At 32.8% G+C, this 66,195-nt stretch overlaps 7 protein-coding genes across 9 annotated transcripts in view; 4 read left to right on the plus strand and 3 right to left on the minus strand.

Moving 5' to 3' along the window:
* The window catches only part of LOC109333617 (translin-like), a 3,816-nt gene extending 1,301 nt beyond the window's left edge, over nt 1-2,515 (plus strand). The window contains exons 3-7 of the mRNA XM_019569139.1: nt 1-113; nt 880-924; nt 1,366-1,391; nt 1,528-1,663; nt 2,239-2,515. The exon at nt 1-113 is cut by the window's left edge and continues 3 nt beyond it. Of these exons, the coding sequence (XP_019424684.1) occupies nt 1-113; nt 880-924; nt 1,366-1,391; nt 1,528-1,663; nt 2,239-2,345 (427 nt within the window). The 3' untranslated portion in view covers nt 2,346-2,515. The remainder of the gene's footprint in view (nt 114-879; nt 925-1,365; nt 1,392-1,527; nt 1,664-2,238) is intronic.
* Nucleotides 8,037-11,852, plus strand: LOC109333618 (translin-like). The gene is made up of 7 exons (XM_019569140.1): nt 8,037-8,415; nt 9,110-9,206; nt 9,335-9,450; nt 10,217-10,261; nt 10,703-10,728; nt 10,865-11,000; nt 11,576-11,852. Exons 1-7 carry the CDS (start codon nt 8,070-8,072, stop codon nt 11,680-11,682), a joined length of 873 nt encoding a protein of 290 aa, XP_019424685.1. The 5' UTR covers nt 8,037-8,069; the 3' UTR covers nt 11,683-11,852.
* Nucleotides 17,526-18,042, plus strand: LOC109333597 (indole-3-acetic acid-induced protein ARG7-like). Its single transcript, XM_019569108.1, has one exon. The coding sequence runs from the start codon at nt 17,526-17,528 to the stop codon at nt 17,898-17,900; it is 375 nt and encodes a 124-aa protein (XP_019424653.1). The 3' UTR covers nt 17,901-18,042.
* On the minus strand, nt 20,541-22,478 carry LOC109333596. Of its 3 annotated transcripts, XM_019569107.1 has the most exons (3): nt 21,035-22,478; nt 20,762-20,904; nt 20,541-20,722 (listed from the first exon to the last, which is right to left on the minus strand). In XM_019569107.1, exons 1-2 carry the CDS (start codon nt 22,275-22,277, stop codon nt 20,846-20,848), a joined length of 1,302 nt encoding a protein of 433 aa, XP_019424652.1. In that variant the 5' UTR covers nt 22,278-22,478; the 3' UTR covers nt 20,541-20,722; nt 20,762-20,845. The 3 variants fall into 3 exon arrangements, with proteins under 3 accessions (XP_019424652.1, XP_019424651.1, XP_019424650.1); XM_019569106.1 differs by having other exon boundaries at nt 20,541-20,904; XM_019569105.1 differs by having other exon boundaries at nt 20,762-22,477.
* LOC109334314 (adenosine kinase 2-like) lies at nt 24,724-28,516 on the minus strand. Its single transcript, XM_019570015.1, has 12 exons — nt 28,384-28,516; nt 28,227-28,280; nt 27,063-27,109; nt 26,878-26,909; nt 26,693-26,794; nt 26,516-26,583; nt 26,290-26,366; nt 26,088-26,185; nt 25,936-26,006; nt 25,791-25,857; nt 25,529-25,712; nt 24,724-25,163 (listed from the first exon to the last, which is right to left on the minus strand). The coding sequence occupies exons 1-12, from the start codon at nt 28,467-28,469 to the stop codon at nt 25,021-25,023; spliced, it is 1,029 nt and encodes a 342-aa protein (XP_019425560.1). The 5' UTR covers nt 28,470-28,516; the 3' UTR covers nt 24,724-25,020.
* On the minus strand, nt 35,608-44,447 carry LOC109334312 (ethylene-insensitive protein 2-like). Its single transcript, XM_019570014.1, has 8 exons — nt 44,217-44,447; nt 42,939-43,680; nt 41,880-41,966; nt 41,600-41,710; nt 41,314-41,526; nt 39,670-39,855; nt 36,852-39,563; nt 35,608-36,202 (listed from the first exon to the last, which is right to left on the minus strand). Exons 2-8 carry the CDS (start codon nt 43,188-43,190, stop codon nt 35,873-35,875), a joined length of 3,891 nt encoding a protein of 1,296 aa, XP_019425559.1. The 5' UTR covers nt 43,191-43,680; nt 44,217-44,447; the 3' UTR covers nt 35,608-35,872.
* Nucleotides 62,563-65,521, plus strand: LOC109334790 (ylmG homolog protein 1-1, chloroplastic-like). The gene is made up of 2 exons (XM_019570737.1): nt 62,563-63,245; nt 65,252-65,521. Exon 1 carries the CDS (start codon nt 62,579-62,581, stop codon nt 63,218-63,220), a length of 642 nt encoding a protein of 213 aa, XP_019426282.1. The 5' UTR covers nt 62,563-62,578; the 3' UTR covers nt 63,221-63,245; nt 65,252-65,521.

Below are 66,195 nucleotides of genomic sequence, written 5' to 3' on the forward strand. Positions count from 1 at the left end.
CTATGGTGATTGGAGGAGTGAGACACAGTCTGTAGTTTCGATCCTTACTTTTATTCACTGGCTTGAAACAGGAAGCCTTCTTGAGCACAAAGAAGCCGAGGAAAAACTTGGGTGTATGCCTTTATACTCTTTAGGACATTATGAATAAATTTCTTAATATCATTACCACTTTTATACATTATGAAGTACTAAGTAGTAGGGGAAATAAGCTATTGTATGCCATGCTGATTGGGTTTCTTCTTTAGTCATAGTATTGAAGCGCGTAGTGTGTATACCTCATTATAATCCAAACTTTATGAAAAGGGAGAAGGAGAAATAAAAGGAATCTCATACATAAGGGAAGAACATAGCAGTCAATATTAGATGTACGGCTTTCACATGGTTGTTGTGATGAATACCATATGCATGGGGGATATATAATATGCTGTGTAGGTCCTTTTATGTTATAAGTTTCTGAAATGTTGATTTTTCCATCAATGTAAATACATATGAATTCACTGTTTTACATTTAAGAGTCTAACCTTATGTAGAGTACCATTAGGTCATGGTTTAGAAATTCTTTTGGATAGTTAATTTTTTAATATCTTTCAATACTGTTTTTAACTTTTTATCTCTGGAACACTAAGACGAATAACTACTGTAAATTCTTGAGCTTATGATTGTAATGAACTTCTTAAGTTAATACAAACAGTTTACTGTTGATTATATGATTCTTTTATGTATCTCTTATATGTGTCATACCTTCATGTCTCTTGTGGCTCAGAATATGTGCATGAAGATGTAATCTCTTTCGGCCACAATTTTAACTTCTGCTTTGTGCTCATTCCTAGTTGTCATGAGATTTATATGTTCTTTATGTTTCTTATTAATCATTTGCAGTGAATAATTCGGAGTTTGGTCTAGATGTTGAAGACTACCTAATAGGTCAGTGCTCTAAGTATGTACTTGCATTAATTTTTCTTTGTAATGATCATTAGTTGTGAGCTTGTGATGCTCTTCAGATTTTATTAGGTTAACTTCTTTCATTGAGTAGAGAACAATTTAAAAATGATAGGTTTATGAAGAATCAGGATGAAGTTAGAATTTTGAACCAGTAGTGCTTATATGGCAAAGAAACGTGATAACCATGTCTTACATATTTAGTCATTAGGGCTTACAGAATATGTTTATAATTCATAATGTTTAATCTCTTTGCATTTTAATTTGACGAAGTCAACAAAAATCTGGTGACCTCACATTTCCACCTTTTGATTTTGGGCCAATAGGTCTAGTTTTTGTCAACCATAGAATACTGTAGCAGTGTAGCCAATTCATGTTTCATACTTTTGCTTCACATACTGATAGAGATACAATTTTGTCATGCAGGTGTTTGTTTTATGTCCAATGAATTGGTAAGAACTCTTTTTCTTCTTAACTTGTGGGTCGGAGGAGATACTTCACTACACTCAACACAGGGCACAATAGATTATCATGCTATTTGTTATGTTTAAGGAATACATGTAATGGTTGTTGCACACTACTTTGCAGCCAAGGTATGTGGTGAATCAAGTAACAGCTGGGGACTATGATTGTCCAAGGAAGGTCTTAAAGTTCTTAACAGATCTCCATGCTGCGTTCCGCTTGCTTAATCTTCGAAATGATTTTCTGCGGAAAAAGTTTGATGGTATGCTATTACTTGTACCTATATATTATTTTTTTCCTTTCCTGTTATAACTTTGTTACTGTTATCACTCATCAGACAATGCTGCTATCATTGCATTCTAAATTTTCTAGGTTTATTTATCATTTTTAAGGAATATTCTCTGTTAAACATTTTCTATTTTCATTTTGTGTGTTTATTGATAACTACAAGCATGTTGCCTTGTTTTCATGTTATAAAGGTTTGTATATGAAACACTGAAAACATAAAGAAATGTTTCTTTAACTGTTTCTTGTGTAAATATTTGATAACAAAATGAAAACAATGTTGCATGCTTGTAATGATTTCTAAAAAATGGAAATGAGAACAAAAAATGTTTTGTAAACTAAGCAGGTTCTATCATTCCAAACCTGTCTTCCTTTACTATACCCTACCCTCCATCCACTACTCTAGCAAAGAAGATTAAAGCATATATGCAGTTCCTTTCTTTTGCTTCTACCTAGTAAAGTTTCATTTGCACAGTTTGCATATATTCTGTTTTCAGAACGGATTTATATTAACTCACTATCTGTTTGGATTACCCTTTCCACCATTGTCAGGCATGAAATATGACCTACGAAAAGTTGAAGAAGTTTACTATGATGTCAAGATTCGGGGTTTGACGCCTAATGGCGAGTCAGTTGGAGATAAAGGGATTGAAGGATAAACTATGGTTATAAACTTGTAATAGTTGTAGAGCCAAAACAAGAGCTTAAGTACATGAGCTTTATTGACTTCTCAACAACTATGCAACCTTAAAAGTCTTTTAGACTCAGCTTCTGTAACTAGAATTCTGTTTCTAATGGTTAATGAAAAGAAATGAAGTTTTGTTTCTGTCAATATCTGTGGCACTCTTTCATGGCCATTGAGAACTGGGAACCCTTTGTTCCATATGTTCAAGTTCTTTGGTAAACTAGTTCTTAATGCAGTTACATAACCCCTATCAGAAGCTCCTTTATATGCCAGCAATTTGTACAATTTAAGCCAAGGTACCATATAATACAACATAACCCATAGATAATATATCATCATATGCAAACTATGCTTAGAAGTGAATAGTTACTCTAAAGTACATTTTTGAAGTGAGTAAATAAAAGTGTATTATGTACTTAAAGTTAATGACAATACACTGTAACTTATTCACTTTAAAACAAGATTACTTTGGAGAAACCTTAACAATACTTGTTATCCACGTCTATGTAGCTTTCATGCATGGCCTACTACTATACGTTTGAGCTTTGCCATCTTTGTTTCTATTCCCAGTCTTATGGAGAAAATTTGTGACAAGGATCTGTAATTCCAAACCAATGATATTTAAGCAAAATTAAAAAAAGTGATGAATATTAAAAAAATTTTAATTAACATGGTATATTTTCAATTGTCCGGAACATGGTTTGAGACAACAGATCTTTATTCCGTTACTCTTGTCATGGTGGTTTGTATTTGTAACATTTCCTTTTGGGTTGTTAGTTTTGAACTTGACCTCTATTACTTTTCCCTTTGCAACATGGTTTTTCTGCTCTTAGCCATATATACCACCAAGCCCTGAGGTCACCCCTATGATTGTGAGAAACAATGCTATGAACTCCATCTTCAAGTGCTTTCTATAAGTGCAAATGAAGGCTTTCTTATATTGTAATAAGTATACGATTTATAAACATTTTGTTTTATTTTAGATTTATGTAATCAACTAATTTTATCAAACAGTTCAATATTAGAATGAAGAGTAAATGTATTGAAACCAATTCGGATAGAAGATTGAAAAGGGGCATTGCTTCCAAAGAGGAAGCATGGAGAGGAATTAATAGAGGCATGTGGGTGGGGCAGAAGGGTAGAAGTAGGAACAAAATGATAATATGAACGTGAGAACCAACTCATGTGATCACTGGAATTCATGTGCAAAAGGGACAAATGGAGTTAAATCAAATAACTATGGTGCATAAAATGGCTAGTGGGATGCAAGCATAAGTGACTTGAGGTGTCACATAGTTAGTTACATTTGGTTCTGCTTCTCATAAAACACATAGTAGATTATACCCTCAAACCTATGGCCCAAACATCATGTGCACTAGGTCCACTTCTTGGTCTATAATGCCATAATAAGCTGTTTTAGGCATTATGAACCTTATCATATCTCAATTGAAGAAAAAAATGTATACATTGACAGTATATGAGTTTTATATACTATTACATGTCGTTCATCATTTGTATTTAATCATTATTGGCTCTTTAAAAATTCAAACACATGTTGAATGATATAAATATTTATAGTGATATTACATAAATACTATACTTCCCTTATTTTGTACAATTGTACTTTTCTTGTCCAGCATTGAAACCTAGTTACTAGGTTGACTGATTAACCTTGCACTTTGCTTATGAAATTCATCATTGGATAGATTGCCTACAATGAATTAGATTTATTAAAATGAGAAAAAAGTTGTATGAAGACACATATAATATGTTACATTTAGAGATAAGTGTAATTATGCTTATTAATGCTATCATTTATGATTAAATTTTAATTAAAATTAAAACTTTAATATATTGACAAGATTTAATTGGTTGTCTCCACATACATATGTCTCAAGTCTTTCTCCTAAAGTAAAGTCTTCAAATAATAACTAAAAAATGATCAACTATATATATGAACCAATCATGCACTTGTATCTGCACTAAATTCCTATTAAGTATAACTTGACAACTCTCTTAGCCATAAAGTTGCTAAGCTAGCCATTGAATGTATGTAGAGTCATTGCATCAGCAACTATACAAATATTGTTGGATCTGTCCACAACTTGAGATTCTCCTCTAACCTGCTTCACAGTTTCATTATTACTAAGCATGAGAAGAATGAAGAAACACAAATAGAATGTCACCTCTTAAACTAAAACCTTATAATGATTTTATGAATTTTTTTACTTATAAATTCTTCAACTCATCCTTTCATATCTGACGTGAGAGTTCAAACTAGAATATATCCATAGCTAGATATTTATACAGGGTATGAGCAAAGTAACAACAATAACACTGCTCTCTGAAACCTGATACCACATAGGCATAATGACCCCTTTCTTACAGATAGTATTCAAGGTTTAAAATCATTGATTGCATTGCAATATTTCAATTATTTTGTCTGTGGTAATCATATTAGATCATAATTGTGAACTACATTCACTATAATTGATTCATGTCAGCTTGTAATAGCTGCAATCCAACCACAATCACAAATATGGTTTGAAACCCTGTTGGTATGTTGTTAGATATAAATAGGAAGAAAAAAATGAATAGTATGAAATCTGAGATGACTAAATTATAATGTCATCATATTTTCTAAAAGCCTTAATGAATAAGAAATCAAAAGTGAAAAGTTGATCTTAGAAAACTTCAAATGCTGAGTTTTAAAATTTAAATACACGACTTTTAAGGGTAGCCAAACCCTTTTAATATACAATCAAATCGTGATGATTTTTAATTATCCTTTTGATTTTTGAAAGTTTTTATATACATAGATATAAAAGAAGAGAAGAGATATAAAGATAATTTGATTTTTCAAAAGAAAGTATAATTCCAATAAACAATTTCCAAAAAGTGTAAATTACATGAGCATATCAGTGGTCCTAAAATGTGTTAGTTCATGTGTAGCTTATTGTGATTTGTTGAAAAATATATATTTAAGTTAAAAATGTAATAATTAACTTTTTTCTGACAAATCATGAGAAGTAACAAATGAAGTGATAACTTTTGAGACAAGAAATGTGTTCCCGTAGATTAGAAAAGAAAAGGCATGGGGTTGTCAAACCAAACCCTGTCCACAGAAACATGCTATGCCCATCTTGCAAGATGGTGATTGGTGAGCCTCCATATTGCCTACCCTGTAAACAAAGGAGAAAAGGAAATTCTGAAAAGATTTAGCTAGCTCCCTATTGATTTTTATGATGCCATCAAAACTCAGATAAACCATTTTGACCTGAGCTAATAGCATCAATATCAACCTTACAATCAGATTCAACAATAATATTTTGCCAGCCAAAGTCTTTAGCAATGTTTAAGCCTTCTAGAATAACCACCTTTTCATGGATGGAAAGAGACTGATATAAGTTAGTGAAATAGAGCCACCACATTTCAGAATCTTCCCTGTCATTTCTAGCTAAAACACCAACTTCACCTTTATTAAGCCCAATTAATCATGACATATTAACATAGTTTGATTTGTTGTAAAAAATATTAAATTTAGGTTATTAAAATAATACTACTGGATTGTGACTCTCCTTTCTACATTTTGTTTTTCTACCATACCTTATAAAATGCATAGTCAGCATAGCCCATACTAACTTTTTGAGAAAGACACAGATAGTGAAACTCATCCCAAACCCATGTGAGGGGTGGCTAGCTAATAAAAGACTGAATAAGCAATACTTCTGTACGGATAATACACCCTTTACTTCAGTCAATCTCATAAACTGGAAGATTTGGTCAACAATGCTCAAATCATAGTTTATTCATGATAAATAGTGAGCTGAAACCAATCCGAATAGACATAAAAATTCACATCAAGCTATCAAGGCATGCTTAGAAAAAGCTGCTGAAATTGACAATGGCACCAGCATCCTCCATATTGAAAGTGAATGATTATAAAGTTCCATCATAAAACGCCAATCAAGCAGTTTCACTACCCTGATAAACAAAACAGAAAATCTAGTACTATAACGTTCCTGCCATACATAAGCTTCTATGAAAGATTACCCATTATACAGATTTATAGTAAACAATCTTATAATTTGCAAGAGATAGATTCCATGACTCAAACATGTAACCCTTGTTACATGGTAACATTGTACCAAGGATCAAACCAAATAATCTCAATATCCAGGGTGCTTTATCTGACCCACTATATTATTATGCCACTAAACCTATACCAATAACTTGGGACTTGGCAGTAGCAGTACAAAATTTCAACAGTAACAAACTCACCAAATCTAAAGCCTCTCCTAGAATAAATTGATATATTTCTATACAATATCTATATATATATTCCTGATGTATTAGACACAAGTGGGTTTGCACTACACCCAAGAAAGTTATCCCATCCCTCATTCATATCTTATCTCTTTTCCACACCAAGTTGTGGGGTCTATAACTTCAATATCTTCTAAAGGTCAGTGATCAAGCACCACACCACACCCTTCAAGAATTGTAGACAAAGACAGAACCTTACATCTTGAAAAGGAAATTAGTGTAAACAATTTTACCAAGAATGGAATACCATATATCATCATCGTGTTACATAGAAAAAATTATAATCACATGACTTTTTAAAATAATCATACGATCAAATGATTTCTAATCATTAACATGTATAATAGCAAACTTGGACAACACAGACAATGCTTTCCTATCTATGCATACACATATATAATTGATAAGCATGTTGGTATAATTTCGTATCAAGGTGCAAATGTGTAATGCTCTAAATCTCAAAGTCAGTAACTATATATGTGTGTTATATACTTAATATAATTTTGGTCTCTGACTTTTTTTTGTTTTAGTCATTTTGCAATTGGTTCCTGTCCTTCTTTGTAGATGGAAAATGATGTGACTAACATGTGGCAATGTCCATGTTAACCAAGAAACAAACACTCCATTACTAATATATTCCATTCCAAAAATTAGGGACTAAAATCAAAACTAGTTAATTTATAGCGATTGAAATCAAAACTAGTTAATTTATAGCGATTGAAATCAAAACTAGTTAATTTATAGCGATTGAAATCAAAATTGTTAATTTATAGGACTAAAATCAAAACATAAATCTAAATGGATGATGTTGGGATGACTAGGACAACTATGTGATTGTTTAAACTGATTAAACCGGTTAAACCGAATACTAGACCTCTACTAGTTTGACGTCCGCCTCGGGTTTCATAACATTGGTTCAAAGCGGTTCAACCCTCGTTCCATTAAAACTACAAATTAGAGTCGTTTTCATGTCCAATCAGTGGTCAAACCGATCAGATCGCCCGGTCCGATTCAGTTATCACAACACTGGTATTTATGCTTACTCGTGGTATAATTTATGATTAAATTTTAATTAAAATTAAACTTTTAATGTGTTGAAAATATTTAATTGGTTGTCTCCATATACATACGTCGTAGGTCTTTCTCTAAAACAAAATAATTTAGTTCATGAATACTAAAATAAATGTTATAAATGAAATAATATTTTCAACTTATTTAAGCTACAAAGTAAAAAATGCTCTTATAAAAAAACCGATAATACAAAATAAGTTAGAATAAAATGCGAGATGCATAGTGGATTGAAAGGTATAAGTTATAACTTCAAAACCATTTTTCAATTTCCACTGCTAACACACTCGTGAATACTAAAAGCATGCAATATATAAAACCAGCGTTTCGAAACGCTTTCCACACTTTCACCTCTTCACGTTTCTCCTTAAACCCTAACCCCTTCATCCTCGTTTCGCTCCCAAATCTCACCTTCGAAACGTTTCGTCGCTCACACCCCGTTTCTTCCTTCTCCTCCTCGTCAATGGCGGACGGTGACAGCTACGCGCCATCACATTCGCTCGAGAAACAGTTCGAGGCCTTCAGAACCGAGCTAGAAGAATCTGGAACCTTGAGAGAACGAATTCGAAGTGTGGTTTCGGAGATTGAATCCACAACTAGGGTCATGTATGCTACACTTCTTCTTGTTCATCAATCTCGCTCCATCAGTGGTACTAAAGCACCGTTCTTTTTTCTTAACCCCTCCATTTTCATGTATTTGTGTTTTTGACCCGTTTTTGTTAGTGGGGTTTTCTCTGTGGGTAAAATGGGTTTTTGTTTAGAAGGTTTTGGAGTTGAATCAAGTTTAGGACCAGCTTGTTTAAGCTTAAAAAATAAGTGCTTTTTATCAAAGTGGTTTTTGGCAAAATTTGTTATCGTAGAAGTGTTTTTTTAAGCTTAGGACCATTTTTAGGCTTAAAAAGTTATTTTTTCGTCAAGCCGAAAATTAAAGCTTCTGAAAAAATGCTAATTTCAGCTTCTTTTTTCAGCTTCAGCTTTCCAGTAAAAATCCAACTAAACAAATGTCCAAGTCCCATAAGTTATTATTAATGAAAATAAACCTTTTATGTTTTTGGAGAAAAAAACTTAAATATGGGAAGCTTAGTAGAATTGCATTTTGTGATGTAGTGCAGATAATTTTATTATCTGCTGCATGTTGATGTTGTCAACAAAATTTTCCATTTACTAATTGTGATAGTAGAATTGCCTTTCCTAATTTTATTGGGAGTTTTTTGAGATAACCGAAAAGTAATTGTGTGCTGAATTTGGAAGGGTGTAGTGGATGATGTTTTTTTTATAGTTTTTCTTTTGCCTATTTTTTTTCATTATCTCATATATATGTGATTTTTTTTACCATTTCAATAGAGCTTTTAGAGAAGGCTAAGTCTCAGATTGTTGTGCTAAAGGAGAAGTACAAGCAACTTGCTCAAATTCTTGGAGGTTGCTCTGGGCAATACTATAGGTGATTAAAGTTTAAAGGGATTTCCTTTACCCGGAACATAAAAGTTTAAAGTAACTTATGTGCTCTCTGTCTCCTAATTTGCTAGTTTTCTTGTGGTTACTAAGTTACTTTTTTTCCATGTGATGTAGGTACTATGGTGATTGGAGGAGTGAGACACAGTCTGTAGTTTCGATCCTTACTTTTATTCACTGGCTTGAAACAGGAAGCCTTCTTGAGCACAAAGAAGCCGAGGAAAAACTTGGGTGTATGCCTTTATACTCTTTAGGACATTATGAATAAATTTCTTAATATCATTACCACTTTTATACATTATGAAGTACTAAGTAGTAGGGGAAATAAGCTATTGTATGCCATGCTGATTGGGTTTCTTCTTTAGTCATAGTATTGAAGCGCGTAGTGTGTATACCTCATTATAATCCAAACTTTATGAAAAGGGAGAAGGAGAAATAAAAGGAATCTCATACATAAGGGAAGAACATAGCAGTCAATATTAGATGTACGGCTTTCACATGGTTGTTGTGATGAATACCATATGCATGGGGGATATATAATATGCTGTGTAGGTCCTTTTATGTTATAAGTTTCTGAAATGTTGATTTTTCCATCAATGTAAATACATATGAATTCACTGTTTTACATTTAAGAGTCTAACCTTATGTAGAGTACCATTAGGTCATGGTTTAGAAATTCTTTTGGATAGTTAATTTTTTAATATCTTTCAATACTGTTTTTAACTTTTTATCTCTGGAACACTAAGACGAATAACTACTGTAAATTCTTGAGCTTATGATTGTAATGAACTTCTTAAGTTAATACAAACAGTTTACTGTTGATTATATGATTCTTTTATGTATCTCTTATATGTGTCATACCTTCATGTCTCTTGTGGCTCAGAATATGTGCATGAAGATGTAATCTCTTTCGGCCACAATTTTAACTTCTGCTTTGTGCTCATTCCTAGTTGTCATGAGATTTATATGTTCTTTATGTTTCTTATTAATCATTTGCAGTGAATAATTCGGAGTTTGGTCTAGATGTTGAAGACTACCTAATAGGTCAGTGCTCTAAGTATGTACTTGCATTAATTTTTCTTTGTAATGATCATTAGTTGTGAGCTTGTGATGCTCTTCAGATTTTATTAGGTTAACTTCTTTCATTGAGTAGAGAACAATTTAAAAATGATAGGTTTATGAAGAATCAGGATGAAGTTAGAATTTTGAACCAGTAGTGCTTATATGGCAAAGAAACGTGATAACCATGTCTTACATATTTAGTCATTAGGGCTTACAGAATATGTTTATAATTCATAATGTTTAATCTCTTTGCATTTTAATTTGACGAAGTCAACAAAAATCTGGTGACCTCACATTTCCACCTTTTGATTTTGGGCCAATAGGTCTAGTTTTTGTCAACCATAGAATACTGTAGCAGTGTAGCCAATTCATGTTTCATACTTTTGCTTCACATACTGATAGAGATACAATTTTGTCATGCAGGTGTTTGTTTTATGTCCAATGAATTGGTAAGAACTCTTTTTCTTCTTAACTTGTGGGTCGGAGGAGATACTTCACTACACTCAACACAGGGCACAATAGATTATCATGCTATTTGTTATGTTTAAGGAATACATGTAATGGTTGTTGCACACTACTTTGCAGCCAAGGTATGTGGTGAATCAAGTAACAGCTGGGGACTATGATTGTCCAAGGAAGGTCTTAAAGTTCTTAACAGATCTCCATGCTGCGTTCCGCTTGCTTAATCTTCGAAATGATTTTCTGCGGAAAAAGTTTGATGGTATGCTATTACTTGTACCTATATATTATTTTTTTCCTTTCCTGTTATAACTTTGTTACTGTTATCACTCATCAGACAATGCTGCTATCATTGCATTCTAAATTTTCTAGGTTTATTTATCATTTTTAAGGAATATTCTCTGTTAAACATTTTCTATTTTCATTTTGTGTGTTTATTGATAACTACAAGCATGTTGCCTTGTTTTCATGTTATAAAGGTTTGTATATGAAACACTGAAAACATAAAGAAATGTTTCTTTAACTGTTTCTTGTGTAAATATTTGATAACAAAATGAAAACAATGTTGCATGCTTGTAATGATTTCTAAAAAATGGAAATGAGAACAAAAAATGTTTTGTAAACTAAGCAGGTTCTATCATTCCAAACCTGTCTTCCTTTACTATACCCTACCCTCCATCCACTACTCTAGCAAAGAAGATTAAAGCATATATGCAGTTCCTTTCTTTTGCTTCTACCTAGTAAAGTTTCATTTGCACAGTTTGCATATATTCTGTTTTCAGAACGGATTTATATTAACTCACTATCTGTTTGGATTACCCTTTCCACCATTGTCAGGCATGAAATATGACCTACGAAAAGTTGAAGAAGTTTACTATGATGTCAAGATTCGGGGTTTGACGCCTAATGGCGAGTCAGTTGGAGATAAAGGGATTGAAGGATAAACTATGGTTATAAACTTGTAATAGTTGTAGAGCCAAAACAAGAGCTTAAGTACATGAGCTTTATTGACTTCTCAACAACTATGCAACCTTAAAAGTCTTTTAGACTCAGCTTCTGTAACTAGAATTCTGTTTCTAATGGTTAATGAAAAGAAATGAAGTTTTGTTTCTGTCAATATCTGTGGCACTCTTTCATGGCCATTGAGAACTGGGAACCCTTTGTTCCATATGTTCAAGTTCTTTGGTAAACTAGTTCTTAATGCAGTTACATAACCCCTATCAGAAGCTCCTTTATATGCCAGCAATTTGTACAATTTAAGCCAAGGTACCATATAATACAACATAACCCATAGATAATATATCATCATATGCAAACTATGCTTAGAAGTGAATAGTTACTCTAAAGTACATTTTTGAAGTGAGTAAATAAAAGTGTATTATGTACTTAAAGTTAATGACAATACACTGTAACTTATTCACTTTAAAACAAGATTACTTTGGAGAAACCTTAACAATACTTGTTATCCACGTCTATGTAGCTTTCATGCATGGCCTACTACTATACGTTTGAGCTTTGCCATCTTTGTTTCTATTCCCAGTCTTATGGAGAAAATTTGTGACAAGGATCTGTAATTCCAAACCAATGATATTTAAGCAAAATTAAAAAAAGTGATGAATATTAAAAAAATTTTAATTAACATGGTATATTTTCAATTGTCCGGAACATGGTTTGAGACAACAGATCTTTATTCCGTTACTCTTGTCATGGTGGTTTGTATTTGTAACATTTCCTTTTGGGTTGTTAGTTTTGAACTTGACCTCTATTACTTTTCCCTTTGCAACATGGTTTTTCTGCTCTTAGCCATATATACCACCAAGCCCTGAGGTCACCCCTATGATTGTGAGAAACAATGCTATGAACTCCATCTTCAAGTGCTTTCTATAAGTGCAAATGAAGGCTTTCTTATATTGTAATAAGTATACGATTTATAAACATTTTGTTTTATTTTAGATTTATGTAATCAACTAATTTTATCAAACAGTTCAATATTAGAATGAAGAGTAAATGTATTGAAACCAATTCGGATAGAAGATTGAAAAGGGGCATTGCTTCCAAAGAGGAAGCATGGAGAGGAATTAATAGAGGCATGTGGGTGGGGCAGAAGGGTAGAAGTAGGAACAAAATGATAATATGAACGTGAGAACCAACTCATGTGATCACTGGAATTCATGTGCAAAAGGGACAAATGGAGTTAAATCAAATAACTATGGTGCATAAAATGGCTAGTGGGATGCAAGCATAAGTGACTTGAGGTGTCACATAGTTAGTTACATTTGGTTCTGCTTCTCATAAAACACATAGTAGATTATACCCTCAAACCTATGGCCCAAACATCATGTGCACTAGGTCCACTTCTTGGTCTATAATGCCATAATAAGCTGTTTTAGGCATTATGAACCTTATCATATCTCAATTGAAGAAAAAAATGTATACATTGACAGTATATGAGTTTTATATACTATTACATGTCGTTCATCATTTGTATTTAATCATTATTGGCTCTTTAAAAATTCAAACACATGTTGAATGATATAAATATTTATAGTGATATTACATAAATACTATACTTCCCTTATTTTGTACAATTGTACTTTTCTTGTCCAGCATTGAAACCTAGTTACTAGGTTGACTGATTAACCTTGCACTTTGCTTATGAAATTCATCATTGGATAGATTGCCTACAATGAATTAGATTTATTAAAATGAGAAAAAAGTTGTATGAAGACACATATAATATGTTACATTTAGAGATAAGTGTAATTATGCTTATTAATGCTATCATTTATGATTAAATTTTAATTAAAATTAAAACTTTAATATATTGACAAGATTTAATTGGTTGTCTCCACATACATATGTCTCAAGTCTTTCTCCTAAAGTAAAGTCTTCAAATAATAACTAAAAAATGATCAACTATATATATGAACCAATCATGCACTTGTATCTGCACTAAATTCCTATTAAGTATAACTTGACAACTCTCTTAGCCATAAAGTTGCTAAGCTAGCCATTGAATGTATGTAGAGTCATTGCATCAGCAACTATACAAATATTGTTGGATCTGTCCACAACTTGAGATTCTCCTCTAACCTGCTTCACAGTTTCATTATTACTAAGCATGAGAAGAATGAAGAAACACAAATAGAATGTCACCTCTTAAACTAAAACCTTATAATGATTTTATGAATTTTTTTACTTATAAATTCTTCAACTCATCCTTTCATATCTGACGTGAGAGTTCAAACTAGAATATATCCATAGCTAGATATTTATACAGGGTATGAGCAAAGTAACAACAATAACACTGCTCTCTGAAACCTGATACCACATAGGCATAATGACCCCTTTCTTACAGATAGTATTCAAGGTTTAAAATCATTGATTGCATTGCAATATTTCAATTATTTTGTCTGTGGTAATCATATTAGATCATAATTGTGAACTACATTCACTATAATTGATTCATGTCAGCTTGTAATAGCTGCAATCCAACCACAATCACAAATATGGTTTGAAACCCTGTTGGTATGTTGTTAGATATAAATAGGAAGAAAAAAATGAATAGTATGAAATCTGAGATGACTAAATTATAATGTCATCATATTTTCTAAAAGCCTTAATGAATAAGAAATCAAAAGTGAAAAGTTGATCTTAGAAAACTTCAAATGCTGAGTTTTAAAATTTAAATACACGACTTTTAAGGGTAGCCAAACCCTTTTAATATACAATCAAATCGTGATGATTTTTAATTATCCTTTTGATTTTTGAAAGTTTTTATATACATAGATATAAAAGAAGAGAAGAGATATAAAGATAATTTGATTTTTCAAAAGAAAGTATAATTCCAATAAACAATTTCCAAAAAGTGTAAATTACATGAGCATATCAGTGGTCCTAAAATGTGTTAGTTCATGTGTAGCTTATTGTGATTTGTTGAAAAATATATATTTAAGTTAAAAATGTAATAATTAACTTTTTTCTGACAAATCATGAGAAGTAACAAATGAAGTGATAACTTTTGAGACAAGAAATGTGTTCCCGTAGATTAGAAAAGAAAAGGCATGGGGTTGTCAAACCAAACCCTGTCCACAGAAACATGCTATGCCCATCTTGCAAGATGGTGATTGGTGAGCCTCCATATTGCCTACCCTGTAAACAAAGGAGAAAAGGAAATTCTGAAAAGATTTAGCTAGCTCCCTATTGATTTTTATGATGCCATCAAAACTCAGATAAACCATTTTGACCTGAGCTAATAGCATCAATATCAACCTTACAATCAGATTCAACAATAATATTTTGCCAGCCAAAGTCTTTAGCAATGTTTAAGCCTTCTAGAATAACCACCTTTTCATGGATGGAAAGAGACTGATATAAGTTAGTGAAATAGAGCCACCACATTTCAGAATCTTCCCTGTCATTTCTAGCTAAAACACCAACTTCACCTTTATTAAGCCCAATTAATCATGACATATTAACATAGTTTGATTTGTTGTAAAAAATATTAAATTTAGGTTATTAAAATAATACTACTGGATTGTGACTCTCCTTTCTACATTTTGTTTTTCTACCATACCTTATAAAATGCATAGTCAGCATAGCCCATACTAACTTTTTGAGAAAGACACAGATAGTGAAACTCATCCCAAACCCATGTGAGGGGTGGCTAGCTAATAAAAGACTGAATAAGCAATACTTCTGTACGGATAATACACCCTTTACTTCAGTCAATCTCATAAACTGGAAGATTTGGTCAACAATGCTCAAATCATAGTTTATTCATGATAAATAGTGAGCTGAAACCAATCCGAATAGACATAAAAATTCACATCAAGCTATCAAGGCATGCTTAGAAAAAGCTGCTGAAATTGACAATGGCACCAGCATCCTCCATATTGAAAGTGAATGATTATAAAGTTCCATCATAAAACGCCAATCAAGCAGTTTCACTACCCTGATAAACAAAACAGAAAATCTAGTACTATAACGTTCCTGCCATACATAAGCTTCTATGAAAGATTACCCATTATACAGATTTATAGTAAACAATCTTATAATTTGCAAGAGATAGATTCCATGACTCAAACATGTAACCCTTGTTACATGGTAACATTGTACCAAGGATCAAACCAAATAATCTCAATATCCAGGGTGCTTTATCTGACCCACTATATTATTATGCCACTAAACCTATACCAATAACTTGGGACTTGGCAGTAGCAGTACAAAATTTCAACAGTAACAAACTCACCAAATCTAAAGCCTCTCCTAGAATAAATTGATATATTTCTATACAATATCTATATATATATTCCTGATGTATTAGACACAAGTGGGTTTGCACTACACCCAAGAAAGTTATCCCATCCCTCATTCATATCTTATCTCTTTTCCACACCAAGTTGTGGGGTCTATAACTTCAATATCTTCTAAAGGTCAGTGATCAAGCACCACACCACACCCTTCAAGAATTGTAGACAAAGACAGAACCTTACATCTTGAAAAGGAAATTAGTGTAAACAATTTTACCAAGAATGGAATACCATATATCATCATCGTGTTACATAGAAAAAATTATAATCACATGACTTTTTAAAATAATCATACGATCAAATGATTTCTAATCATTAACATGTATAATAGCAAACTTGGACAACACAGACAATGCTTTCCTATCTATGCATACACATATATAATTGATAAGCATGTTGGTATAATTTCGTATCAAGGTGCAAATGTGTAATGCTCTAAATCTCAAAGTCAGTAACTATATATGTGTGTTATATACTTAATATAATTTTGGTCTCTGACTTTTTTTTGTTTTAGTCATTTTGCAATTGGTTCCTGTCCTTCTTTGTAGATGGAAAATGATGTGACTAACATGTGGCAATGTCCATGTTAACCAAGAAACAAACACTCCATTACTAATATATTCCATTCCAAAAATTAGGGACTAAAATCAAAACTAGTTAATTTATAGCGATTGAAATCAAAACTAGTTAATTTATAGCGATTGAAATCAAAATTGTTAATTTATAGGACTAAAATCAAAACATAAATCTAAATGGATGATGTTGGGATGACTAGGACAACTATGTGATAATCGTTAATCACTTCAGTATCTTCCATCCATAAATAACGACATGGATCAATTACAAAATGTTCAGAAAATATAAGGAATCAAACTAAAAAAGTTCGGGGACTAGGACTACAATAAAAAATCGAGGCATATATAATGACAAAAACATTTAATTGAATATTGATAGAATAATATTGAATGCACAACTTTAAGATGCATCACCTCAGATCTTAAGATCAAAGAATCAGAATATAGGTGTGAAAAATACAAAACGAAACAAATTATAATCAAACAATAAAATTAGTAAGTACAAAGTGATATACATATAAGTGTGAGTGTAGCATCTTTTGGAAGAGTTTGTTTAGGTTTCTCTTATCATATAAGTATTTTATATGGGTGTTTGAAAGAGCTTAAAATATAGTTTATGCCCTTATTATAATCCATTTTAACTTATTTCAATGAACTTGTTAAAGAACCTTATGAAATAGACTAAAAAGAATTCATAAGAAGGTCATAAGTGATAAACATTTATTAAATAAGCATTAATTAGCATAAGGGTATTATGTAAACCATTCAATAATCCAGAGAATTGGCACGTTCCAATCCCATGCTGCAATTATATAAACCTTTTCATTCTCCAAGAAGTTGATGTACTTTCTTCTTTCTATCTCTCCTTCTCCCTTCTCTCTCAGCACATAATCAAGAACTATGAAGAGTGAGTTTCTGAGAGGGTGTCTTAACAAGTGGAAGAAAACGGGGAATCAAATCATACCTTATGCTGCCTGTGAGTACTGCTGTCAATGGGTAATGTGGTCTTCCATGCATGAAAGTTGCTCCCTCCCAAATGATGTACCAAAGGGTCACTTGGTTGTCTATGTAGGAGAGAAACACACAAGATTTGTCATCAAGATTGCAGTACTCAATCATCCACTATTCAAGGCCTTGCTGGATCAAGCTCAGGAAGAATATGACTTCACTGCAGCAGACTCAAAGCTTCGTATTCCTTGTGATGAGCATCTTTTCCTCAGTGTCCTTCGCCGTGCAACCTCAGCACAGAATGAGAGGGTGTTTTTGTGTCACTGAGAAAGATTTCTCACTTTCTAAAAGGGTTGTTGTCTAACCCTGGAAACAGCCTTTTTCACTTGTGTGATGTTAGTGTTGAGTATATCTAACCTTCTTAGACTCCACCAGGTGGGAGTCACGTGTACGAGACCGCCTGTTTTGAGATTGTGCGAAATCATTCTTTGAATCACTAGTTCATGCTATTGAAGCTCTAACATGTATGATGATATATGTATTCATAATACAAGTGTCATGTAGCTTACCACTGTAAATTGATCTAGGAACAAGCAGAGAGGATCCTATTCTATCTTTTCCTTTTTTGCTCTTATCGGCATTTAAGATGCAGAGTTTGTAAATTGATGAAAGTAAAGGCACTTTTCAAATTTCCAAAAATTATAAATTACTTAACTAGTGCCATTAACCGAACAGATAGATGCATTAATGACTAAATACTCAGTATGGCATTTAAAAGTGGTCAAGACTTCAGATTGAATGAGGAATATTGACTAATGGATTTCAACAGCAATGGGAGATATATAATATAGCTAAAATATTGTGTTTCGGTATTTTGAGCTAGAAAACTATAGTAGCATTGCATTATGGATCTAGTTGAAGTACGGTGCATGATTTTGCATAACGTACATAATCATCTGTTGACTTCTAATAATTCACAACTAATCAAAATTTTGATATGTTCAAGCCAAATATATTCTGAAGTTCCTTTCTATTTTTTTAAGTACAATGGTGACAACAAAGTTACATTTCATAATATGTTAAGTGTAATGTATCTTCGAACCTTTGGCCTTGGATCTTCAGGCCAAAAGGAGGAAGCAGAAAACAAACACATTAAAATATTTAAGCTGCAATAGATGCTGCCACAAAGCAATTCAACACTACTTGGGTTCATGTAATGTAAATCAAGTGTTTCATTTAAATAAGATCAAAATAATCCTACCTGATGGTGGTTGGTCCAAGCAAAAGTGGACTGCAACCCTAAGCTAACTTTACCTTCCAAAGATCACCACCCTCAATTAGTCTCACAGTCATGCCTAAGGAGATTTTGCTATAGCTTGTATGGCCGCTTGTAAGATACCTTGCAACCAAACAAAGCCTTGCAAGCTGTAGGTCAGAAATCAAAGTGTTTTTATTTAAAAATGAGTATAATATCAATATGTAAGGAATGAAAAATCCAAATGCAGGTGCAATAATAACAGGTAAGGAAGGTGCAACTCTATCCGGCACATATTTAAGGAAGGTGGAGGTGGTTAGTGCTTGTGGGAAACCACCACCGACCATAAAAATTCTCAAACTCTATATAGTAAGTAATTACAGGTGTACCATACTAATAGAAGATTAAAGAAATGGTTGTAAGACAGCATAGACTATGTAAAAAGCACTGTAACTGTTTAGCTTGTTGAGAACGCTAGCTGTCAGAACAGCACAAGCTATTAATTTACTAACTTAAACACCACTAGGTAGCTTATTTTTGTCAACTAAACTAGTTGACTAGCTTATAAACAACTAGATAGTCTTGCCAAACACACTTGAAAGAAACTAACAGGCAAAGAAGTATGAGAACACATAAGCCATTTAAGGGAACCATAAAAACCCAGAAAATCCCACTGCTTATACTATTTTTCCTGCAGAATTGCATGGAAAATAATCTGAATTAACATTGACGGGATTACCATGAACAAAAGGAAAAGAAGGGAACCATTAACAGAATTTTAGTTTCACACAATATTGCCCATAAGGCCATAACACAATCAACGACATGCTGCCCTCCGTGGAAATCACCCTTAAAAGAATGTGTAAGAGAATCATGAAAACTCATATTTCCAATTCGGTTATGCATTTCATTGTTTCAAGGCCACCTCCCTATGTCTTTTCCAGAAACTGGAATCATATGACATACAACAGCAGGGAAGAGTTCCATTTTATTAAATTGCAAACAAGATTCATCTGCACACTAGCTACTATCACTAATATCCTTCCGATGATCCTTTTTCAGCTAACACAACAAACATGCATCAAAACATATGCATTCCTCTATGCGAGTAAAAAGGAGAAAAGGTTAAAAATTCAAGAGGCCATCGGATCTACATAAGATAATATCATCAGTCACCGAATAGAAAATATTAAGAATTAACTGAGTAATAAACATCAGTCTAGCATAACTAAACAAAAAGCTCTTCAACAATTAATTTCATTACTTGGAATGCCTCGCTCGCCTCCGATATAGCTAGCTTTAATATTGTTATCAGCCTAAAACTTTCCTTTTATTCAAACCTTACAAATTAACTTCAGGAAACAAAATGAATTTTATGAAATTCCTACAAGATAAGTTTACACATAGAAAATATAATGACTTGTATTTAGCAAAGGGGCGACCAAATGACATCAGGAATCAAACAAAACAAATATAAGTTAATTTATCCTAAACAGTCTTTATTGAGACTTTATAAAGGTGTAGTAAAATAATGCATACTCAGAATAATATCTTTCCCTGTTCTTGCAGATTGGTGTATTTTTCCTTGTTCTTGTAGGTGATGTCCAACTCATGACATAAATTGTCCAAAAAAAGAAAATAGAACAAAACTAAAAATAAACAGAAAGACTAAGTGGTTATGTAGTTATAACAACATAACCCCATGTTGCATGGAGAAAAATCATGATCATTCGTCATTTCTCAAACACTGTAATTTCTGACTATCATCAGTAATCACCAACATACATTGCATGATTCCGTGAATAATATACAGTTGAAGCATCCTCATTCAAAATATACACAAGTATATTGGACTTTCTAGTAAAGTAAATTCAACGTGTTGTTGGTGACAAAACTATAGAATGGCAGGAATGGTCAACAGGGGCTGCAAAAAAGTGGAGACATACACCAGCGAAACATTGCTGCTAATATAAACTGCCATTGAATCATCACCATGTATATCATCTATGACCTTCAATCAACCCCTCCAATTCCCGCAGCCCAAACCGTTTACCCTGTAGATTTGCATCCCTACACCTGGCCGCAAAGTAAAACATTAGCCAAACAACCGTGAAGTAAACCTCCACCGTTGACTGAAACATCTTGGTAAAAGACCTCCCACAAACACGGCCTAAAATCCAACTCATAAATGATCCACAAAGGACACCTTCCAAGCATTTTATCTGCATAGCTTGGTTAAACATGGTAGATATCAAGTAACAACCTTCCTTCACGATCTCCATTCCACTCCTCCTAGAATCCACAATGGCAACCCAAGCATCAACCGAAAATAAAAAAGCCACAAAGGTATCAACCAAAGCCCAAGTAAACAAAAACCCTGAACTCTCCTTCTCGAACTCTCTCACCCACAACGACATAACCGAAAATGGCATCAATTTCAAACTAACAAACAGCTTGAAAAACAAGTATTGATCCTCAATTTCACCAAAATACCACAATCCAATAAGCTGAGTCAATGCATCCCGAACAGCCCATTTCATAAGAATGAACCCTGAAAGCCTCTTAAGACCTAACCTTGAACCATCCAAAACCAAACCAGTGACAGAACTAAACCGCCCTACAATATCATTAACAACAGCAACGAAAACAACACCTAATACCCATGAATATGTAACGAGAAAAACCAGTATCACCCATCCATAAGCCGCAGATAAAAAACTCACCAGAAAGAACAATGCTGCAGCATCTCTTCGACCCATTTCAATTCCTTTCCCCAGGAATTGAAAGTCAACACTTTTTTCCATATCCCGTTGACCACTTCCCAAATCCCCATTTTTCTCTTTCTCCTTCTCTTCCTTCTTACCAAAATCGTCATCAATGTTCTCTCTTTTCTCCTCATCATCAGTGTTATTCTCTATATCTTCGTCTTCTTCGGCGAACGACAACGCATTATTCTCCTTGAACATGATTCCAGAACGAACAATTTCAGAAACCCTAATTCCGTCGTCGATTACGAGATCAGAGAAACCCGAATCGTGATTGAAGGGTCCGAAAGCGACGAAGCTTCCATTTACCTGCTGTATCAAATTCGATCCGAACAAACTCCGGCGACCGTCTTCATCGCCGGAGAAAAAATCATCATATAGGGTTCCGACGCGTGTGAGATGAAGAAACGGGCGTCTTCGACGGTGGACGGAGATATCACTCCGGCGATGATTGTTCGAAGCTCCGGCGAGGTCAATTCGAGAGAGAAGGGTCTTAAGAGAAGGATCACGGTCGATAAAGGAGGTAACTTGGTAAGTTCCATTTTCAACTAGGGTTCGAAAAGAGAGAATGAGAAGAGAGAGAAAGAGGAATGTGATGAGATTGGAAGAGAAGGAAGAAGAAGCTTCTCGAAGAAGTTGAGAGGTGGAACGCAGATTCTGAAGCCGAGGGTGATGATCGTTCATCGCGGTGGTGGTGGTGGCGGCGGCGGTGGTTGGCTTCGTTGTTATGATCTGGTGTTACTCTGGGTAGGCTTTCACGCGCGAATGTAAGGAAGGTGAGTTTGACGCTCTAGTGAAAGAGAAAGAGAAAGGTATGAGTCATGGTCATGGTCAAGGATGATGATGACGGGATTGAGTGGATGGGGCTTGACTATGACTTGGAAGATTGAGGGAGACAATTTTTAAAAATGTAATTTTAGTATAAACTAAAGGATTTTTTATGATCTTCTAATTCTCTTCAATAAATGAGAACAATCTGTCTAGAAAATAATATATTTCCTATTAAATCATTATACTTGAAGCTAAATGAAATCTTATATATGTGGTTATAAATTAATATTTTATTTATTAATGATTAATTTACAAATGACATATATTATTTTCTTGTGATTATTATGATTTAGTAAGAATATATTATCATAACTTATAAAATATATTAATAATATATACAAAATTAAATCAGAAAAAATGTATATACTAGAAAAATGTAAGAAATTTTTAGAGTATCACAATATCATTTACCGTTGATTTTTAAATATAAATAATATATGTGAATTGTAAATAATATATTAACTTGTGATATTCAAATTAAACTTGAACAATCTTAAATCTAAAATTACTTCATTGATAATTAAGTTTTAAAGTATGAAACTAGAAACCAACAACCAAATTTAAAAAATAAGGTCACAAATTACATTACCATGCATTCATTAGTTTGAATTATTAATACTATATCCATTAATAAATGGGCGATGGTACTAATATGATGTTATAACACTTCATATTCACTGATTAAATTAAAATTAGATATATTTGTATATTTTATTAACATTAATATTTAAAACTAATAAAATGTAATAAATGTTTTTATTTAAATTATTTGTTAAACAAAATGTATAAATTGATAGTATGTCAAGTATTATAAAGATAAATAATAGCAATAATTGTGTATTTGACTCTATGCAACATCAATTTGGTAAAGATTAATTTACTTTAATAAAAAATTTATAATCATAAGTGAACAATAGAGGATATGACTAATAGGGTTTAACTGAAAGCAGTTGTTATGATTAACGTTGCCCAATTTTAATTGTCATATCATATAAGTATTGGGCTGGTTCCTGATTTTTTGATTGAACCAGTCTTTCATAACTAAATCTTATTCCTTCTATTTTCTTTTTTTTTTGAAGAACAATCTTTTTTTTGGTTGAGAAAAATGGGACCACTATCTGATCTACAACAATTAGATAGATTTAACATGGTTATGAACAGTTACACAAGTTAATTGTATCTTTTGTAAGAATGCAATTTGCAAGCTGCTCTTTCATTTGTTCCAAAAGTTTTAATTTGGTTATTATTTATTTTGGATTGTTTAAAAGAGGTTATTAGTTAAGCATACTTTTGACATGAAAAGGAATAAAAATTCAGACCAATAAACATTACACTTTAATCAATTGCCGATTATTAACAATACAAAACCAGCTGTAAAATTTCAATTATGCAAAGTAAAACCATGACAAAAACATAATCTAAAAAGGAAATCTGACAGAAATAATCAATTATTTAATTCAACAATTTGGTATCGGCCAAGGCATAATCTCTTTTTACACCCAAAATCTACTAATGTGTGCTTTTTGTCCAATAATTGTTTTGGCCAAAAGAAGTTCCATGCTAAAATCATGGACAATAATAGATCAACACCTTTCCAATTTCAACTTTAAAATGGAAAATATTGACCCTTTGTTTATTCTTCACTAATTATTTTTAATTGTAACTACAGAATTATTCAATTAATTTTAACAGAAGACTCAAGTGTATAAAACTCACCTAGTTCCAACAACTCCATATAACCTTAATGAAAAATAATTTAAAGGTTTAAAAAACATGAGTTTTAAAAATGGAAGTGTTTGATTTATAATTTAAATTGAATGAAAAAGGTGTGTTTACAGTGCAAATGAGGCTAATAATCATTTATCATATAGATGAGGGAGTAATAAAACTAAAAACAAATTATCCAGCTGAAACAAATAACACTAATTATAAAATTAAGGAAACATGTGCTGCTGGTGTGATAATCTAAAGTGTTAGCAGTGTTACCCAATTCAAAATATCATATAATAATGTTATGTTGCTTAATCACGAGCTCAGGACGAAGCTAAGTTTCATATACTCTCATTTCATACATTTTAAAAATAATATAAATCTTAAACTGGTAAAATTCAAGTTTTAAGCACAATTTACCTAACAAATCACTTAAGCACATCAAGACATTAGTCTAGTAGTATAAAACCTATTGAAAGGGATATTCATGTATCTGAAATGGATTAATTTCATACTTATAAAGTGATGACATACACTCGGTAGTTGTAAAAAAAAGCACTTAAAAGCACAATTGTATTTTCTCCCCTAGTCCAAAGGTTGTCATCTATTGGAATAATTATTCAACATTCTTCAAACGCAGATTTATGCATCCAATAAAAATACTTGATAACAAACTCACAGCAAAAATAAGAATCAATGCCCTAATAGGACTACAACACCACTTATTAAAGGTTTTTGTTTCCCTTCAGTGAACTTTTTGCTCATTTTCTCTAGCTGAAGGATAATAAATCCCAGCCTAGTTAGAATGCAACTTCAAAAGTACAACAAAAGGCTTCCTAACAATCGAAAACTCCGTGATAGCATTGGAATAGAAGGAAATCATTACTTAGTGAAAATCGGGCTTCTCTGGGTATGTGCAGCCAGACCTTTGGATGATAACATTTGCTGCATAACTGCCAGCTCTAACACATTCTTCGATCGGCTTCTCCTGAAGTAATTGTGAAAGGAACCCTCCAACAAATGCATCTCCTGAAAACACACCCACACAAAAAGAAGATTATCTGCCATGTTTGCAGAGAGAGAGAGAGAGAGAGAGAGAGAGAGAGAGAGAGAGAGAGAGAGAGAGAGAGAGAGAGAGAGAGAGAAAATTGGCATCGTAGTTGCCACTTCCAAGATCTATTCTGTGTTGGTTGCATTGACTATAAGAAACTTTACAGTGCATTTAAGCTGCTCAAGGGAATTATGTGTTTGTGTGCATGAGAGGGAGAGTTATTACTTGCATCGGATTTATGAGCATATATCACTTTTGAAGAGCAGGACATGGAAAATTTAGACATTATCAACATTATTGCATATGCAACACATTTGAGTTTCTTAAAGCAATAAGGTAGTACCTGCTCCATTTGTGTCAACTAGTTTCTCTTTAGGCAATAGTATCACAGGGAACTTCTTCACCTTCCCATCCTCAGCAACAATAACAGGATCTGCACCTTGTGTGATAACAGCTATCCTTTTTTGTGTTTCCGATGCCTTTGGCCACTCGGAAAGCTTCAGAGCTATCTCTTCAACATTATCAGTCTAGAGAAGAGGGAAAAGGGTCAAGAGATGCAACATGTACCAAAACATCATACCTACAGATTTGGCTAAGTAACTCACCTCCCAGCCGTGAACTTTAGAAAATGTTCTTGCTTCAGTCTCATTTCCAAAAATAAAGTTCGTATACCTGAATCCAAAAATGGACAACCTTAACAACAATATGTAAAATTCCATTGACCTTAATATACCATAGAAAGATCCTTACACTAGAGCTTTCTCCTGTACATCCGTGAAGAATTCAGAGATAAAAGTAGCAGAAAGATTCATTGTGAAGATCTGCATACAGGAAAAAATAAATTAAAAGTATGAGATACTGCTATTAAATTCTGAACTCCAATATTTTTCATCATATCTTACCTTGTTATTTGCAGCAGCATGTTCAGCAACTAGTTGGATGGACTCTGGTGACACGGTGAGGAAAAAGCCAGCAATATAGAAATATTTGGCCTTTTCAACTGTATAAGGAAAAAATGCACAATAACAAATGTCAGGCATGGAATTACTCAGATATTTAGATAAATATATAAAGGAGAGCATTCATAGACCAACCACAACATACCTAATGCCCAGTTTTCAGGTTTTTTCAAATGCTCAGACTTGTAGCAATTTGCAGCCGATAAGTTTGCAACAAGAGACCTATTTTTAGATGAAACAAATATAAGGCTTTGGGTATTTTTTGGAAATCAAGTAAATATCAAGGTCAAGACATGCACATTATTTAAAAACAGACAAATATTAATTAATAAAAAAACAAAGCAAAAAATAAGGAAACTTGATCATCTTACCTTTCACCTCCAATTACACAAACAGCACAGGTTCCAGTAGGAGTAGTTTCGTCTTCATAATAGTGAACCTATTCGATGAATGGATAAGTTGATTTCAGAAACAGGGATTCTAGGTTCCATTACAGAGAATCAGATGACAAAGATGAGGAGAAAGACAAATCAAAAGATTAAACCTACATTTACACCAGCAAGTTTTGCATTCTTCTTCATCTCTTCCCCAAACTTATCCTTTCCTATGCACCCAATGAAACTTGTTGCACCAGGTACTTGAAGCATCCACTATAAAAGACAAAGGTAAACGGTAAATTACTTTGACCACAGCTACTCCAGATCAGAATATTGTCAATAAGGTCAACACATACCTGAGCAACCTTGATTGAATTCTGAGTAGCACCTGCCAACACAATTTATTGAAAGTAGAATCTGTCATTATTGAAATGTAAACTTCCACTCTGGCTTTCATTTTATATATCATGGTGTGATTATGATATTAAATAGGCTATAAAGGAATTATCTGAAATTAAACTGTTAGGATTTAATGCAATACCTCCAGCAATGTACTCCGCATTAAATTTCTCAGCAATTTCTTCATACCTGAGATGATTGCATGATCATATCAAATACAATTGCAAAACATTTTGTCTAACAAAATCTTATCAAGTGAAAGACGTGTGTATGTTCTTAGGCAGGGAGAAATACATAAAAACTTATCAGAGTAGGAGGTTGAAAATTCAATTATTATTTAATTATTGCATCAGTATACAGAGACACGGAGTATCTAGTGAAAGAGATAGGCAGAACTTGAGAATCCCCTTAGCTTAATACAATTATAGCTAATAGAACTGGCACAGATCTTAATGGTAATAAGAGGACGTTTTGGGGGGGGGGGGAATGTGTAGAGAGCTACATTGGGTTTATAAGAACAACTTGTTTTCATATGCTTGTGAAAATAATTTAGATCTTTCTCTAAGCACAATTTGGCTTCTCTAAATTAGTTTATCAAAGAAAATTGCTTATTTCAAAAAGCTCATGGAGTAACACACTTGAAAACAAACACGCCAACACAGACTGTATTTAAAATTCTACAGGGTAAAGTGAAATGATAGTTGATTTAAGAAACATAAAAATACAACACATCAAATGATTATGACACAAACATGAGGACAAATTTAAAGAAAAAAAAGCAAGCCACGACACAGTGAATCATACAAGATATAAAATAACATCAAAACAAAGTTCTTATATTAAAATAAAGAAAAAAGATCTAAAGTTATCATGAGACATTGTAAGTAAACATAGTAAAATGCATTTATCTAATTGTTGCAAAATCGAAAAAAGTAAATCTAAAAAAAATTATAAAATACTGTTAGAATTGTAAGAAAGTGACAGAAACAAATACACGGTGAGTGTTTTGAATCATGACATAGTGCGGTTCATCAAAACCTCAGTTTGTAAAGTAAATCAGCAAAAGATCATAACTTATACTAATCAAGTCATAATATAAAAGGGAAGCTCAATGCACGAGGCTCACATCCCTTACCATCGCACGCAAAGAGTCCGGTTCCAAGATTTGAAACCACAACCTTCAGGTCACAAGGCAAACAATGTTACCGGTGTGCTGAGTCTCACCCTCGGATCATACAAACTATAATATATTGAAATCATATCGATACCTTAACGTTAGAACTGGAAAAGGATGTATCTAACTTACATAGGTTTGTGCTTATCCTCAGCGAGAATCGCATTGTTCAATGTGATATCATATCTGTGAAAAACAATAAATACAGTGAAAATCATTCAGAACCGTTAGATCTGGTCTCATTTTGAATGAAAAAAGAAAAGGAGAAATGAGAGGGTGAGAGAGTTACTTTTGCAAGAAATCGTTGTCGACAATGGCAGAAATGTCGAGAAGAGGGTTTCCCATTCCAAGAAGAATACCTTCATAAGACGCCATTGATTTGATCTGATTCTGAGAAATGAAAACGAAAGTAAGATGCGGCTGCTAGGGAAGTAACAAAGATGAAACTGCTTCTGTCTATTTATAGGTGATTAGTTTGTAGGTATCCTCCGACTACGGAAGTAATTTTGAAAGTATGACTCTTCCAATAAATATTGCTCTCACTAATCGAAAATCTAATACCGTTGATTTTCATGTTATCTAATCACTTTTATACAAAGATTTAATATGTATACACTGACAGTATGTAAGTGTTTTTATATTGTCAGTAAATTATCCATCATTGATTTGTTAACTATCATTGACTCTCAAACAAAAGTAATACAAATCAATGGTTAATAAAGTGCTGACAGTGTAAAAAACTATACATTATCAGTGTATAGATACTATTTATACAACTAGATCAATGTCTTATTAATCTATTAATATTTATGGGTGATTTAAACATTATTCTTTTAACATTTTAATTTTATTCTTCTCACCTAAAATTAATCTAAAACAAATTTTAGAGGCCATTTCTGTCGGTGCAAAATAAAATTAAGAAATGACGATATTCCTTAAAAATTATAATGTTTTTTATAGGTAAAGGGGGAAAATTTAACCGACAAAAAAGTGGGGGAACAAACCCTAGTCGTTTAACGTTAGTAATTAATGTCGATGATATTTGTAATTAAAATGATACTTTAAAAGTTTAATACTTGTGTATTTATATTCTAATAGTTTTTATATTATCTGCATATGATCTTACTATTTATTTGTTATTTATTATTTACTCTTAATAAAATTAAAATATACAAATATTGAATGATAAAAAAGTTTAAATACATATATAAACTGTGCTTTGAAAAATGAAAGATTAATATAAGAGTGTAATATTTATATTCTATCAAAGTAAAAATGTATATACAGTTGGTATATCATTCATTCTTCATTTTGATTACTTTCTTACGAAGAGTCAGTATTGACAGAGAAGGGATAGTGGATAATGTAATGACAATGTAAAAACTCTTACAATGTCAGTATATACGTTTTTTTCTCTTAATTGTGATTACTCTAAAATAAGTTAGACCTTCAGAATTTATGTGTGGTTTTTCTATAGAATGCAATGCATTGTTTAATTATGCAACTTTTGAATACAACTTATAATCTTAACTTTATCACGAAACAAATTTTTTTTATCAACCCCTATCTATTAAGTATGTAACCTACCAATTTATATGTTAAAATTCTTAAAAAAATGTCATCGCATTAAAACACAGAAGAAAATGTAAAATGGGTAAGAAGGTTGGGAAATAAGAGCAAGAGAATGTTAAGGGAAAGTGAGGTTGTGAAGTAATGAGATTGTAAATGTGGTTTTTTGGATGTTAGTGTATACATTTTGTGGTTATGAATCCAAAGATTATATGATATAGTTACCTAAATTCCAGGCTTGAAAAAGGGATCATGTATTTGAATTTTGAAATGGAATTGGAATATATACCTTTTAAGGGTGAATGTGAATATATTTGAAAAAGGAATTATATATTCTAAGCTTATAGATTGCTTTGTAAATCTTTATTCAAATTAAGAAACCTTATAAACTTGTGGTTTTATACCGTTGACACTAAATATATAATTGATATAAGAGTGAATATATAATTTGGCCCTGTGTACCAATTTAATCCCAAAATAAAATATAAATTAGTTCTTAAAAATAGCAAATGTAACTTAAAATAGTCTTTGAGATGGGTGATAAAAGTGACAAATTTTAATCCATGTTTGATATTTTTAGTAGTAATGTTGATTTTTAATTTTTCAAGACCAAATTAATATACTCAAAAAAAATTACAAGCCTAAATAAGTTTTTACTCTTTATATAATTGATGATTAATATAGTATAGAATATATAATGAATAAAAATAATTACTATGAATAATAATAAGAAAGGCTAATATGGACATGAAAATATGATATAAGAGTTCTTATTCACTTGAGACAATTAGAAAAGCCTGAATAAAGCATATAATGATGAGAATTGCAATGGTAGCTGAGTGTTTGGTGCAGAAATCTCAAATGAGGGAGAAAGACTCGTGAAAATATATTTATGTGGAGACAACCAATAAAATATTATCAATATATTGAAAATTTAATTTTAATTAAAATTTAGTCATGAATGATAACATCAAAAAACATAAATATACTTATCTTTAAATATGGCGAGGCGTAAGTGTCTTCATACAAATTTTGTCTACTGATGAGGAGAAAGACTTGTGTGGTAACATATGTACATAGAAACAACCAATAAAACATTGTGAATACATTAAGAGTGTAATTCCAAAATAATGTAATTGGTGAATCATCATCCTAACTCGTAATTGGTGAATCATCATCCTAACTCGTTTGTAGTGGTGGTGACACCTATTGCCATGGATGGTCATTCATATTCAAACCACAAGTAGACGGAAGGGAAAATGCAAGGAACACTTTATTGCTAGGAAAAAGAGTTAAAAAGAAATCAGAAAATGGACCACATTTTTTTTGTGGAGTTATTTTCTTAAAGGAAAATATGGGAATTTTTTTTCAAAAATAAAATATCTACTCGTACTAACAAATAAATTATCTCATTCAGCCACTAAAATCATGATACGTATTATACTTTTATACTTTTTTGAGTTTTTTTGTAAAAAATAATTAAATATAAATACATGTCATGATTTTATTGGTCGGAGAAAATAAATTATTCTTTGTATAATGAGATACTTGTGAATATATGTGTCCAAAGTCTACAAGTGTAGGTGTGGGTGGTCCATAAATTTGTGGGGCTTGGCTTGTGGTCCATAAATTTGTGGGGCTTGGCTTGTGGTCGACCATTGGCCCTGCCAAAAATGTAACGTATGGGGATCAGATGTCCTCAACTATGTCCCTAACCATGTTCCTGGCCAATCACAATGAAGCAAAATTGATAAAATTATGAATACTTAATTTTTTTTTAATTGACGTGGTATAATAGAATTGGTCTGGGATAAAGTTTGGGACAGCAGATCCTTGTCCAAATGTAACATGCAAATTGCCAAAGTCAATATCAAGATGAACAATACCAATAACAATGATACCACAATCTTATATCATGTTTTGAGAGGATAAAAAATCTATTTCACATTTTAGTCATTCATTCTATAAAAATCTAATAGTTTATATATATTGATTAATTCAAATATCATGAGTCATTAGATTTTCATAAAATAAATGACTACGATATGAAGTATATTTTTTAACTTACTCATAGAGTTAAGTGGATCATGTCTTGTCTTTTAAACTCACACATATCATTGGCAATCTGGGTCAAGCCCATGGGCCTCACTGCCCACCCGCTGTTTTGGACGGACATGACATGAAAAATGTGCTCATTCGCCATAAATTGTCCACCCAATGTGTCATTTTCGTTAGTTGGCATTTCAAACGGGCACGCAGAGCGACTCGCATGCATCAAAGAATACTACACTAAGAAACTTGATAGGTTAAGTCTCACACAAGTAATTCATGTTCTCACCACTCGAGTACAATGAAACAATTTTCCAAAATAAGGCGTGATGTTTTTTGTTTTGAATCTCAGTATTCCAGTGTGCATTCATATAATCTCAAGTATGATAACATAGTATTGCAATGCTTTAACAGTGAAATAAAAATAAGAGACAATATATAATATATTGTAATGTTCTATATACTAGATCATTTTTAGTTTTTTTTAATTTATGGCGGCCTGCAAACCTATCCTAAACATGGGTATGATGGGTATGGCATAATATTTCATAGCCTATTTAAAAGTAGATATATCCATATCAGCTCTAATTTTAACAGGTATTGTGTAGGCATGAGCAAGTCAACCCTAATTGACAATACTACTCACATTATATCTTCATTTTCCTAAAACTCTCCTGAGAAACAAAAGAAAGGGAATTATGCGTAACATTTTTTTTGGGTACATATTCTTAACACTGAATAGATATTTTGATAAAGTCCAAATATAAGTTACCAATAAATTAACAAATTATTGGAGTCAAATATGATTTAATCAAAAATCATAATTAAGATGATCATTAAATCAATAATTTTTTAAGCTTATTACATCACTTCTTTGACATACTTAATTTTTTATATACAAAAGGTATCTCTTCACCTTTTTGGCTAATGAATTAATTTCTTTCATTTTAGGAATCTAATAGAGCCTTACACTATTAGACCAACACATGGTGTTCAAATACTTGAATTTGATTACATTCATGTATAAAAATTGAATAAGTTAACTAATAAATCAAATAAAAGTTCAAGAAATTAGGAGGAATGATTATGTATTACATCTTTAAAATTTGTAGGTTATTCCAAATATATCAATATCAACATTGACTCATTCTTTCCATGAATAATTTATATATTTAATATGTATAAACTGATGGTGTAAATGTTTTTTACATAGTAAATTATTTATTATTTATATGTTAATCATCATTGACTCTCAAACAAAAATAACACGAATTAATTATGGATGATGTGCTGACAATGTAAAAAACTTTACATCCACATTTCATACATTTTAAACTTATAATTATTTGAATAAAATAAGATAAAAAATCATACACTTGCTCTAATTTTTAGTCAGAAAAAAAAACCATGAATAAAATGAAATGCGGGATAATCACTAAAGAGAAAAACAATTGAGGCTTTGAGCCTAAACATTTGAATTGCAGCTTTGAGTGCCATTAAAAGAAATTATTAAAAATGGTATAGGAAATGTTCGGGAGAAAGAGTTCCCACATAGTCCCATATAAATCCACCCTGATAATGGCCATATATTGTTTTTTTTCCTTTCAAACAACCTATGCCTAGATACTAATCTATGTAAGATTGTAAGACATATTATTATGAGAAAAATTGGTACCGAAAATATAAAAGTTTTATATACTGTTAGATTATTATTTATTATTATTTTCAATCTCTTTAAATAAGTAATATCAATTATTAATTGTGTATAAATCTTTATATCAATGTGCATAAATATTATACTTGATTATTATCCATACCAATAATAATTTCACCAAGTATTGCAACTCATGCATATTTACAAATTCCATTTGCAAGAATCCATTTGGGACAAATAAATTGCTGGAGATTTATGAGTAAACAATGAGAGAAGGTTGATGAAGTGAAATAAATTATAAATTGAACTAAGAAATGGTTAATTGGCACCTGTTTATTTATTGATAATCTGTAGCATATAAAATCTAGAGAGGGTGATTGATGAGTTTACCCACTTAATTAACAAAGAATCTTAATTTATAATATTAAAAGAGTTTAAAATTTATGTATTGTCGGTGTAAAGTTTTTTACACTTTCAACACATTATCTACAATTGATTTGTATTACTTTTGTTTGAAAGTCAATGATTATTAACATATGAATGATGAATGATTTGCTAATAGTGTAAAAAACACTTACACGGTTAGTTTGTACATATTAAATTGATATTAAAAATAATGAAAGTAATTAAAGGAAGAACAAATAAGTTTTCATGTGATTTATCACACTAAATAGTGATAGGAGCATGCAACAGATAATTGGATAAAGTGGAAGCATTCTCAGTGTTTTAACTTTGAAGGGTTGTTAGCAATCACAACATCCCCATGAATAACTAAATTAGTCCTGTAAAACTTTATTTATATATACACACATACATATTCATAAGAATCATGAGAAAATGTTTTTTTAATATTTGGTATACTGAACTAATTAATAATCAAATTAACAATTTAATATATTTTTGGTTAATTACTTAATCATATGTTAGTGCAATTTATAAACCCTTTTATTTATTATCATATGCCAGCATTTTTTTGTAAATTTTTATTATCTTTAAGTAACATTGTAGTATATTGAAAGTAATAAAATTTAATAATATGAAATTTCAAACAAAATAAAATAATACGTGTTTTTGTAAATTAAATTCTTTGGATAACAGACTAGTTTATGGAAAGAACTATAAAACAAGAAGAAAAAAAGTAAACTGTATGTTCTTGTTTGATAAATTTATTTATTTTTTTAGTTTATAATCATAATATAGAAATATGATCAACAATAGTTCAAAAATTACACTATCTTAATTAAACCCTTTGTTATTTCAATTTTCAAGAAGATAACAATTGATATTCCATTTGTGGATAATAGCTTGAAGATGGTTTTGCTTTAAAATATATACAACCATGGTAATTAATTAAATGCAAGACAACTTTTTGCTTGAATATAAGGCCCCTTAGTTTTGACTATTTAAGTAATTTGAGGTTGCAAAACCACACAATTGCTTATAGTTTAATTATACTTGAAATAAATTAATTCATTACTCATAGTTTAAGAAAAATAGCATTGCTTAAAATCAAAACCGCCTTTACTTATAGAAGAAGTATTTATTTCACACTTCTTGTATGAATATACTTCAAATATAAAATATAAATTAGGGATGATAAATTAACTTGAACTCGGGCATACCTGTTCGAACTCGAATTTAACAAAAAAACACTCACTTTGTCTAAGTTCAAGTTTTCCCCTATTAGGTTCGAGTTTGAGTTTAGGATGACTGATACTCAAATCCGACATAAACCTGCTTTATATAATAATAAATCTCAAATGATAGAATTATTATTATATATATAACACTAAATGACAATCATATTCTCTTATGTCCATGTTTTGGATAAGTTTAATACAAGTTCAGGTTACCCAAAACTCAACAGGGTAGAGATTATGGTTTATTTTTAGCTTTACTATGTTCAAATATGAGATTTCAAGTTTGAATATCAACTCAATTATTTTAATATTGGATTAGCTATACATGCCAAAATTGAGGATGAACCACACATTTTTGGTAATCTAATAGTTTGGGCATTACATGAAGTATCAATCAATTATGGACATCGAATAAAATTATCATGGCCCGACTTTATTCTTAAAGTGAACAACCTTTAGATTATTTAATAAATTAGCCCTCGATGCAGTTTATCAAATCAAGGAACTCTTGCCCTTCATTAGAGCCTTTTCCAATAATTGTGGACTTAATCTACGAAATGGTGAAACTGAAATGGTTAGTTGAATCATCAAAACTGAAATGGTGAAACTCATTTTCCATCTACCAATTTTTTCTCTTGATTTTGCATCAATTACATACAGTAATTCTTGCCCTATGTGTATGTAACATACAAGGATAAAATCTGCTGCAAGAAATTTGATACACAGTCATGGAGACAGAGCATTCCTTGATCTATAACATGAACCTGCTTCACAATATAAAGTAGACCAAGGAACACTGATTTTGTTAATGCAAAATGCAACCAGTTATATGATGCTGAGATGGGGACCTTGAGTAAACCAGTCCCTTAATGAGTGTTGGCAGGTTTGCTCGATAACTTCCGCTTGTATCGTTTGAGAACAGATGCCAAATTTTCTTTCCCCTTCGGGAAAGCAACATCACCGGCTGCGGTTCCACTGCGTCCTTTCCGACTAGAAATTGCAATCTCCACATCCTTTATCAGCTCAAGTAATGTAGATGCAGTTGTGTATTTTCCCCGGCCTGGTTTTGAAGTTGGGGGAAGCATTCCATTGGAAAGAGGGGGGCTTGACTTTTGCTGATGTGATACGAGAACTTGCAGGCAAAAACATGGGACCATGGGACTACGAGGCTTAGAAAAAGCTGGATCGACGATGCCCTGTTCATAAAGCAAAAGCAAAAATAATTAGTCCAGTTAAATGGAAAAAAAACTATACCTACAACCCTACAAGAGAAGACAAGATGTTATAGGTTTTGGTTTTGTTAGAAGGTGAAGGTATGTAATGAACACCTATATTACAATGTCTGCCAATGGGTATGCTCTACAATGACGAGTGCTGAATGTATAACAAGTTGCACCAACTTTTCAATGTGATCGATCAATAACAAACAGATATCAATTAAGAATAAGAGTGTGAACAATACATGTTCTCATTTTTAGGCAAAACACAATTTACTATCGTAAAGTCTGGGTTATGAACTTATGAGCAACTTAGTACCTGAAATTCAAAAACATGTATTTCTATCCCTAAAATTTACCGACTGTATAAACATGTCCTCTGTTAACTTTTCCATTAAATTGAGTTGGAAAGTGACATCACTCTGGACATCAATGATCATTTCAAATGGAAATACACATTTTTAAACTTCAAGGACTAAGTCGCACATGACCCAGACTTCAAGGTAATAATTTCTCCTTCTTTTTTTGAGAGCAACGTCCAATTTAAATGTAAATGAAAAGCACAGCTGAAATATAGACATCTGATCACTTAAATTAAGAAAATATACAAAACTCTTCAGATATTTACCTGGAGGCGGTTTAGCACATAGGTGTATTTCCCCCAAAGCTCTGGCCGGCTTTCCATAAGTGAGAGGTCAAGAATACGGTGGATACACCACACTCCAAAGCTAATTATTAAGTCTGATCTCCATATACATCCCTCCCCACAATTAGGAACTGAGGATACTGAAAAACTAGAGGAATATGCATCATTATTCTTTATTGAAGAACCAGGTTTCCTATCAGAAGAAAAATACTGAGCTTCACCCTTATGAGCGACCTGATCCATCTCCCTACTTTCAACTTCATAAACAAATTTCTCCCTTGCCGCCACACGATCAATCAGATCCTCATCGATTCCATCGTTTTGTCTAAACAACCAATCAGATCCTTCCAGTTTTAAGAGCTTCACAATGCAAAGTCTAAAAGACTGAAGGAGTTTCGCCTCTATATCTACAAAAGAAGTAGTTTCTTCAACAGCAGTATTAGGCCTAATTCCAACACCTTCCATTGCAACATTATTACTTTTCTCAGCAACACCAAACTGCTCAAAAGGTTGTCTAGACCAGAGAGATCCAGTATCAAAACCAGAATTCAACTGTGAAGAGAGTGCCTCCCTGTAAACTTTTGATGGAGAGAGTTCATCAAAGGCTAAATGAGGTCTCGTTCTTGATCCAGAGTTTGAATATGACGATTGTTCATAATATGTCTTGCTTGCAGAAGGTCTATATCCAACAGAACCATCCCATGGAGCATTTTTATCAGACACATAACCAGTCCTATGAGGGATGGCGTATCCTGAAATGTCAGGTAAGCTGTGGTACTTCTTGTTATTAACTGAACTTACTGCATTATCTGCAAGTCCAGAGGAGACAAGATCATAATACGGCCTCTCAGATTGCAATTGGGAATTTCTAGAGACAGATACATGTTGGAACCCTGGTGGCTGGCCTAAACCTACACGATTATGCAACTTTCCCCCCAAAGCAAATGCGATTGAATCTCTGTAGTTAGTATTACCCATGGAAGGGAATTTCAGTGATGACGGCTGCATCGGACCATTTAAGTAATCAAAGTTTCTGCCGTTACCATCCCGGTTAAGATATGATGCAGGCTGGTAACCATGAATTGTAGCTGGCTGATAATCCCAATCCTCAGATGAAGGCAGATTGCGCACACTGGAATAACGCCTCTCACCAGAATCAAGAAGATTGCAGCTGGAGTTCTGTGAGTGTACATATGCATCTAGTAACTGGATGGGATTTGCCTGAATTGAGGAAGAACTCCTTTGAAGGCCATGTGAAGACTCTAAACTACTTTGAATTCTAGGCTGCTTAGAAGAGTCATATAGATTGGAGTTCATTAAAGTGTTAGAAGCTCTACCTCCAACAGATGCTAGGTCTTCAGAATATTCCTTTCCACATGCGACCACCTTCTGCAAGGAATCAGCGGATCTTGAATCAATTCCCCCTCCCAGCAAAACATCAAGTTTCTTAGCCTTTGCTTCTCGGGTTGCTTGCCCATGGAAATCATAAAGTTGTCCCCAGAATTCATCAAGAACAGCAGCTAGTTGACGCCTTCCTGCACGCCCTAAGCCTCCTAATCTCGAAAGACTTCCAATGCTATTCTCACCTTCATCACTTTTCCCATTGAGACTCCTGAATGATGCAGGGCCATCTGATGTTGAAGACAGGGCACATGTTGAGACCACTTTGGATGATTTTTCGGTTTCCCATGAGTCTACATCATCATCCCTTTCAACAATTGAGTCTCCCTCAACTTCCACTTTCTTCCCCACTGGAGCACTTGTTTCTACTTTAACAGTTTTAGTGCCTGCTACTCTAGAATCAGAAATTTCACTAACTACAGTTGATACTGCCTCTGACTCTGATTCCTTAGCAAGAGATTTGGGGGAACTAGGAAATGATGTAAGAGAATGACTCTCCTTAACAGCAGTCACATGGAGACCAGGCTCCGTTTTAGTTTCAGGTAGATCAGGATGAAAACTTTGAACTGTTACATCTGAGTAATTCAATGTCCTTGCTACTAGGGTGGGTGTTGGTTCCTTCACTTGAACAGATGTATCTCCATGATACCTTTCTTCAGTTAAATATGATTCCTCACCATCAATTGGAAGATTGGATACAGTCTCTGGCATATCCCTTTTTAACACTTGAGCTTCTAAATGGATACTGGCAGATCTTAAAGGAGTGGTAGCTAACCAAAGCATAAAACAAATTGATGCAAAAACAACAATTAGAAGAACTAAATATGAAATAGATACACCATTCCCCACATTCCATCTCAAATCACACACCCAATCACTACTACCAAATAGCATTTCTACTACGAAGACAATATTCAAGCCAAGCATCCCAATAACTATGACCAATGCCAAAAGTTCCACAAATTGAGAGACCTTGTGTACACCCATTATGGAACTAGATGTAGCAACTCGAAAAAGGGGGATCACAGAAGATGGAAGTTGCAGCGCTACCAAAACCTGAGTGAATATAAGTAGCCGATACATCCCTTCAGCTCCTGAACTCCACGCACAATAAAGGGCAGGCAGGACAGCAATCATTCTAATTGTAGCATAATGAAGCCAACTTGGAATATCCAATTTTAAGAAACCATTCACAACTACTTCTCCTCCTAAACTCCAAGTTAATGCTGTGGCTTGATTTGCAAGAAACAAAATCAACAGAAAAGCAAGCAAAGCTATTGGGCTATGCAACACCTGCAATAAAAATCTTGGCATTATAAATGTGTTCAGAATGTATATGACAAACAGGACAGTGTAAGTAAATATTCTAATGTAAATCAATTATAGAATAAAAGAAGACCTGTTCCGTTGATGCTAATGCATCCTGAAAAGTAAGCAAAACTAGACCTGTACCATAGAACTCATTTGCTGAGGCATTCATCACCACATTATTGACCAAATAAAGACCGTTGAAGACACAGAAGATGGCCAAAAAATGCTTATGACACAAGGCTTCTTGAGAAATGTCTATTGGTCTCTGATGCCACTGCAAAAGGCAAATGGAATTTTGGAATTTCAGAATGGCAACTCAAATAAAATTGCAACCAATATGAAGTAGAGCGTGATGTGCAACCTTTACCCCTTAGGTGCATGTGATGAAAAGTGTGTATTAGAAGTAATCAGATCAGACAAACGTAAACTCATGAATACAACTTCATAAAGCTCTGTTTTGAACAGGAGATCAGTGTATAGCTTATAACTTACAAGAAACCTACTCGATTACTATAACTAAACCCTGTATGCATAAACAATATCTACATATAACTAACTAAAAACAGCAACAGCCAAGCCTCAATCCCACTAGGTGGGCTCGATTATGTGGATCAAACAATACTATAATGCTCTCATAAAACATTTTCATCGACAAAACATTGATCTCTAAATCTTTCCTAATCGTTTTGCCTATGGTTTTTCATGGCCTATCTTTTCCTCTAGAAATTGGACTAACCTTCATTTGATCTACTCTCCTAAATGAGGCTTCTAACAGTCTCCTTCTCACATATCCAAACAATCTAAGACACAATAATACCATCCTTTTGACAATAGGATCTACTCAGACTTTCAATCTAATGCATTTATTTATAATCCTATCTTGTCTAGTATATTCAATCATCCAACACAATATTCTTATTTCTACGACATGGAGTATATTCTATAGTTAACATTTTACCATCTAACATTCTGTTCCATATAACAAAATTCAACCACTCATCCAATGCAAAATTCTCATCTACAGAGAACTAGCGCCTCTGAGAATTCCTAACACCTTTTCTTTCTCATTCTAAGTGTAACAAGCAATACACTCAATCTATACCTATATTGATAGACATCCTTATAATAAGTGATAAGGATGGATTAAAATGTATTACACAGATACATACTAAAAACTGTCTACAAATGTATGGGCTCCCATAGGACATTTTAGATGAAGCATTTGCTCACATAACCACAATATCTCAAAAACTATCAGTTACTGCACCTTTTGTTAAAAATAGGTCCACCTGTGTAGAATTAGATTTTGAGTAAACTCATGAGCCTATGAGTGAATGATACATTTCGCAGTTCCCCCAACAACCATATTTAGTAATAAAGAATGCTAACTTTATCTTCCTCATGAAACTGATCAACTGTAATCTTATGGAAGTTAAGAAAAAATAAGCAATTAATTAAACCATGCATGAGACACCAAAACGACACTACAATTCAGAAAGGCAACTGTATTTAGTAAAGTTAATAGACCTCCAGCATCACGACAACCACTTATGCAAGTCTACTATCATAATACAAGAGGCAGAAATTTCATCTTTATGAACAAGTAAAACATGAGTTGCAAATATATCTACAGCATTCTAAGATATATGCTTGGAAAGTTGGAAGCATCCATGGATAGAGACACTTCACCATATATGCATGGAAGAAAACTATGAATGACTGTAAATAATACCTGTACAATAAAGGAATGAAGGTATAGGTTATGAGGCATAAGAGTTGCTCCCAGAAGACTCATTAGCACAAATGCACTCTCCCCGCTCAACTTTGTTAGTACTCCATTCATGAATAACGGGATTCCTGGTTGATTGATGAGTACTCCAAGTACAAAAGAAAGCAATACAAAGCCTGTAACATACAAGCCTAGGATCTTTGCCTTCTCAATGTCCTAGACAAAGGAATTATAATAAATATAGTGTTGATTAACAGAGGTTGATGGATAGGCAAGTAATGATACTTACAAGTAGGAGAGCAAGAAGTAGATGAAAAACAGCACCAGTAGCAGTTAAAAAGACACACGTGAACAAGTCCCACCCAAAAACAAGATTTAATCCTTGTGCCATGCCCAAGATCTAGCAAAACAGGTAAAATGAACAAATTAAAACAAATTTAATAATGTATATAACAGATTGAACATGTGTAGATCGAATATCAAATTCATTACCAATGAGTCCAAATTTTTAAAAGAAAAAAGTAGATAGCCAACCAATCTTTAAGGTCAGTCAAGAGTAAGAATATTACCATGTTAAGATCTAGCATAATCACAGAAACTTCAGCTTGAATTCCAAGAAGCATGCATGTCCATGTATCATATTCATCACTGCAAATCTTTGGAGGAAGAAAACAAAGTTAGTCTATAAGCAATTTACAAACTAAATGTATACATGAAGTTTTAACTAAGCTTGCTAATCTAAGCATCAATCCGTGAGCTTGTATTTGCATGAGTTTGAGGTATAAACATAAAATGCACAGAACCTGGCTACAAACTCAGTAATAAACTCAACAAACAGACTAAAGAAAACATCATTCAACCTGACTCACAACTCTATACATACTATATAAAATTCACCAACACAAATGGGAAAAAAACTCTAATATATCAGGGTTAGAAAAATACTATGCTTATACATGTTTTTCTCTGTGCCAGCTTTACAAATGCAACATAGTGGAGGAAAAACCAAAAAAGGAAGGGGGAATGAGAAAGAAACACGTTGGAAGGGAAAGAATAATATCATTCCTTTTATTTAATTATTCTTTAAACATTGAAAAAAACATTCATATTCATTAAGTAAAAGTAAGTAGCGATTTTACATACTTCTGATATTACAAGACAGAATTGCCTGCCGGTATTTTTTATAAAATTCTAATTTCTAACTTAATATGTAAAAAGAAGATGCTTGAGCATAACTTAGAAATGAAAATCAACGAAATTTCATTAAACTCAAATAATGAAGTTTATTTTACAGAAAGTGGAAACTAGAAGCAATAGTGGAGAAAACAAAAAGTAAATTTTCAAGGGTATTTTCTCTTGATAAAGCAACAAGATAGTTCTTTTCATCAGTCTTCCATCTTCCAATTTCCTAATATGTAACCACTTATTTGACAAGGATAAATGGCAACATCAAACACTAAAAAACACAACAAAACTAATTGATTGATTAAAATTCAAATAGAATGGTATTTTTTGCTTGTGGGAGGGGGATAAAAAGGAGTTCAGAATGCAGAAGATTTTCAAATATAACAATCTTAATTCATCAACTGTGTAATTGAAATAATCCCCAAAGTGGAAGAAAAAAATACCTGAGCAAGGTCTCTTCCTGTGATTATACCAATCTTTGCAGACATGTACTGACAAAAGATAGCAGCAAAATTGAAAATAAGCATGAAAGCCATCAAATCAGAACCAAACCGTGCACCACCTTCAATAGTTGCCGCCCACTTTCCAGGGTCAACATATCCTATTGAAACCAAAAGTGTTGGTACAACAGCAGGAAGAGACCGATGAAGAAATCCAGGCAGGTGGTTAGTAGTACTTGATGTCTCTGCATCCATTTTGCACTTTGATACCGTACAGCCAGCAATAAGGCTACCGAAAAAATACGATACTCAAAGAACCACTCTGAGGCAGCCAAAACTTTCAATGAGCCATAGATAATTATGACTGAAACTTATCTATATTTCTGTCGACAAATCCTATCTATTACATGTAAATCAGATATACATTATCAGCTTCAAATACCAATTATAATTAGTCAGCTGATCAGAATTTAATAAATAGCATATCCGGTATATGCTAGCTACCACCCTATAAATTATTCAATAATTGACTGTGATCATAAGATACAAATATAATATTTCCAATAAAGTCAACCTTAATACCATCACAAAATCTTCTTACAACACCCCTAATAACCATTCCATTCATCTCCTCAACATGACTGAAACATCAATACATTCCAATCTTTGCCAACCAAGGTTCACAAATATCTTTAACTATTCTCAATTGTAATCCAAATCACCCCCTCCTCGGATTTCTCGAACCCTGCATCAAATTGATTAATGTAACAACATTAGTACCAATACCATAACAAAAAATAGAACAACAAAAATAGAGAAACAACATGAGCACTTTCATCATTGAAGAACATTATTATCATGATTAGATTACAATTAAAGCTAAAACACAAGCATATCACAAAGCACCTTTAACAATCCTGAGAAACATATCAACAGCATCAATACATTGATTAAAACAAAAAATAGATATTATTGGAAAAATTACAGAGCATAATTAAGCTCCTAAAAAAAGAACAGCTCAGTGCACGAGGCCACCTAACTAGTCTAAGGATAGTAAATATACGCACCCTTACCCAACCCGAAAAAGAAAGACTGATTCCAGGATTTGAACACCATTATGCCAAGGCCAAAATAAAAACCTTAGTTGTAGAAGGTAAAACCCTAGAGTTAAAAAGCTAAAGTGATGGATAAGATGAGCAAGGAAATGAAAACATTGGGCATGAATCTGATACAGAATAAGAATTAACATATGAATGAGTTAAAACGATGTCGTTTGATTACCATTGAAGTTATGATTTGTGATATTTGTTAACCGTGTTCCCAATTTCTCTCTTGCTTTCTGTATCTATCACTTTTGGATCTCACATATTCCAATAAGCAATAGATACATACATACAGAACATTAATTAATTAATAATTTAATTATTATTATATGAAACTGCAGAATTGATTATTGGTATATGAGGTAAGAGAAAGAGGAAGGAACGAGATTCTTGGAAAGCAGATATAGAAAAGTTAAAAAACAAAAATAGAAAATTTATGGGTGTGATGTGATGTGACTCAAAGCTTTTAAAAAAGTTAAGGTTAAAGTTTTCGGTTTACGCTTTTTTATGTTATTTTTTTAATTTTATTTATTAATGTGAGATCATCTAAGTTGGTAAAGAAATCACTTTGTCTATACTATATATAAAATCAAAATATGATATAACTACTACTATGATATAATTTATATATTCATATTTTACCCTTCAATTATTTAATTTAAAAACCATATAATCCTAAAGACAAAAAATATATAATATAAAATAAATACAATATAAAAAAAATATTTTAATTCTACACAATGAAGTGTATAAACATAAAGTATGTGTCGCACACTAGTTATTATAAAATGTAAATAAAATAACTCCCTTCTAAACACATAGAAAAGTATGTGTTTGCGTTTTGACTGATTGTTTAATAAGTCAAACCGCATGTAATGCGTTAATAAGCTAGTTGATCTTGACTATAGAATTAATGAAATAAAAAAGAAATTAGAAAAGAATGTATGTACTCATAGTGTATAAGTTTTGTAAATTATTACTGCATTATACACCATTATCTTTTATTATCATCGATTCTTTAGAGAAATTAATATAAATGGATAATAAATGACATAAAATTAAACCAATGATGTATAAATATTACACTGAAAAATAAATAGTTTTGATTAAAATAATGTCAAAATGAAATGACAACTGGTTCTTCCTTCTTCTCCCATTGTCCATGAGGTGGGGGAGAACACATTATCTCTCTCAAGGGTAACAATGAGAGTATTAAATTTATGTATTGATAGTGTAAAGATATATTTATAGTTAGTGTATTATTTATCATTTATTTCAATTACTTTTTGAAAAGTCAATGATTATTGAAAATGAATTATAGATGATGCAATGACAATGTAAAAAACTTTTACAGTGTCACTATATACATGATTTTCACTTTGATGATTGTTGTAATTACATCATACATCATACAATGATTATAATGTGAAATTAAATTACAATGATGTACTAACAATGTGGCGGCCTAATCGCGTAATGTCCTAATAGATTCTTATGATGATTAAAAGATTAAGAGTTCGATTCCTGAGAGCGATACTTGCTAAGAAAGACAATCATTAAGCCAAAATGAATTAGTTCTTTATCTATAAGACAAAGGAATATATTTGATAATACCAAAATAAATTACAATGATGTAGTTGTATCAAACTATATTTGGGCCCCAATAAATTCAAAAATATTTTTTTAATCATACTCATTCCAAACCCTTACAATTTCAATCTAGACTAAAACAAAATAATAATAATCTTCATCTTCTGTGTTGCTACAAAATGAATAAAACAAGATAATAATTTAAGACCCATGTAATTTTCTATCCTCTTGTGTTGAGGACAAAGAAGACCCTATCCATAAATAGCAATGGTATGGTATGTCCTAGGAAAGCAAGAGAAAGAGATAGTAGTATATGTATGCAATCTTGCACAACTGTGCCAAGTAGTAATAAATGACAATCTATTTGTGATTTTCTTTATTACCTTCATTAGCATATACCTTTCTCAAATTGCCAATTACTCCAATTCTATCTAAACTACAATGAAATTATGTTTTCACAAATCTGAAACATTCATATTTTGGTGCTGTAAATATATTGATGCATCGTGTTTACCATAATAGGTTAGTGTAGTACATTGTGTTTATACCATGTATGTTAATGTTGTATTAAAATGACCACATTGTGTACAAATATAAGGAAGGTATTATATGAATAAATATCTAAATAATAAAACTTATAAAATCAATAATGGGATAAGATGGATCATTGAATGCAATACACTTCGTTCTTATCAAAAAGGTTTCTAAAGAAAGAGTAAAAAATAAGGAAAAGGATGATGATTGTGATTGAACATTATATGGCCGGCTGACTTTAACCAAACTACTATATTATATATATTTGGGATATATTCAATTAGGGAACTTAATTAAAGACAAACAAGACAAATCAAACTCTAATTATGCAAAGAACATAAGAGGAGAGACTTACCATGTTGGGCATTATTCTCGAATCATGTGTTTGACAAAGAAATTTCTAAATATTTGGGTAAAATTCTTTTCATCAAAATAGTTTTTAGGATAAAGTTAACTCATGTTATTTTAATATGGTATTAGAATTTGGGAACACAATAAGGAAAAAGGGACGATAAGCCTATGTACTGCACTATAATTCCCCGGTCAAAATGATTTATCTCAAAATCAAGTAGAAGTAGTTCGTTTTTGTTCCTTCCCCGGTTAAATGGCTCTCTCATTAACCACATTGGGATATCGTAACTTGCAACAATTATAAATGACACGCAATAATATTTATTAGCTAAGTCACGATCACGCCGCTCTCTTTAAGACATTTCGTGGTACTGCCCAAAATATGCAAGCGGACTATCAACCACGCCGTCCTCAAGATAAAACAACTCAAATCTCTGTTATCAAATTCTTACTGCACTGTAAGAACCAATATCGAATACACCCACCACAATATGGCTACCAATGCCAATTCTCGAAATTCCCACAATATGGCTAACAATGCCCATTCTCGAAATACTCACAATATGGCTACCTGTACCAATTCTCTTCCCACGATACTGACTATCAGTGTCAGTTCTCAAAATGCCCACAATTTGGCTACCTGTGCCAATTCTTTTCCCTCAATACTGACTATCAGTGTTAGTTCTCGAAATTTCCACAATTTGGCTAACTGTGCCAATTCTTTTCCCTCAATATTGACTACCAGTGTCAGTTCTCACAATTTGGCTGCCTGTGCCAATTCTTAGTGCCACGGAAAGAAACGGGGAGAAGTTTGCCAGAAATGCATCGGTGGAAAATATGAGGGAGAAAGAAAAAGTTAAATGAAAACACATTCAACTTGGGGCAAGTTATAACGAGTGAAGAAGACCTCTATTTATAACATGAGATTTTTTTTCATGTTTCTCATCTCTCCAGTGTAGGACTTGAGACTTGTCTTTTTTCAAAACTTTTCTATGTGGGACTTTGGAGTTTTTTAGATTTCACACCCAAAATTTCCCACTAATGGTTTTCAACAAACCATGTTCCAACAATCCCCTGCTTGAAATTAAAAACGATTTCTGAGAATATTTGTGGTATCAATAATATTGTGCATAAACAAAGGTGTCATGCGACTTGAACCTTTGCATAGTGAATAAGATCCAAATTTTATTAGAGTGACTCGTAGTCTTGAACTCTATCTCCAACATCAAACCACACACAACCTTTTCAAAGATGTATTTTGTAAAGCCTATGCGTTAAAGGTCATGCACGTCTATCCCAGTATAGTGAACGCTCTAGAAATTTATGTCCCAAAATTTCATAGGAAGCAGCCTCCACTTCCACATTCACATAGGTGAGTCTATTAAGAGTACTCTTGTAGCCTATGTACTCCACTCCAATTGGAGTATGGATCTCATTAAGAGTTTAACTCATCCTTACATATGCTAAAAGAATCATGTTTCTCATAATTTTATAGCATATTCATTCTCATATCACTTCACAACTTGTTATTACCCATTGAACCTATTTCTTGTGATCTCCAGTAAGTTAGGTCGGGTTACCATCATGAGTGATCCGCGTTCTAAGGGCAATAGTCTCATACTCTTAGAAGTGTTATGGACTTTCTCTCTAGCTAGTCATTTCGTCAAAGGATCTGCTAAGTTATTCTCAGTGCATACATGATCCACTCTAAGAGCTCCTATAGAGAGAAACTCTCTAGTGGTGATGTGCTTAGAAGAATTTGTCGTTTCTTACCGTTATAAAAGCGGTTCTCAATTTTTGCAATAGTCGCAGTACTATCACAATGGACCAACACAATTGATATATGTTTTCCCATTAGGAAAATCTCTGCAAGCAAGCTTCTCAACCAACTTGCTTTTTCATTAGCTGTTGCTAATGCTATCATCTCAACTTTCATAGTGGATTGAGCTAACATATTATATTTCTTGTTAGACTCTAGATAGTCTATCTCATAATTTACGGCTTCACGCCACAAATCAACATCCAAAGAATTTAAAACTTCTTGGAGAGTTGATGGATTACCCTCCAATATATAGACCATATAATCAGGTTTATACTCTCTAACAATTATTGCTCCCTTACTTCTTCTAGGTTCTATTTCAAACCTTTCATTTTATATCATTATCTCTAATCACAAGTATGTGACTAGTTGATGTACCCTCACTATTCCTCAATTTAAAAATGAATTTCTCTTCATTAAAGCCAACATCGTTAGACTCAATGATCAATTTTGCGTTAAGGTCGTAAAACGTGTAAGCCTTGCTGTTTACAGCATACCCAATGAATATACATTCATAGGCTATGTGAGTTTAACTCTCTAGGGTCATACCATCAGAAATGATTTCATGAGCAATTCTATGTATCTCACAAGACTAAGACTCTACTGATTTATTATCAGTCATTTGATACTTGAGGTAGTGGTGACATTATATATATTTTTTTTATCTTAACTTCCTCAACATCATATTTCTTTATTTCTCAAGTGCATACCAAATTAATTTGGCAGACATATATGAGTTGTAGTAATTATAGAGATCCTCTGAGAACTCATTCAGAATGAAATTCATAAAAGTAAGCATTTTCATTCCAGAGGCAGAGAGCTATATTAATAGCTACTTTATCATTTTTTCTCACCTTTCTCCAGCAACATTAGGATATTGATTTTCACAACGTGAGTAACTTTTCTCATAGTGAGGAAAAATTTCATCTTATGTAGCTAACGTTTGAAATTTGTCTTATCAAACCGAAATGATTTGTTCAGGTCATAACTGTTCAGTCCAGTAATATTATCTATGAATGTCATTGCAATAGAAACGTCTTAAAATTGTTGTTACCGTAGCTTGCAAAAATTATAAATGACACGAAATAATACTTACTGACTGAGTCACGACCAGATTGCTCTCTTTAAGACGTTTCGTGACACTGTCCAAAATGTGCAAGCAAACTATCAACCACGCCGTCCCTAGGATAAAACAGCTCAGATATCTATTATCGAATTCTTACTGTGCTGTAAGAACCAATCTCGAATACACCCACCACAATATGACTATCAGTGTCAATTCTCGAAATTCCCATAATATGGCTAACAATGTCAATTCTCGAAATACCCACAATATGGCTACTTATGCCAATTCTTTTCCCACTATCAGTGCCAGTTCTCGAAATGACCATAATTTGGATATCCTTGCCAATTCTTTTCCCTCAATACTGACTATAAGTGTCAGTTCTCGAAATTCCCACAGTTTGGCTACTCGTGCCAATTCTTTTCCCTCAATAATGACTACCAATGTCAGTTCTCGAAATTCCCACAATTTGGCTGCATGTGCCAATTCATAGTGCCACGAAAAGAAAGGGGGAGAAGTTTGCCAGAAATGCATCGGCGGAAAATATGAGGGAGAAAGAAAAAGTTGAATGAAAACACATTCAACTTGGGGCAAGTTATAATGAGGGGAGGATGCCTCTATTTATAACATGAGATTTTTTCATGTTCCTCATCTATCCAATGTGAGACATGAGACTTGTTTTTTTTAAATTTTCTATGTGGGACTTGAGATCGACCAAGCCCATACATTTGACGAAGACTTACATCAATATGGCACACAACATCAGTCGACCGACCGAGCTAGCAGGAGAAGGCACATCATCAACCAAATACAACCTCAACCTAGTACTAGGGTCACACCTCTACCACCCATTTGTCACATTGCCGACAAAGACATCCCTAGACTATGACTACCAAGGTATACTATAGGCTATAAGTCAACCACACTCAAAGTACGGACTGACCAAGCCACCCAACATGCATAAAGGAGCCCCTGATCTATGAGAACAAGACGACATGTCCAAATAGTCGGCCATGCCAACAAAACCAGTCATAGAATATTCATTCCATCTTAATTATGTATAAGGCTTGTTAAATTAATTCTAATTAGTGGTCCATGTTCTTGGAAGTTACTAGTTTGAATGAAAGTGCCTAATGTGATGATGATTGACAATTAATGGATCAAACTAGTGGGAGTGTTGTTAACTCCTACCCTTCTCACTTCATGGGTAGTTTCCGTGAAAGTGGAGGAGTTACTTTCTCCAATAACTCCTCCTAAACTCTCCTATAAATAGAGGCACTCATGCATTGGAAAAACATCCCATTCAACCCATTCTTTGCTATCTCATGAATAGAAATACAAAGTGAGAATTATAGAAGCATTGGTAGTTGAGAAAGGTAAGTGTAGTGCCATATAGAGAAGGAAGGAAACTGAGTTCCTAATCATCAAGGAACGCATAAAAGAAAGTCAGAGAGGTGAGAATAAAAACAACCAGAAAGTACATAAAGGGAAACACAAATGGAACCGAATATTCCTTACTCTATTCTTTTATCACATGTTAATGTCATAATGTTAATGTCCTAAATTATGGGGTTCTTATGAACCATTAAAGACTCATAAAAGTTTTTAAAGTTTAACAATTGGTATCAGAGCATATGTTATGGACATTATGACATTCTTTATATTTCTAGAAATGAATAATGTATACATGAATTAACATGCATCCATAGTACACATACTTTGTGTGTAAAATGATTTGAGAATCATGTTTTAATTTTAATGACTAAATTGGGAACATGTTTACTATTGAATTTTATATTGTGATTTTCAAAGTAACAATACAACATTATTTTCTCATATCAATCTTTTAAGAATGAAAATAACATATTTCAGTATAATATTCATGTTATTTGTTTGGGGTGATGCTACTTTTATAAGAATGTTAAATTTAATACTCCTCTAACATGAATATTAGATGTATCAAATTGTTGATAATGAATTAAGTGAACATCAATTACAGTTAAGATTATGATGTCATCAGGAAAATAAATTATGTTTATTTATTAATTATGATGCATATTTTGATCACCCAAAGGTGGATCATTGCATGTAATTAAGATTACGATGTTGCAAGGATAAATAATTGGATTTGTTCATTAATTGTAACACATATTTTGATAAGCCAAAGGTAGATCACTACATGTATTTAATGACATTAAAATTTTAAACATACTTGTTTGTGCTCGTTTATCCAAAGATAACAAACATGTTTAAAAAGTATGATTAATTACCCGTTAAAGTATAATATTGGGCATCATTAATAAAATTTTAATACATTTAAATTTTATCCAAAGATAAATTAAGTGCATCAATAAAAGTTTGTTTGAATCCATAAAGTTTATTCAAAGCATTAAAGTTTAACGGATGTGTCAAGTTCAACGGACTGAACTATGTTGATTGATCCGAACAGATCCAGTTCTCACTGGGTGTTATGGAGTTGGGTTTGACCATCATTATGGATAACGTACCAACCATAACTGAGATCAGCTCGGTGGCAGACAAGACTCTATATGAGGCTTGGGAGCGGTCAAACAGGTTGAGTCTTAGCTTGATGAAAATGTCAATCTCTAACATTGTGAAGCCGTCTATGCCTAAGACGAATAATGCAAGGGAATTTATGAGAATGATCAAGGAGTACTCCCAATCAGACATTACTGATAAGTCTATGGTGAGAAATCTCATGATAGAGCTGACGGTTAAGAAGTTTGATTGGTCGCAGCCCATTCATGATCATGTAACTAGCATGGCAAATCTGGCTGCGAAAATGAAAGGTATGGGAATGGAGGTGACACTTCCTATTGAGTTTGGCCAATTCCAGGTGAACTATAACACCATAAAGGAGAAATGAAATTTTCAGGTAGTAAAGGTCATGCTCGTTCAAGAGGATGAGAGGTTAAAGAAAAATAAGAATGACTTCATTCACTTGTCCATTCAAGAGCCAGATAGCACCAGCAGATTCAAGCCAAGCAATAGGAACAAAGGAAAGGGGAAGGAAAAGATCCACATTAAAGAAGGGAAAATCCATAAAGAAATGAAATGCTTCTTTTGTAAGAAGAATGGACACTGTAAGAAGGATTGTCCTAAAAGGAAGAAATGGTTCGAAAAGAAAGGTAAACATTTTGTTTTTATTATAGATGAATCATTTCTTATTGAGGTTCCTAATAATTCTTGGTGGTTAGACTCTGGTGCAACAACTCATGTGTCACATATTGTGCAGAGATTCTTTTCAATCCGAACCCAGGAAACTGAGAAGTTTCTTTACATGGGGAACAGAATGAAGGCACAAGTTCATGGAATTGGGACATACAGATTGATCCTATATAGTGAAAACTATTTAAATCTAGAAAAATGTCTTTAAGTTCTTGAATGTTCCAAGAACTTAGTTTATGTTGCTTGGCTGAATTGTATAGGTTTTAATTTTAAGATTGAGCATTCTGGTTTTAAATTATGTAAACATTCATACTATTTCGGTTCTGGTACATTAATGAATGATTTATATTGCTTCAATATTAATTTTAAATTTAAGGAATCTTTATTTAATGTTGAACATGATGTTGGTGGCAAACTTAAAGATTTTGATAAGAGTTCTGCTTACTTGTGGCCTAAAACATTAGGCCACATATCCAAAGAAAGGATAATGAGGTTAACAAAAAGTGATATTTTACCTCTTTTGGATTTTGGCGATTGGGATGTTTGTTTAGATTGTATTAAAGGAAAACAAATAAACACATATCAAAGAACCCAACCACAAGAAGTAGCAAATTTCTTGAATTGATACACACTCATATTTGTGGTCCTTTTGATGTTCGATCTTGGGGTGGTGAAAATTATTTCATCACTTTTATAGACGATTACTCACGTTATTGCTACCTATATGTGTTGCATGAAAAATCTCAATCATTGGATGTCCTCAAGATATTCATTGATGAGGTTAAAAGGCAACTTGAAAAGAAGGTTAAGGTTGTGAGGTCTGATAGAGGTGGTGAATATTATGGCAAATATAATGAGAATGGACAATGTCTATGACCATTCGCAAAGTTTCTCGAAAGTCGAGGCATATGTGCTCAATACACTATGCCTCACACACCGTAACAAAATGGTGTGGCTGAAAGGCGGAATCGTACTCTAATGGAAATGGTTAGGTCAATATTGAATCATTGTGATGTACTTTTATCGTTGTGGATGTACTCATTAAGGACCATCACATATCTGCTAAATAGGGATCCCAGTAAGGCAGTTCCTAAAACTCCTTATGAGTTATGGACTAGTAGGAAATCCAGTTTGAGACATCTCCATGTTTGGGGTTGTCCAACAAAAGTAAAAGTGTACAACCCACATAAAAAGAAGCTTGATGAAAGAACCATTAGTGGTTTCTTTATCGGCTATCCGGAAAAGTTAAAGGGGTACAAATTTTATTGTCCTAACCATAGTACGAGAATAGTTGAGTCTGGACATGCTAGGTTCATTGAGAATGGTCAAACTAGTGGGAATGATAAATCACGAAATGTGGATATTATAGAGACTTCTGATGAATCTTCTTCACCGAAGACGTCTCCTGATGTTGTTGTTCATCTAGTTATATTACCGTCAAATAACACACAGAGACAACAAGATAATATCCAAAACCCAATGGATGAACAAATAGTTAATGAGCCAATTAATGAAGTCATTAATGATCAAGTGATTGAAGAACTGCAAGAAATAACATTAAGAAGGTCTGAAAGGCAAAGAAGACCAACTATTTCTAACGATTATATTCTATATTCACTTGAACATGAATGTGACTTGAGCATTGATAAGGATCCAGTCTCATTCATACAAGCCATGGAAAGTGACATTTCTGAAAACTGGCTCAATGTATGAAAGAAGAATTGAAATCAATGGACGATAATAAAGTTTGGGATCTAGTTGAGTTGCCTGAGGGTTCAAAACCAACTGTAAATGAGTATTTAAGACCAAGCGTGACTCGAAAGGCAACATTGAAAGATATAAGGCTAGACTTGTCGCCAAAGGTTTCACTCAAAAGGAGAGCATTGATTACAAATAAACTTTCTCTCCAGTATTTAAGAAATATTTTGTAAGAATTGTTATGGCTTTGGTGGCTCATTATAACTAAGAGCTTCACCAAATGGACGTAAAGACTACTTTTATAAATGGTGACTTAAACGAGAAAGTTTATATGAACCAACCCGAAGGGTTCGTGACCACAAGAAAGGAAAATCTAGTGTGTAAATTAAATAAGTCAATTAATGGACTTAAACAAACTTATTGACAATGGTATATAAAGTTTAATGATACCATTACGTCATATGGGTTTGTGGAAAACATTGTTGACCGGTGTATCTACATGAAAGTTAGTGGGATAAAATTTATAATGTTAGTCCTATATGTTGGTGACATTCTGCTTGCTGCAAATGATAAAGGATTGTTACATGATGTAAATAAGTTTCTCTCTAATAATGTTGAAATGAAGGATATGGGTGAGGCATTCTATGTAATAGGAATAGAAATATTCAGTGATATATCACAAAGATTGTTAGGGTTGTCTTAGAAAGCATATATCAATAAGGTATTAGAGCGATTCAGAATGAAAAAGTGTTTTGCATGGATTGTTCCAATCCAGAAAGGGAGAAAATTCAGTGAAAAGCAATATCCAAGAAATGATTTGGAACGTAAGGAAATGGAATCAATTCCCTATGCATCAGTGGTTAGGAGTTTAATGTATGCTTAGACATGCACTCGGCCGAATATAAGCTTTGCTGCTGGAATGTTAGGCCGATATCAAAGTAACTCAATAATGGACCACTAGAAGGCTACAAACAAGGTTCTCAGATATTTGCAAGGCACTAAGGATCATATATTCACGTATAGAAGGTCAGATCAACTTCAGGTGATCGATTATTCGGATTCGAACTATGCAGGATGTATGGACTCAAGGAAAATTACATTTGGGTATGTTTTCCTAATGGGTGGAGGAGCCATTTCATGGAGAAGTGGTAGACAATCTGTAATTGTTACGTCCACCGTGGAGGCTGAATTTGTGGCATGCTTTGAGGCCACAAATCATGCATTGTGGCTATAGAACTTTACTTCAGGGCTTGACATTATAGGCAGTGTAGCTAGGCCGCTGAAGTTTTATTGTGATAATTCTACAGCTCTATTCTTCTCTAAGAATGACAAGTATTCGAGAGGTGCCAAACATATGGATTTAAAGTTCCTGCCAGTTAAAGAAGAAGTACAGAATAAGAAAGTGTCTATAGATAATATTGGTACCGATCTAGTGGTATCAGATCCGTTAACTAAGGGATTGCCGTCCAAAATTTATATTGGCGATGGGCATTATAGATAAGTCCTTATTAATGTTTACTTGATGTATATATACATATATAGATGTTTGCTTATCATTGCATGACACATTTGAATTCAATTAAAGTTTCATTTCCGTAATTAAAGTTTAAGTTATCCATATTAAATATTATACGTGTATGATTTTAATGAGATAACTTGGTGAATCTTCGAAAGGTAAATAAAGACTCAAATTAAAGTTGGTTGAGTTGATTGTAATACATGGAAGGGATCAGTTTGCCTCATATAATTTGTGACCGTCATGATTCATCCATTTCAATTCAATTAAGGATTATGATTTGTAAGGTTCAATTAAGCGCAATTAAAGTCATGAATCTTCAAGTCATCACATGGACCAAGTGGGAGATAGTTAAATTAATTCTAATTAGTGGTGCATGTTATTAGAAGTTACTAGTTTGAATGAAAGTGTCTAATGTGATGATTGCTGACAATTGATGGATCAAACTAGTGGAGTGATATTAACTCCCTCCCCTCTCACTTCATGGGTAGTTTCCGTGAAAGTGGAGGAGTTACTTTTCCCAATAACTCCTCCTAAATTCTCCTATAAATAGAGGCACTCATGCATTGGAAAAGCATTCCATTCAATCCATTCTTTGCTATCTCATGAATAGAAATACACATTGAGAATTATAGAAGCAGTGGTGGTTGAGAAAGGAAAGTGTAGTGTCATATAGAGAATGAAGGAAAATGAGTTCCTAATCATCAAGGAACACATAAAAGAAAGTCGGAGAGGTGAGAACAAAAGAAACCAGAAAGGCAACCGGAAAGTACATAAAAGGAAACACAAAAGGAACTAGGTATTCCTTACTCTATTCTTCTACCACATGTGAATATCATAATGTCAAGGTCCTAAATTAAGGGGTTCTTACGAACCATTAAAGGCTCATAAAAGTTTTTAAAAATCTAACAAGGCTCCCCCACAAATAAGATATATGATATATAAGACATATCTACTCTCTAATCCTACACTCTCGCTTAAGCATTATAATCACTCATACCTTGAGCTATTACTCCCCCTTCTATAGTTATTTACTGATTTGATCATCAGAGCATATTTTCAATTATCTCTACCGGTGAGTCTAAGCTCAACTCAAGCGAATCCAAGCTCATGCTTGATGAATGTGAAATTATGGTACATTTACATTGCATTTAACTTACATTTTAGGACATAATTAGAACTTTAAGATTGTTTTTAGCTTTTATTTCTCTTTGTTCGGGTAGAGCGAGTGTTTTTGGCTATGTTGTGCAGTTTGGATGGGTTAAAGCTAAAAAGAGTAGAGATTGGGTGCAAGAAGTTGAAATTCAGTGTTGAGGCTATGCGAAGACCAATTGAAGGGCCAAAAGAAGTCATTGATGTTATATTATTTACTTATTTTTTAGATTTGTTTTGTTGTGTTTAGCCCAATATTTTGTAATTAGGATAAATGAGGGTTCTCCCTCAAGAATGAGACACTCTACACTTTACATTACAATTCTCTAATTTAGAATTTGGTATTCTCTTCTCCATCATAAGTGAGTAATTCTCTTTGTTTCTAGGATTGGGGCTATGCCCTTTTACATTCAAGAAATATTTGTTATTACTTCTATTTCATTGAGTGTTGTGATTTGAATCATTAAATTGAGTTTTATTCATTTGAGTTGTCTGACCAACAAATTACACCTCTTAGATACATTGAGGAATGACCAAGAGGTGAACCTAACTATCTGACCATTCAATTATTCAAACTAGAATCCTAATTCACATGAGTAGTATTATGATTCTCGGAGTTTTTTGGAATTCACCTTGGGTTGCTACGAAGCGATTGGATAGAAAGATTGAAGTAAATGATTTGATTGATAACCGTACCACGAGAGTAGGTTCGACTTCAAGTGAGTACACATGTTAGAGCTCGAGAGAGGATGACACATATCAAAGAGTAATTCACCCTCACAACTTAAAGTTCATGAAACGGAACAAAACAAAGACTTGTGAGTTTAAAGGCGGTAACCCTTATCTTGAGAACTCTTCCTAAATTAGATTTCAATCCCTTTTTACTATTTTCATAATTATTCTTGTCAATTGTTCTAAATTCACTTTTAATTCCTACTTGAGTTAAGGATAAATTAATTGTTATAATTAAAAGAGTTTTCCAGTTCTGATGGGATCAATATTTTATTACTTGACGACATAATCGTACACTTGAAATTTGCCCTATCAATGCTTAGCATAGAGGAACACCCGAGGAAGCATCCTTGAAGACACTCCAACCCGTCGACCGTCCAGCCCAAGATCACCTCACTTCGACCCGAAGACCCCGAGCCCCTTCTTGACTCACCCTCCTGTCACCATGCAGAAGAACAATTTTTAATCTTGATTTGGAGTCATTGGTGGATATAAGTATTCAGTCATGGCTATGTGAGTAAAATAGATGAGAATTTAAATCTCACTGTTCTAATGAATAATTTGTTAGTGAGTAATTTGCAAGTATAGCAATAAACACCCATAGGATTGTGAAGTTAGCTATTGCTCTAACACTGATGCCCAAGATGTAACACACCTAAAGTCTTTTAATCAAAGGAGTGTTTAAGTCAAGGTTACGAAGTTGGAGCAAATCATCAAACCAAAATAGGTTTATGTTTAGTTTGTTAATCTATCCGATCATAGGAGATGACGAAATATATAATAAATAATTATATTTTTATTTTAAGTGAACTGTTTGATTTATTGCTTAAGTTATTTTAGTTTAACTAAGTCGAATAAAAAAATTTACGATCCAAACATCAAATTTCTTATTTGATTATTAAGACTGTGATCGACAAATAAGTAATTGAAGATGAAAACGTGCAAGAATGAGTAGATTGTGTATGCAATCATGCATCACATAGATTTTAATGAAGACAAAGTTTGATAAAGACAAGGATCGACAACAAAGATTAATGATCAAGGACAAACTTGAAGGGATGAGCAAATCAAAAAACAACAAAGTAATCAATAAAGTCAAGACTCAAGTTCATGCAAGACAAAGCATTCCAGAAGATCTAGAGGCTAATATTTTATATCTTTATTAGGTCTTAAGATGTTTGCTTAGTAAGAGTCTAGGCTATAATGAACCCCAATGGAAGTCTAACAAACTAAAATCAATCATAACTAAAATGAGACTTACACGCAGGTGCATTCATACATGATCATACGCTTTGGATGCATTTAAGAAGAGTTTTAAATCATACATTGTTCAAAGTCATGTATCACACTTTTATAAATCATTTAGGAGGTTCATATATCATTGAGATATCTTTTGTAAAACCATTAATTTATTAAGAGATATTTTAATCGATTAAGCATTGAATTCTTTGGAACTCATTAATCGATTAAGTATGGGTTTAATTGATTAAGGTTTGTTGTTGTTTCTGTTTTCTGGTATTTTTAAGAACCCATTAATCGATTAAGTTTAATGGATAATCTATTAACTACAGCTGAAAACAGAATAGTATATTAATACAAGTTTTTCATATTGCTTCATAACATACATGAACATTGATTCATAGAGTTAGAACACATATACGAAAAACATATTATACATTATTTTGAAAATCTTAAGCTCTTTCACTTTCATATCTTTAGAGAGATTTTCAAAGTGTTCTTTTGAAAAAGAGAAAAATGTGAATCTTTAGAAAGATACCCATTGAGCTTAATTGTTAAATATTTTGTAAAAAGAAACTTTGTATCTCACATTTTCTGTATTGTAATTATGAGATTTGCATAGGGTTTTTAAATTCTAGAAGAGTGATAAATCTGCACATTTAGGTGCACATATAACTTGAAAGATTTCTAGACAAGGCAATAACACATTCTCTTGGTGTGATTGATATTACTATTGATAGAGAATAGGTTTGGGAAAAATCCTAGTTGTTGTTAGGTAAGTGTCTTCACGAGAAGTAAGAGGTCTTGGTTTTGAGCGATACCTACGCTAGGGCCTAATCGCGAAAGGATAAGAGATCTTAGTAGGCGAGATAGAGAGGTCAAACCAAAGTTGTCAAATTCATAGGTTCCAAGAAAGTAGCATCTTGCGTCTTGTATTGGAAGTTTGTTTGTAAGAGTAATGAAGATTCCATAGTGAAGAAAAATCTCCCAAGATCAGAAGGGGAGACCTGAATGTAATTTGTAGTGGACCACAAATGAACTAGGATAAAAAGTTGTGTCTCATTCTTCTTATCCCTTATCTTTTTACATTTTCGCATTACTTGATTTACTTAACTTGACATGCATATCATTTTGTGTTAATTGCATATTATGTATTGTGTATTTATTGTTCTTAATCATTTAAAAGAAGTGCATATAAGTTAGTTGAATCTTGGTAATCATGGAGATCGAAGAATATTGTTTTCATAGAACAAGAACTAAATAATCAATTAAGGTGTTTAGTTAATCGATTATCTACAGAACGAATTAATCGATTATAGTTGTATTTAATCGATTAACGAGTGTGCAATTTTGTGTATTTTGTTTATTTACAGAACAACGGTAATTGTGTATCGTATCACCTATTCACGCACACCTAGGTAAGTTAAAGAGCCCTATGGGACCTAACAGTAATAAGCAAAATATTATGGACAATTATTTGACCAACCTTTTCTTCTTAAGCTAAGTTGGGAACATGGATGGTAAAAATATTTGACCTATGGGTACCCATCAAAATACATGTAATGGGTGCCCGAAAAATAGCTTATGGGTGAGAATGAGTACCATAATATCCGCCTAACAGGTATCTGCATATACATTTTAATTAAATATTTTTTTATTATTATTTTAATATTATATTTTTTCTATTTTATTATCATTTCATAATAAATTTTAGTAATTGAACTATAAGTATAAAATTACCATATTACTCCCGTAACAATTAATTTTAGATATTAATTATTATAAAATATATAAAAATATAATTAAATTGAAAACTTGTTAGATAATCACAAATATCCACTACTCGTACGGGTACCCACAGTTAATACAAGTATGGATATGGATATGCACTACATGTGTCTGATCGATCCTATTTCCATCCTTAGGGGCACTACCCCTAAAATTTAAAGCAAATAAAAAATATTATTATTAAAATATGTGTTTTACCTATACTTAAAACAACATATTTTTGAGTGATTAAATTAAAACTTAATTTCTAGTTCTGAACGGAACATAAGAGACACACATTGTCACTTTCACCATTATTGTACAAGAACAATCCACAAAAACAAAAACAATATGGTTATGCAATTTTACCAATACTTTCTTTATGACATATATTTTCATTTCCTCAATTGATATTTAATATTTCGGTATCATTACTCCATATTGACAGTGTAATTATTGACATTGTTATTACATTCTAAATTTTTATTAAAACATACAAAGAGTTTTTTTATAGGGACACTCATATTCACTAATAATTTGCTTTTCTAATGATTTATTATATGATTAATTTCAAGTTAATGAAATTACCTAACAATGCACAACGTCTAAGCGCAAAAAAATGATTCATATTTTAAAAGGAAACCTTATGATAAAGATGACGAAGATGATATAGTTTCGATGTCTTTACTTCAACGAAATTCTTCATTTGTTCAAGTAGTCTCACAAGATCATCAACCTTTAAAGGTTCAAAAGGTATCAATATGTGAATATGATATTAACTCTTTAGAACGTGATCCTTGAAAACTCCCTTAAATTTGGAAATATCCAATGAATCTAAGAGATGAAATTTGGAGAGCTTATCTAAATTGGGATCCATATCAATGTGATGTCGAATAGTGACAAAACGAGATTATATAGTTGGATGGACGGTGAATTTATTGTAGAGAACAAATGATTTATATCGAAAAGAAAATACTTGAAACTTTTACCTCTGATTCAATCATCAATGAATTTAAGTCTTTAAAAGAACGAAAGTAACACTTTAAATGAATGTATATTTTTCTTTAACATATTGAGTTGTTAATTAATGTTATTGAGAATTAATATATTATTTTAAAACTTCAAAACAATTATATATATTTCTTTATATTTTATTGTTACTTAATTAATTTTAATTTTAAGTTGTAATTATATATTATTGTCCTCTCTAAATTTTTGATCAAGATATGCTATTGATTAATAATGAACTTGTGGGCATCTTCAACACCTAAGAATCATGTTTTACAATGCATGCAAGAAATAAGTACATGAATTTATAATGTAGAAACATTGTTATATTAGATTGGGGAACATAGATGGAGTTGAACTAGAGGTAATTCAAATATGCATGAATGTTTAGAACTTATGGATGAAGATTGTAACTATGTTATATAGTGGATCATATATTTGTTCATTGAGCGAAAGTATCCAAATCAAACAATGTAGAATTAGAGAAACTCAAGTTAAACTAGGCCCCTACCCTGATTGATGTTGGCCTCACAATTGTTGACCTAATTAATATCATTTTTTATTATGGAATGCAAATGTAAAGTGTTTCCATGATAATAAGAACTAATCTAGTGGTAAACCAAAACTAGATTCTCAAGTATTATACAAGTTAAAATATCAAAGTTTGAGTTTTTAAAATAATACTTAATGGAAGAGACAATCATAATACATTGGATGAAATTATTGTAGAGTCGGGATTAAGCAACAAAAACATAAAAACTGCGAAGTTCTTGCTTGTGAACTTATAGCCCAAGTTGGGGGCAACATTTGGCCCATACATACAATTAAATAGAAACCCATTAAAAGAAAAGTCATCACTCCCTAATCCTCATCTTCCAAGAAATGGCTGCACCAACAACAACAACAATGGCTTCTTCTCAAACTCATCTCTTCTTCTCTTTCTCCTCTTCCTCTTTACGCCTTCACCCTCTCCACCACAAACCCAACCCAATTTCATTCCCTTCTCTGTTCAGAGTCAAATTATCCCAATCCGTTACTAGTAACCGCCACTCCAATCCCGTAACTGAAAAAACTCAACAAAACCACGATATTCTACGTGGCTCCACGCGCACCGTAACCACCGCAGTAGCCACCGCTCTATTGTTCCTCAAACTCATTCTCCAGAAAACAACCACAACCGTTATTCCCAACCTTATCGCCACGTCATCGCCGTTGTTCTTTGCGTCGCTCAAGGACCGTCCGCCGGGGTACCTGAACACGCCGCTGACGGTGGTGGCGGCGGGTCTAGGGAAGTGGCTGGACATATACAGCGGTGTTTTGATGGTTAGGGTTTTGTTGAGTTGGTTCCCTAATATACCATGGGAAAGACAACCTCTATCAGCGATTCGTGACTTATGCGATCCTTATCTGAATTTGTTTCGGAATATTATTCCTCCGGTTTTTGATACACTTGATGTTAGTCCTCTCCTCGCTTTCGCTGTGCTTGGAACTCTTGGATCCATTCTTCACACCGCTATGGTTTAGGTTCAATCTCAATTTCGCTCCCTAGGTACTTTCTGCTATTTTCTATTCTTGTTTATTTCTAGTGTTATGTTTGCTGCATAATATGTTAATTTACTACTAAGTAAAGGCGACAAGTAAAGGGCGACTCAGTGCACGAGACGGGATTGGGGAGGGTAGATGTAAGCCTGTTTCCGGAATTTTTCTTTGAACCCACAACCTTCATGTAACAAGGCAATGGACCTTATTGTTGCACCTTTGCTCCCCCTCCAATATATAAGTTTATCTAATTATCGTTAATTCAAGTAGCAAGAGCCACTAATAATCATAATATTCCTTTTATTATATCTATTGCATACTAATATATGGTCACTTTTGCGACTGCACAATATTGTGGCTGCATAAGGTATGTGGTCTGCAATTTGAAACCGTGTATGTGATCAATGTAACCTGTTTTGCAGCCGGTAGAACTAGTGATGTAGTACCCTGATCATATCGATGATCAATCTAATGGTCGGTTCAGGTTTAATAACATTGCATTAGGGTTTGAAAATTGGATTCAAGTTTGAGCCAGTTTCAAATGTATGCAAGAGACTTTGAAACTCAAAGGGAAATTAATCAGGGTCTTACATGGGGTAGCTTTTGTTTGAATGTAACTGCTTTTAATTTTCTGTGAAGCATATGAACTTCTGTGCTTTTGATATAAATGATACAGAGAGCTCAAGATAATAGTGTTCTCACTATTTCTGTTATGGCTAGAGAGTTCATTAATGTCATTAAAATATTTCCAATGTGATATATATCTATATGCTGGACGGCATTGATTATTTGTGTAAAGTAGCCCATGTAGTACTTATATGCAAGTGTTTTTTAATGCAATTCAATTTCCACGGTTATATTCTGTTTGCTTTATATGCTCCTTCTGTAGCTAGCTAAGTGATGAAGTTTGTGCTAATTGCCTAATTCTATCTTAGTTGAACTCAAAGTTTGTTATACTTTCATCCAAAGCATAGTTGCTTCTGATTGATGAAAACATTCCCTGCTTCTGATACATAAGAACTCTGATGTTTTTGCTGCATCAAAGGTCCTGAATGTTTAATAGAATGCTCTGGATCCTATAAAGTTTGCTGTATGATGAGTGGTGTATATTTTATTTGAAAAAACATCTAAGATAGAATTTGAGAAATATTTTTTTATGCTTTCCACATATGCAGCCACATATTTTTGCCCTTGAGGCCACCACCATCTGTACTCAATTCTAGTTTTACTCTAGAGTCTGCTATCTAAGAGTTATGGTGTATATGTTTTATTGGAAGAAAGCAAAGTGATGATACCAATATCTGCTACTGTTTTGAACTGTTTTTCCCCCATCTGAAGATGTGGTGCCTCGTCTTTGCCTAGTGACTCATGGGCTCAATTCCATTCACGAAATACATTTCAAGCTGTCAAAAATATTTTAGAGAAATAAGGGAGATTTGTGGGCTAAAAGTAAGTAAAATATCATAATATACTTTCAGTGTTTGACAAGACTTTGTCCACTTTTTTTTTGCTTAAACAATGGCTTTATAGGCCATAGGAACAGAGCATACGAACTGTTGATAATTGAATTTAAATGACTAAATACTTGACAGCTTGATAATAAACTTGCATCGGAAAATTACAAAAATTCTAACTCTTCCTGTTTAGCCAGATTGCTGCATTTCTTAGTTGGAGGTGTCCTTTCTTATTTAGATTGTGCTCTGATTAGTAGTTGGAGGTGTCCTTTCTTATTTAAAAGTCTGTAAAACAGGGTAAACTATGTATGTGTTCAACAATTTTTTGTGTGGTCACATTGGTGCTTGTTGTGTGGCTTTTATTTGATTTGGTTATGTTCACTCATATGTTGCTTCACCAAGTTCCTAACATTTAAAGGGAGAGATTGTAAGCAGGTTCATGCAAAATTATCCTCTCCATGCGTAATAGACTTATACTTGTCCTGGTACTTTGCGGTGAAGATGCCTAATAGATTCAACACTTTTCTCTCTGGATGACTTCTTACATATGTATTTTTTGCAGGGATTGAAGAATACATGATTTAGCAAAAGAATAGTTCAGATTTGCAGTTGTTTTTTTCTTTTGCCCCTCATGGGCCAGTATCCCATTCTATCTATGGTTGAATTGGCACCAAAAAATTTCTGGTCGTATTGAATTTGAGTACACTCATAAAAAACTGTCTTCTGTATGATGTTGCTGGAAGCTTGCTATGTCTTTTTAGTTGTAATTAATATGAGTAAAATCATTGTATGACTTTGTTGCTTCATTATAGGGGATGGTTGCAAGTTATTTCAAAAATTGAGTTTTTAAAGAGGAAACACATCACTACTGAGAAGAGCTTTATGAGAGTTGAAGTTATTATGCTCTTTGGAATTGTAAAGAACTTGAAAATTGGTCTGACGCTCACAATTTTGAATTAATATCCAACTTCTACACTACAATGCTTATTCTGCAGGATACTAGACATTCCACGCACATGATACTAGCATTTTATATATAATAGCTTAATGGTTATACTGTAATAAATCTACTTGACATGAATTGAAAAAAAGTTTCAACAGTGTTCTATTTGAAGCCCCACCTTATGTTGAGAGCGAATTTTTTTTACTATATACTAAAAAATAAGTGATTAATTAATAATTAGTGTGTGATTTGATATGGATTATTTTTTTTATTTTCAGTTTATGAGAGATTATTATAATTTGTTTATGTTTGAGTACGTTAGTTGAAAATGAATATAAATTATTATGTTTTGTTTGAGTGAGGTAGAAATGTTGTTTTTATATAGTAAATTATATAAAAGGGTATGAAGTTATTTTTTTATGTTATGATTATTTTGATTTTTTTACATAATTTTTAATATTTATCATTGTATATATTTACTGTAATTTTTTTAATTTTTAATATTACATCATAAATGCTAAAAAATATATTAAAATAAAATACAATATAAAAATTAATATTAA

This window comes from Lupinus angustifolius, chromosome LG19 (genome assembly GCF_001865875.1).
Source record: "Lupinus angustifolius cultivar Tanjil chromosome LG19, LupAngTanjil_v1.0, whole genome shotgun sequence".
In the NCBI taxonomy this organism is placed as follows: domain Eukaryota; kingdom Viridiplantae; phylum Streptophyta; class Magnoliopsida; order Fabales; family Fabaceae; genus Lupinus; species Lupinus angustifolius.

Bases quoted from the DNA above. Each gene is read 5' to 3' on its own strand.
- LOC109333618 (XM_019569140.1), top strand. From the start codon at position 8,070: ATGCAATATATAAAACCAGCGTTTCGAAACGCTTTCCACACTTTCACC. The intron at 8,416-9,109 runs GTACTAAAGCAC...CCATTTCAATAG, and splicing joins TCAATCTCGCTCCATCAGTG to AGCTTTTAGAGAAGGCTAAG. The intron at 11,001-11,575 runs GTATGCTATTAC...CACCATTGTCAG, and splicing joins TCTGCGGAAAAAGTTTGATG to GCATGAAATATGACCTACGA.
- LOC109333597 (XM_019569108.1), top strand. From the start codon at position 17,526: ATGAAGAGTGAGTTTCTGAGAGGGTGTCTTAACAAGTGGAAGAAAACG.
- LOC109334314 (XM_019570015.1), bottom strand. From the start codon at position 28,469: ATGGCGTCTTATGAAGGTATTCTTCTTGGAATGGGAAACCCTCTTCTC. The intron at 28,281-28,383 runs GTAACTCTCTCA...TGTTTTTCACAG, and splicing joins GACAACGATTTCTTGCAAAA to ATATGATATCACATTGAACA. The intron at 26,795-26,877 runs GTATGTGTTGAC...TGTCTTTTATAG, and splicing joins ATTCAATCAAGGTTGCTCAG to TGGATGCTTCAAGTACCTGG.
- LOC109334312 (XM_019570014.1), bottom strand. From the start codon at position 43,190: ATGGATGCAGAGACATCAAGTACTACTAACCACCTGCCTGGATTTCTT. The intron at 41,527-41,599 runs GTAAGTATCATT...TCCTTTGTCTAG, and splicing joins TACTTCTTGCTCTCCTACTT to GACATTGAGAAGGCAAAGAT. The intron at 39,856-41,313 runs GTATTATTTACA...TGCCTTTTGCAG, and splicing joins TTCATTCCTTTATTGTACAG to TGGCATCAGAGACCAATAGA.
- LOC109333596 (XM_019569105.1), bottom strand. From the start codon at position 22,277: ATGAACGATCATCACCCTCGGCTTCAGAATCTGCGTTCCACCTCTCAA.
- LOC109334790 (XM_019570737.1), top strand. From the start codon at position 62,579: ATGGCTGCACCAACAACAACAACAATGGCTTCTTCTCAAACTCATCTC.